The sequence below is a fragment of the Miscanthus floridulus genome, chromosome 1, assembly GCF_019320115.1.
Source record: "Miscanthus floridulus cultivar M001 chromosome 1, ASM1932011v1, whole genome shotgun sequence".
In the NCBI taxonomy this organism is placed as follows: domain Eukaryota; kingdom Viridiplantae; phylum Streptophyta; class Magnoliopsida; order Poales; family Poaceae; genus Miscanthus; species Miscanthus floridulus.
In genome coordinates, this window is record NC_089580.1 from 141,627,492 (window position 1) to 141,699,580 (window position 72,089).

The following is a 72,089-nucleotide window of genomic DNA, read 5'->3' on the forward strand; positions in this document are numbered from 1 at the left end:
CCAACATTGCTTCAGTATAATACAGACCTTCCCTGACAACTACACACGCGGATACCAAGGCTTACACAAGTCCATCCGTGCACCTCTTTTCCATGTATCAATTAATCTTAACTTCTTTTGTTTGTCCTCTTTTTCTTGGGAATTGATATTCTTTGATCTTGGAATATTTGCCTAGCTTGTATATTGGCGTGACACGTAAAGCTAGGAATTAAATTAGATCAGAATATTGTGGTCTACGGCGGGCTCAATTTTCATCTTGACAACACGCATCTTGTGTGTCCAACTCACATTATTCCTATAATTTTCCTATATATATATATATATATATATATATATATATATATATATATATATATATATATATATATATAACTACTGTCTTGTAGCTGACTATAAAATAACTTATTATGTAGCCACTTTGAGTTACGATAATTACTATGTTAATTTACGAGATTATAGTAACTTCTTACTAAATGGTTTACTATAACGTTTTGGTAAATATCCCATGTGTTATAGTAATCCAACTATCGTAAATATATATAGGGTAATGCTATTCTGCAGCTGGCCATAGAATAATTTATTCTATAGCCACCTTGATTTACGATAATCGACCTGTTCGCTGGTTGGTTTGTGGGCTGGTTTGGGCTGGCTGGTGCTGGTTTGTTGTGAGAGAAAAACACTGTTGGCTGGCTGGTTTGGGCTGGCTGGAACCAACAAACGAACATGGTGAATGTTTGTACCAATTTACGATAACATGAATATGCATTTACGATATCGTGTTACTACAACTCATGGTGATATTTACCATAATGTTATAGTAAATCACTTAGTAAGGAGTTACTGTAGTCTCATAAATTAGCATAGTAACTATCGTAACTCAAAGTGGCTACAGAATAAGTTATTCTATGGCCAGCTGCAGAACAGTAGTTCTCTCTATACAGGGACGAAGCTAGGAAAAAATTTAGAAGGGGCTAAACAATGGCAATTAGCAAGAAAAGAGGTTCAACAAATCTCAGCCCCACCTACCTGTACATCTACAGCTGAAATTTCAGACGGCGACTATACGGGGCTTCGCTTGCTCGCGAGCGGTAGGGGGGGCTGGAGCCCCCCTAGTCCCACCGCTGGCTCCGTGCCTCTCTCTCTCTCTATGCGAAATTTCAAGAATTGGTTTGGCTGGCTCATGTTCATCAGGATGGAGATCGTAGACGTCAAGACCCTGCGAGGGCTCGCGAAGATCGCAGGGACCATGGTGTCGTTGGCCGGGGCGACCACCATGAGCCTTTACAGAGGAGCGGCGGTGAAGAGGCTGTGGAGGGCGCCCATTCACATACATGGCACCGGCGGCGGCGTTGATCATGCATGTGGTGGCACATGAGAGCTGGGTGAAAGGATTGCTCCTCGCGCTGGCAAGCTGCATCTGCTGGTCAATCTGGATCATCTTGCAGGTGCCTAGCTTAGCCTGCCTCTTCCAGTCCAGCTACTCTGGTAATCTGGTAGAGCCATAAGCAACAAGTAATAATGCATGGTTGGTCCACACATGGTGGCACGCAGGCGTCGTCTATAAAGAGGTTCCCAGCCAAGCTGTCGCTGACGGCATGGATGTCCATGGTTGGAGGCCTGCAGACTGCAGTCGGCGGTTTTCGCGGCGTTCGTGCAGCGCAACGTGGAAGATTGGCTCGTTGGCTTCGGCCTCAACTTCTGGTGCATCGTGTACACGGTAGGTATATAGTCCTTCACAAAAGTTATATATTCTTGGGTGCTAGCTGAATGAACTGCAGACTGATATGCAGACTTCACTACCGGAGACTGTGTAGTTACCGAGTGCCCAGAAAATTACCGAGTGTCAAAAGTCGGGACACTCGGAAAACATTTATTACCGAGTGCCAACACTCGGAAAACATAAACATCCGGTAGTAGACCTCTTTACCGAGTCCGAACACTCGGTAACCTTAAACACTCGGTAGAACTACAATTTTACCAAAGGGGCGCACTCGGTAAAAAGAGACACTCGGTATTGAGCTGCCACGTCTCCTAGTATACCAACCGTGCGCCAAACGGCGTCACGGCATGACATGTTTGCCGAGTGTAGAAGTATTTGCACTCGATAATAATAAAGTTTTACCGAGTGTAAGTTCACAACACTCGGTAAACACTATCTTTTACCGAGTGTACTGGCGCAACACTCGGTAAAATTCAACCAAATTTCTTGTTTTTCCCTTCATTCTTTTTCCTCTATCCACATATGATATTTAGTACTCCATTCCAAAATATGGTGTTTATTTCGATTTATTTACTATATTTCACAAAATTTTCATTCTTTATGATAATTAGATACATATCGTGTAAATTTAATTGTAATAATTAAAATCGAACTCGATAAATCACGAGATTGGAAGAATTAACATTGAAGCATACATCTATATTATAGAAAAATTTTCATAACGTTTTGGAAGTATTTTTACATTCGTCGCTGCCGAACCGGTACATCTCCCAAAGAGACACTAAACATTCACAATGACGAATAGGATTTCTATTAAGAGTGAAATTCAACATTATGATTTGAACTTGGAATTTTTTAGATAGTAAATAGATGACATGAAATAGTTCATGTGAAAGTTTGGTGAATTTTAGGATTAAATTGGCATTTTTTCATTTTTGTTTTGCATGAAATAATGGAGACTTTTACCGAGTGTGACCTCAAACACTCGGTAAAGATTAGCCACGGCCCACCTGTCTCTTTACCGAGTGCCGTAGATCTAGGCACTCGGTAAACATGTACCAGGCCCACATGTTATTGGGCTGCGGTGCTTCTGTTTACCGAGTGCCGTAGATCTGTGCACTCGGTAAACATGTACCAGGCCCACATGTAATTGGGCTGCGGTGCTTGAGTTTACCGAGTGCCGTATATCTAGGCACTCGGTAAACAGAGGCATTCACTTAGTCGTTTCTCCCTCAAATCGTGCAGACGACACACACACCGCACGCCCGCGCATCCCCGCCGCACCGCCGCCGTCCCCCGCGCCGGCGCCTCCCCGCCGTCCCCCGCACTTGCGCCCGCGCCTCCCCGCGCCCGCGCGCTCCACGCCGACGCCGGCGCCTCCCCGCCGTCGCCGGCGCCTCCCCACCGCCGCGGCCGCCTCCTCCCCTCCACGCCGTCGCAGAACCGGCGCGCGCGGTGGAAGACGAAGCAGCTGGAGAAGGGGAAAGGAAGGGCTGAAGCTCCAGCTCGACGCTGGCCGTCCTAGACGCGAGCGCGCTGGACACCTGGGCGATCCACGGCGTCGTCTGACTCCGACGAGCTCCCGGCCTCCCGCTCGACACCGAGCACGCGGACGCGCAGCCCCCGGCTCCAACTCCATCCAATCGTCCACCCTTTTCTGAGGTATTCTGAGGCTCTTCATCTTCATCATCCTCGCTAGAACACTAGAACAGAGGCGCGGCAGACACGTGTGTTGTGCTTTGTGGTTTACTTGGGTAGTAGATGCAAAGTATCAATGTAAGAAAATAGTAATCTGAGATTTGTAGCTTTCGTAAGAGAAGTTTCTGTAGATTCTATCCAAAAAAAAATGCTACTGCATAGTTGTCTAAGATTGAATTTGAACAGGCTTTCTGAGAAGTATTTATTTTGCTGGTGCTCCAAATTAGAGAGAGAGATCATGCATAGTTGCCGCGGATCATGCATGTTTGCAAGAGGAGAGAGAAAGCAGCAAATTAGAGAGAGAGAGAGAGAGAGAGAGATGAAGTTAATAAGGAAATAAACAAAGTGAGTTCTGAGATTGAACTGGCCCTTGCAATAGTTTGAATCATTCGCTAAAAGTCTAAAAGACCAAATCAAACAATGAAACACAAAACAACTGAATAAAACATTGAAAGACGCAAAAAACTTCAGGGAAAATAATGACAAATTGCAACAACTGGAAAACTGAAGAAACATTGACAATGATGGTGTCACCTTTGCCTCATGTCCTTATCAGTTCATGGTGCCCTCTATCATCGATGATTGGCAGCGTGGCACGACGTTGATCGCGTGCAAACTGGTATCACTGGAAGACTGTAGAAACCATTTGAAGCATATATCTCAACTTGTAACCTTGGTGGCCTAGGTTTGACCTGTAATTAACAGAGGAGACAATTAACACATAAGAATAGACTAATAGTTGATCTACAAATTACATACATCATAGAGGTACCTCTAGTTATTTCTCATGGTATATAATAAATTGATTTCACATCAAACAACCTGCATGCCACATTGATCAAGCAACCTACGCTTCACTGTTTTAAGCTCTGACTACACGAAAACAAAGTTCAGTATTTATGATATGCAACCCCAATATGAAGGTTAAGGAAACAAATAAAGCCACCTGTCTAAATCTGAGAAGTATCCTATGAACAAAAATACAAGCCACCTGTTCTTATTTTCTCTTCGATCAGCGTTGCCCGTTGCCCCATTGCAGGGTGCAGCAGCCATGGGTGGGGCCCCTAAAGCAGTCCTCTCTCTCTCTCTACCACTTTAGCATATCCTGCATTATTCATCTCTCTCTGCAGTGCCTGGGCTAGCCGGCCGCTGCCATCTTTTATCAGAGTGGGGAGAGTGGAGAATGTGGAGGCATGCATGGCACAGGACCGGCCTGCTGCAGCTGGTTAGTAGTAGTATGTTTGTGTGTGTCGATGATCCCCGGCCGGGCACGGCCAGCTTTGTCGGTGCACCACTCATGAAATTCAGCTGATCTGACAGACCATGACCTCCTTGCCTTTTGTTTAGGTTCCTATTCTCGTTGAGGACCTGTTAGTTACAACCAGGAAGTTCAACAGGAACAAAAGATTCCAGAGGAATGTGGTGGACTGGTGGTTATCGGCCCATGATGAATCAACCTCAACTATGAGATAATGACAGTGTGATTCTGAACTTGGAATATATGCTATGACCGAACTTTGACCTAGCATTTTTCTCTGGAGCCTCTCACTGCTGGATTCCCCATTGGGATATGCTAGAGAGATGCTGGCTTGCTTGCATTCGGGGTTGAAAATTCTGGTATGGTACCATTGTTGTGTAGTTGGGGTTTGGCAGGTTTGATCTAGGGGCAGCGTAAGTGCATAGAGTGTGAAATGATGTGGTCAATTCTGAAATAACTGCATGAAGTGGGGGAGTCTGTTGAGAGGACTTTTGAGGCGTTGAGCTTTAGGAAAGGGAGGAGACCACAAAACTAGTTTTATAAACCAGAAAAACAACTGAAATATGGTTTGGTTCACATGATCACTTCCTTCTTGCCAAATGCACATTGTTCAGCGTAGGGTATAATCATATATTAAAATCAATAAAAAATAACTCACAGAAACTTCCATGAATTGCACAATAGGAGATATACTCTTATTTTTTCTTTCAGAAATATGTAAATTCTGTTTGAGCTTCAGATCATAAATGTTGTATTAATGAATTAGCTACAATCTAAAAATAGATTAGATGTACCCCACAAAACTAGTATTGAATTGTTGGGCTCCTCAAGAACAACCCAACTTTGCATTGAATTGTTGGGCTCCTCCTCACAGAGAGGAAGAACCCTCCAAAAATAGGCGTATGCTGCTTGGTGCAGCGGGCACACGCTATTCTTTAGTAAAAGGCGAAAGAATAGTTCGCTCTGTGCCCACTGGGCACGGCCAGCTTTGCTGATCTGAATTTCATGAGTGAAGGCAAGGAGGGCACGGCCAGCTTGTCATCGGTGATTTGTTTGTGGTAGTGTCATGCCATGTGACCTATAGTGCTGCGATAGAACCTAGCGCCCCTTTGTGTGCTAGCCACATGGTTGTGCTGCTAGGCGCGCGCTGGTGCTCGGGTATATGGTTGAGACACGCTACAAAACCTGCTGATGCTCTACCTCAATCTTCGATAAATCTTGCTAGTGATGGTTGTGGCTACAAAAAAATTGGTTCCATGTATTCCTCCATCTACAAGTGACATAGCGGCCTTTCAACCTTAGGTAAAATCTCATCATCCAATCTAGCAAACATCTTCTATGTGAATCGATCAAGAACATGAATGTCTCTTTATCATCTCATATGGTTTTTCTCTAGCACTACTACTCTATTGCTCTACAACCCGGAGGACCCGCCCGAGGCATACAGTAACCTGAGCGTGCACAGTCGCCTCAGCGAGTACACGGCGATGGCGAGAGAGATCCATGGGCCAGAATTTGATCCGAGCACCGCTGACCTCGAGGGTGACATCGTCATGAGGTTGGGACCAGGTAAGCCACACGGGAGGTACTATATGGGCAACAGCACCATAGACACGGCCAACACTCAGACACTCGCCCAGATTAGAGCCCGGAGCACGAGTTCGAGCCCGGCCATACGCCCACGCTCACAGCCCCAGGTGGTAGCACTCCAGGTTAGTTCTGTTGCATTCGTTGTCCATTCATTTTCTACCCGTTCTTTATTTGCATTCTAACTATGTGATAAATAATTGTAGGCCCAGATTGAAGCCCTGCAGGAGTCACAGCAGGCCTCACAGAGCCAGTTTCAGGCCCTCCAGCTATCGCACCAGGCCGAGTTGGCACAGGAGAGGGCGCGAGTGCAGGCCCAGCTTGAGGCCTTCCAGCAGTCGCAGAAGGCCTGGTACGAGTACATGGCCAGCTTTTCTCAGAGCATGGGCCAGCCTCCACCGCCTCCGCCGCCGCCGATGATACCGTTGGTGCCTCCACCTCCGCGCGACGGCACTCCTGTGAGTCACTCTTCATCTTGAAAGGCTTTTTCAGTTCAGATTGTGCTACAGTCAACACTATCATGTTAGAACCTAGAAGAGAGTAGGATACATACATGTATAAGTTAGATTATTAGTAATATTGTTCAGACCTTGAAAGGCATCATGTTAGGTTCTACATGAGTACATAGGTGTTTGTCCAATTCATGTTCAGTCTACTCGACCATGTGTGACGATATCTTGCACATAGAGGAGACCTAAACAGCAACTAACTTGATATGTGTTATCTATTATATGCCTATATATTGATGTCACTGTTAACTGGTCTTTCGAAGGAATATTTGAATTTGGCATACTACCTTATGATTAATTGACAAATATGTTTATTTTCTTTTGCTCCCTCATTCCAGGGACCTTCTACAGCTGGATCGAACAACGATCAAGACTTGGACTTGTCTCCGTTTCTCGGTAGGGCTCCGACCATGTGACAGGACCATGTTTTACTTGTTTGTATGTTGAACTTAGAAGTGGGTTGAACTTTGTGGACTTTGGACATGTTGATGGTGTTTGTGGACTTTGCATTGTGCTTGTGACATTTGTTGTAGCTATATGTTGGTTATAATGAGTGGATGTGACATTTGTGGACATATATGTGATATATATTGTCTATCTGTTGGTAACTGTGATATTCTGTTATAATTGTTGTTAATTGTGGCTGGATATGCACTGAAACAAACAAAAAAAAATACTGTGGACAAGTTTTACCGAGTGTTACACTCGGTAATGGTCATGTTTACCGAGTGTTACACTCGGTAAAACAGAGAACAGAACCAAATTGGTTCTGATTCTGTTAATTTTGCCGAGTGGTGCCATTTTTTACCGAGTGCCACGACCCCACTCGGATATATGTGCCATTTTTTACCGACACTCGGTTAACGAGTTACATGTTTACCGAGTGTTACTGGTACACTCGGTAAACTATATTAGGGAAAAATATTTGCGGAATTGTTTTAATCATGAAAATGGTTATCTGTTTACCGAGTGCTATGTCTAACACTCGGTAAACGACGCCGTTAACGGCGAGCTTGGGGACTGACGACCGTCACGTCGTAGTTGTTTACCGAGTGCCGGCGTAGCACTCGGTAAGATTTATTCTCCGAGTGCCCCGTTAGTTGACACTCGGTAAACTAACTTTACCGAGTCGTTGTTTACCGAGTCATGTTTACCGAGTGTGGCACTCGGTAAACAATTTACCGAGTGTTTCTCCATATTTGCCGAGTGTTTATCACACTCGGTAATTAATCAGTATCCCGTAGTGCTTGTTTTTATTTAGGCAATCGCCTGCAATGGCTTGACTGTGATCATTCAGCTGTGGTGCAACAAGAAGAAAGGCCCCGTGTTTGTGACCATGTTCAACCCCCTCCTCACTGTCATGGTGGCCATCCTCGCCTATGTCGTCTTCGGTGAAAATCTATACGCTGGAAGCGTGATTGGAGGCGTGCTTGTGATTCTGGGGCTTTACTTGTTGCGGTGGGGCAAGGACAAAGACCAAGAACAACAACACATATCGGAGGGCAAAGACCAGCACGGGACTACTGCGAGAAGCAGTCGACAGCAGTAAGCGACCCTTTTGCAGCACGGGACGACAACAAGGCACCAGAAACGGCAACCATAAAACCGAATTAACATATACGTGTGACCAATTAATCCACATAACTTGGTATTATTATTTTATATAAACATATATAAGCAGGATCCCGGCCCAATCTTGATTGGCGAGTGTCTGAAGTGCGTTGTCCACTTTGCTTGTTTTATTCTATTCTTTCTTTTTCTTTTTCTTGTTTCTTTTTTCTTTGCACGTAAAAAGTTATGCACATAAGTTACGACTTAACCTTGTATTTTTAAAAAAATAAAAGTTGTGAAAATAATTTTTTTTTCAGAAAAAGGAAAGCCAAAAGGTTATGATGATAAGTTGTTCCGTGAAAAAGTTATGCATAAAAGTTATGAATATAACTTTATAACTATCCAAAATTAGAAAGTTAGGGAAGCTTGAACTCTATTTGTGATCCTTTAGAGATCCATCTCACAAGGATCCGGTACGTCGCACCTTCCGGTATGTGGTCTTGGCTTACTAGAATCAATGCACCATAGGATGTAATAATTCTTTTTCTTTTTCTTAATGAAACAGTACGTGATCAAGCATGTACGCGAAAAAAAGAAATATCTCAACTATATTAGTGCAACAACTGTGCATAAGAACAAGTGCTCCATTCTTTTCTATTTCGTCATTGGTAGGATGCAACCTAGCAATATGGAAATACCGTCGCATCCAGCACATCAGTAATCTATAGATGGTGTTCCATTGTTCGAGGAAACACACACAAAAAAAAGAGAAGAGGCCTCTAAACCAAGAGGGCCCTCCTATTGGCAAAAGCCCTATACCCGTCTAGGTTCGATGGATCCTCCTCCGTATGAGAGACTCACAACCATAAATGAGACCCACAACCATAAACCTTATCTTTAGACACACTTTTCTATTTCAAAATCCAAGAATTTAAAACTCATATATGGGACTGTCGAATCAAAAATTTGTCAACTACAAAGTTGTTGATTGTATTGAGACTTAACTTTGTTAGAGACCATGTCAACTACTGAGGTTGTTTAAAGTTCAAATTTTTATATATCAAAATTAGAGACAAACAAAATTTCGAATATGTAGATAAGATTGAGGAAAAAGGCTCTTGTACCTCAGTTGAACTCGTATCTAGGGGTGATGAAGAAGAAAGAAGAACTCGTATCCAGGGGTGATGAAGAAGAAATAATATAAGAAGTATCCTGCATAGCCTCAATTTTATATGGAGCGCATAAGCATAATCTAACTCTCCGAAGACCCTCAATTTTATTCAAGCATGGTAGCTATTTTTAGGTACTACGTCCGATCAACATTACTCATTTCTAGAGCGGGAACAAGAATTATGGAGGCAAATAAACAACCCACCTGCTCTCAATTAATATTTTCTAAAGTGTCCATGTGTATGGAAAGATTTTTTTTAATGATAAGATTGAATAGTAATATTGGAAGTGATAGTTTAAAGCTCCCTAGAAATTGTTGTAGAACGAACTAGAGATATTTTGAAGCAAGATTAATTTTGTATCGATGGGACTAACTTCCAATTCTAGCAAGCCAAACAAATGAGAAGAGGAAATGGAGTATAAACCTACTGTCGTGCTATCACTACCGGAAAGCTGAAATTCCCTGACGCGATTACCGTCAGGAAAATTCAAAAAACCGTTAGGCAAATGTAAATCTAATTTCCCTGACGGTACACCGTTAGGGAACAACCGTCAGGGCTAGCTCGATAGGGAAATTGGAAAATGTCTGACGGTGAACCATCGGGGAAATTAATTTTAAATTGCCTGACGGTGACCAACCGACAAAATAAGAAGAAAACCGTCAGGGAAAATTCATTTTCTCTGTCAGTTAAAACCGCCAAAAAAACGTTGACTACCAACAGTAAGGACAATTACCCTGTTGGTCATGAAACCATAAAAAATTAGATTTTCCAACGTCGGTGTTTGATTTTCCCTGTCGATTTGTAGCTATCAGAAAAATGCATTATTCTGTCGGTGTTAAATTCCATGACGACTGTGAACCATCAGAATTTTCCCCCTGTCGGTGTTAAACCGCCAGAAAAATTATCACCCACAAAAATATGATATTATATCCTTTTCTGTATAATTAAAAACAAATATATATAATATAATATACACAGAATCATGGAGATATACCAACATAAATACAATACTCGTGGATATATAGACAGATAGATTAGTCACATAAATCCAATGCATACAAAGATGTCTTGTTATCATCAACATAAATACATAAGGTGTCCAAATATTTCCCTGACGGTTATTTAATTTCCCAGTGTGTTTTCTAGAAACCATCAAGGTAATGTCAATTTTCCTACGTGCTTTCAAAAACCGTCAAGATAATACTATTTATCCTGACGATTTATGCAATAACCGTAAAAAAATTTGAAACCGCCAGAGAATTTCTAGTTTCCAGTGGTGTATGCTACTTGTCGCACACATAGGATGTCATCACTGAGTACGCACAGTCCAAAATATGCAGCATGCCACATGTATGTCCAATGCAATGCATGATGAGGAATACAAGAAACCAAGTTGACAATGTAAGTTAAGTTCACTTTGAATACCCCGAAACATACTTGGTGAAGTGTGAGGTTCATTAAATTAATTATTTCCAAAAAAGATTAATCAATTCACCAATGATTTTACCTAGAACTAACATAAACTACATAAAATAAGTTGAGTTATGATTAAGTGATTAAGTATGACACCATACTATTTTAGAGACCTTAAAACACTGTTAGAATGGTAACTAATTATTATGTAATTATCTTACTAATTAAACATAAAATTATTATGAGGCAAAAACTAATGTAGCTAGTTTACTTCAAACTAACTTTTTTTTTAAAAAAATCAACAAGGTATTATTTTTGCCAAACATCATGTTAGTCAATGATTTTGGGAAGAGTGCATTTTACATTTTTAGAATAAAGAAAGTATTTTTAAAGTATTAAACGAGCAAGAATAGTAATAAAACCATTATAAACTTATACTATATGTTGGAATTTTCACAACATAGTATCCAAGCTTCTCACATTCTGTGCAAGTTTCATGAGTTTTGGATGAGTTATACTGCCTGTATATATAAATAAAACAACATAAACACAAGTCTAAAAAGTTTACTTTAGTGTTTTTGGGCTTTTATTTTCATTCTATATATATTGAATAATTAGCCCAATTTACATTATTTTCAAAAAAGAGAAAATGATAAAGCTCAACTAATTTTCAAATAGGCCCCTGAAGCCTTTGGAAATCTCCACTCGTTTCTCTTGTTTCCATTTTCTCATTCTAACTCCTCCCCTTTCAACTAATCGTAGTCTGCCATTGTTGCTGTTTCTACCACCGACAAGTAAAATTTTGTGTCACATATGGGATCTCAATGGGCTAGCATACGAGACAAAAGAGAATTATACTAGTTCGGGGTATGGAGCCTATGTTTAGTGAGCAGCTGCTAGAGTTTGTTGTGTGACCTGAGTGTCCAACTTTGGGTAGGGGTGTGTTATAAGAGGGTATGTTTGTGTTGCTTGCTTATGTGAATTGAGACTATTATGTGTTGTCGTGCCACTGTTGGGTCTCCCAATACCCCTTATATAGCCTAAGGGGTGGAGTTTACAAGTGCATAGATTGGAAGGGGAAGGAAGAGATTTTTGTAACACCCTCGGTGTTACGCCCTAAACCAACTACTAAATCATGTCACGAGCATCATGTTTGTATAATAATGCATGTGATAGAAGGTGTTTATAAATTTCTTGTAGCCTAAAATAATTAATAAAAATATTAAATCAATGTTGATGCAATAGCTCATGTACATCAAGTAGGGTTTAAAACCAATTTTTATTAAGCAAAAATACTATAGAACATGTGTGTGATACTTAAATAAAGTTAGAACTGCAAACTTTGTAGATGACAATGAAATACTTGCTGTTGAAAAATAATATTGCTTAGTAATATTTTCAATAGCTTAGAAATGCAAATTGAAATAGAGTTCAACTCAAAAAACTTAAAAAAAATTCAAGCTTGTGTACAGCTGGACATTGCTAAGTTTAGCAATTTATTTAGAGAGATTGGGTTAGAGGGTGATGCGGTGTTTTAGCTCGGCTGAGCAGCCTCATGTATCAGTTTGATCGTGGTGATGTCGGTTTTGGTTTAGAGACAATGGTTTAGTGGTAGTCGCTGCTTTAAAATCCATGCACAACACGTTCTCGGGCTAGCCCTCTGGGCTGGGCACGGTCAGCAGGCCGTGGGGGCGCGCTGTCGCGGTGTTGGCGCGCTCTCCATGCGCACACACGTGGCCACGCATGGCCGGCTTGGCTGCCCTAACCCAACCACGAGGAACCACCGTTGCTGTGGCTTACCCGGCTGAGCGGTGCTGCCCCTACCCCACGCGTGGCAGCGCTGCCAGCCCACCTCGCGCCGCAACACAGCCGCTGCCGTAGCTATCGCATCACGTCGCACTCACGCCTATCGCTGCACCATGCTACATCGCTGGCCCACTTTGATTCCACATGCACGAGGCCGTGTCGCCGCTGCCTTGCCATTTATGGCACTATGGCGCGCGGGCCACGTCGGCAGCGAGCGTGTGGCCGTCGGCTAGCGCTTGGCCATGGGCCGCCCTAGTCATGCCAATCATGTCCCGCCAAGCATGCACATACCGAGCCTCTGACTGAGTCCCCACCACCTCCTGTCCGCTCGCTTCTCTCCTATCCACCTCTCTACTACCGCCGCCGCTGTGCCGCGCTAGAGCACCAAGACATGGGAGGACGCCTTCCATTAATTTGCTATGTCCACTGCTCCACCCTCATGTCCCCTCTCTAGTCGTCCCCACCCCGCTTTGATTGTGGCTCAGTCAAGCCTCAATTTTGGAGCTTTGCCCCGCCACTGCGTCGTTAAGACCCGTCACCGCCCGCGCCATGGCCAATCCTCCCCACTTAGTCTTGTGTCGAATTGGCTACACCAATAGCTCTGCCTTGAGCCCCTCTATGCCATGCGCATGCTAGTCGTAGCTCTAGTGCCACCTCCTCGCCGTTGACGTGGCCGTGCCTTTGTGGTTCGTCGTTCACCTCGCAGCGCGCACATGACCAGCCTCGCTCGGGTCTGCTCCGACCGAGGCGGCACCTCGGTTAGGTCACTGGTGAGTTGTTGTTCCTCACCCACTACCCTTACTGCCTTGTAGCTGCTATGACTCACCAGAACACCATCGCCATTGCCATAGGGTGACCGCTGTCGTTGAGAGGTCCTACGGCGTCTCGGCTCATGCAACCGCCGCCCATCGCCTTGCGTCCACCCCTTACTGAGATTCGACCTCTTAGTTTGGTTAGCATGGGTCCCGAGTGGCCGGCGATGTCGTCAGTGCCACTGCTCACCGCGCTAGAGCACGCGGGGGAGGCCAGGGACCATGCCGTTATAAATAAAAGAGAATGCAAGGGTCTTTTTGCATAGGTGCTATCTCTAGGAATAGTAACGTGGACTGCGGGTTGTTTTGTTAAGAGTCTAGGGGCGCTTTTGCTAATATGTTAGTGCGCATGCGGGCTCCTCGCCATGGGCCACATCCGTGCGCGGGCCGCGCCTCATGTGGGCTGCATTGGGCCGGATTTGGTTATCTTTTTCGTGAAAAATAGAAATAGCTTTTCATTTTTATTTCTAAGCTAAACTTTGATAATTAATATAAAATGATATAGATATCTAAAAATTGTGAAACTAATTTTGTTAGGTTTCTAAAATTGTGATCCATCTGCTAGTATATTTTGTTATATAGTTTTGTAATATTTTCAGGAGTTATCTAATTAATTTAAGATGCTTAATATTGTAAGATATAAACTTGTAAGATTTTTTTGTGATGAATTGGTGATAGTGTTGTCTCTAAAACTTTTATAGTAAATCCCTAACATTATTAGGTGCTCACTATAATTTTTTATAGCTCCATAATAATTAGTTTGCTAAGGTAGCTAAATAAGCCCTAGTTCGAAAATATATATCAGAGCACCTTGGGATTTTAAAACTAGAATATTTTTCTAGAGACAAAGTCTTACTTGTCGACGTGGATATGTAGACCAATACATTACTCATTAAATCTAGCTCGTTAGCTTACGGAGCGTAATCGTATATTTAAGAGTTGCGGCCACCGTTGATTTATTACGTCTCTGCGTTGTATCCACGTATATCATAATAGGAACAACGATGGATCATGGAGTCGACTGAAGTAGCAGAAAAGATGATGCCTTGATGATCGTGTCACTATGATGGAATGCAAACTTTTAGTTATATCTTACACAGGCAAGCCCCGGTGCATAACCCCTATTATTCTGCACTTTAGCTTATGCTTGTACATTAAGTTTTAAGGAGTTCAATAAAAACCACTTGCATATATATATATATATCCTTATCCTATGAGTCCTACTAGTATGTCAGGATTGTATAGATTGCTATGCTATAGGATCCGGTGGAAGTCGAGTGATTACCTATGAAAGGTCCTAATAGCTAGAGAGGGGGTGAATAGCCTATTAAAAAATTCTACAACAACACTTAGCAAACCGGTTAGATAAATATGAGGCAAAGCGAGTGTTGCGCTAGCCTACTAAAAATGCAAGACACATACCATAATTCTAGTTTCTATAGTCTCTATCCATACAATGGCTATGTCACTACACTAAGTTAGTGTGCTCTCAAAGGCTAAATAAAGAGCCATACTAATCTAACTAACAAGCTCTCACGACTAGCTACACTAAAGAGCTTGACAACTAGTTTGCGGTAATGTAAAGAGAGAGAGCAAGATGGTTATACCGCTAAGTTGAGGAATGAACCAATCAATCACAAGAATGAATACCAATGAAGACCAATCACCTCAGAATCAAATGATGACATAATGATTTTTTATCGAGGTTCACTTGCTTACCGGCAAGCTAGTCCTTGTTGTGGCGATTCACTCACTTGGAGGTTCACGTGCTAATTGGCATCACATGCCAAACCCTTAATAGGGTGCCGCACAACCAACACAAGATGAGGATCACACAAGCCATGAGCAATTTACTAGAGTACCTTTTAGCTCTCCACAGGGGAAAGGTCAAGAACCCATCATAATCACCACGATCGGAGCCAAAGACAATCACCAACCTCCACTCGACGATCCTAGCTACTCTAAGCTATCAAGGTGGTAGCAACCACCAAGAGCAACAAGCATATCCTGTAGCAAAATACGAATACTAAGTGTCTCTAGATGCAATCACTCAAGCAATACACGTGGATTCTCTCCCAATCTTACAAAAATGAAGAATCATTGATGGAGATGAGTGGGAGGGCTTTGGCTAAGCTCACAAGGTTGCTATGTCAATGCAAATGGCCAAGAGGGTAAGCTAGAGCTAGCCACACACCTTTAAATAGAGCCCCCAATGAAATAGAGTCGTTGGCTCTCTGTTCTCTAATAAGTCAGGGCGACCGGACGCACCGATCAGATTGACCGAACGCAAGACCCCAACGTACGGTCCTCTGATGATCACCACATGTCATCAGCTTCAAATGCTAAGCACCTGATCTTAACGGCTAGTCTGCTTCACGCCACATGTTTAGTTGTGACCGGACGCGCTGCTCAAAGTGACCGAACGCTCCATCACTGGAGTCCGATTGTTTCCAATAAGGTTCCAAAGGTGGAAATTCATGACCGGACGCGTCTAGAGGCTCATGACCGAACCTAGGCCTATGTCCGATCAACTCAGCCTCTCTGTGTTGCTTGCATCAACGTACATCACTAGGTGACCGGACACACCCCCTGCGTGTCCGGTCCCTCTTTCTCTTCAGCGTCCGGTCAAGGGACCGAGGGTGGCCTTCGCTGCGCGCCACTAACCAGACACGGGGTCAGAGTCTGGTCACTACCGAAGACAGAGTTTGATCAATACAAAACTTCTCCTTTTGACCCCAAACTACACCACCCTTGATCAAATATGCCAACCACCAAGTGTATCACCTTGTGCACATGTGTTAACATATTTTCACAAGCATTTTCAAGGGTGTTAGCATTCCACTAGACCTAAATGAACATGTAATGAGTTAGAGCATCTAGTGATATTTTGATAACCGCATTTCGATACGAGTTTCACCCCTCTTAGTAGTACGACTATCGATCCTAAATGTGATCATACTCACTAAGTGTCTTGATCGCTAAACCAAAAAGCTTCTATCAATTTCACCTTTGCCTTAAGCTTTTTATTTTCTCTTTCTTCTTTTCCAAGCCCAATCACTTGATCATCACCATGGCATCATCATCATCATGATCTTCATTTGCTTCACCATTTGGAATGTGCCACCTATCTCATAATCATTTTGATAAACTAGGTTGGCACATAGGGTTTCATCAATTCATTAAAACCAAACTAGAGCTTTCAACCTGTCACTCGCGAGAGATAGAAAAGATATTATTGTTGTTATTATATTACCGTCACATGGAATATATATGAATGAGAATTAGAGACCGGGTGGAATGGTACTTTGGATCTGGACTTGGTTAGGCATTCGAGCGAGGCTCGGATTGCACTTGTTCTGCCTGTGTCGATTGAGGACCGTCCATTGCTGTGGATGGTAGTCAGGTCACAGACTTATTATCCTAAGCACATTTTTGCTTATGGGAGTGGGAAGGCTCGTTACACTCTTGTCATAGGTTCTGGCTCTTTCTAGACCGACTAATCGGAGGTGGGGAAAGGTGGAGGTCTAAGCACCATACTGAGACCAGGTGTCAAGTGTGGGGGCTTGGAGTCTAAGTTTGGACAGAGACCTAGACCTCGTGATAGGAGTAGAATGGGTTGGTCTTGTTTATGCCTGGGGTATAAATGGGGTGTGTGTTTTGGGGTACCCAGCTAGGATACATTAGTTTATGAATCGCCGTTTCTGTGAGATAGTATGACTTGGATATGGTCTAGCACCGTAGTAAGAACTGAAATATGAAAGATGGTAAAATGGTTCTGATTGCTTACCACCTGCTTGAAAGTAGCATAGGTGCTTACATAGAATGGTTAGTTAATGAACTAATAATGACTGCTAATGAAATTGAATATAAGGACACATGTTTAGTAATGCTTCCGCAGATGTAATAACCCACAAGTCAGATAGCCATGTATATCATTAGAGTCTTTTATTTTCCTCCTGTCGGAAAAGTCTTGCTGAGTATAATTGAGTACTCAGGGTTCTATTCCCCTATTACAGGTGATCGGAGGATGCGTAGAGCTAACTCTTATGCTTGGAAACCTCCTAGTGGGCTCAGAGCAGATTTCTTTCACGCTACGACTATAGTGTTTATTTATAACCCTCATGAAAGATTTTTTATAAGAAAAGATATAAAATCTGCTAGCATCTCTTATATAAAATGTACATTATATCAATGCTCCACTATGTCATTAAAGTAATCATGCTTCCTTTGTAACTCTAATAACACTATTATATTCTGTTGTTATAATAAATTGAGATAATATTCTGGTACTGTAATAAAGTGATGTAATAAATGACTTAAGAATATTGTAAGCTTTACTCTCTCATTTATGATCTTGATTGAAAAATGTGGATTTTCGAATTCTCCCTTGGGGTGTGCTCAACGGAACTACGTAGTTTAGTGTCCTCTCTTAGGTACTTAGTGTCTATTGGAAGACAAGTACTCCTGGGAGGCATTAGATTAGGCGGTTCTACCACATTTTTCTTGCTTCAATCTTAGTAGAGATGTTGTCATATGCCAAGTGTGTGGTCTTGGTAGATTGGTTACTCGCACATCATTCCATCCAATGTGACTGGCATCCTAAAACCAAACACTAACATCTCCCGCCTGATCAACATAAGTGTTGCAAAGTAATCGTCACCGCTAAAAGGTCCTTCTTTGGTTTTGATAATTAAGTGATAACCCAGGTGGACTAATATGTGTTTATATTGAGATACACATGCGATTAGTCCAAAGTACACTAGTGGTGAAGTGGCTAGGATTTGTTGCAAAGCTCAACTAGTTATGATGAAGGAGCTCATTGCGTATGAGACATGGCATGGTGTCATGTGACTAGGTGCAGAAGATCAAGAGACATGACTTGGCTGCAACCGACAAGAGTAGGATGAGAGGATAGCATCATTTATCAACAAAGAGTAATTGTTGTATCAATTTGCACGCATCATCACTTGTTTTGATGAGCATATCCTTCCTTCCTTCCCTTAGTACCGGATATCCTTTCTTTCCTAGCTTGAGCACTACCGGAAACAGTGGCTTTGCCATGTGCCACAAGCACTCGGCAAAGCCTAAAAAACACTCAGCAAAGAATTTGCCGAGTGTAACACTCGGCAAACAGCACACGGTATCTACAGTGCCGACAAACATCGCTTTGCCGAGTATTTTTTGTTGGACACTCGGCAAATACTATGCTGAGAGCTGAAACCGATGCTCGGCCAAAAAAAGTAACATGACGGCGCAGAGATGGTCACGGCATATTTGTTGAGTGACCAGGACCTGACACTCGGCAAACCTACCATATTTGCCGAGTGTCAACTCCGGGACACTCGGCAAAATTGGCTGGTTGTCAAGTGTTAAATACCGAGCACTCGGCAAACCTGCCATCTTTGTTGAGTGTCAAAAACCAGACACTAGGCAAAGACTGGCCCAGAACATACAAATGTTGTCTTCTTTGCCGAGTGTCACAACGTAAACACTCGGCAAAGAAGCCATTTTAGTCATAGAATACACAGATTTTTGCCACGTGTTCGCATTGCCGAGTGTATTTTTTATGGCACTCGGCAAATAGCCCTTTTATCGAGTGTAACACTCGACAAACCTGCCACATATAATCAGTTTATTTGGTTCGGTCACAACCATATAGCATATTCAAATAAACATCACATCCATCATAGATAGTTCACAATAGGCATCACATGCAGTTCATATAGATATATCGACAACACATAAATGCAAATAAACTTCAGAATCACTAGTAGGTTCATTCACAACCATAAATAGTCATAAGTAGTCACAGGTAATCCATAAATACAAATGCAAATAAAATCATAAGTAGTCACTTAGGCCACGGGTTCCACTACGACCACGCTAGGTCATGAGGCTCATTCGACGCCGCCAAGATTGAGAGGGATAATGAACATGGGTCAGAAGAGAAAAAAATTATTATTTCATGCAGTTATAGCTCAAATTCAATCTATATCAATTAAAATCCTATAATTGCACTTAATAAATTAAAATTATCAAACGGATCCAAAAAAATTCCAAAATTTCACATGAAACAATCTTTGTTCTCTATTGCCAATACAAAAAAGTTTTGAAGTCAAACCCTAATTCAACCGTGACTTTGACTCCAAATTCTACCGAATCCTTCTCAACGCTACGATTCTTCTTCTTAAATACTTCGGTTTGTAAACATCGTATATGACAGATTATGCAAAACCATCTCAATTTTTTACCACGGACTCCATGTATCATATCATGAGATCTTGACAAATCTCATGATTTTCAGACTTCGTTTGCTTTTTTTAGAATTTAAAAACCATTCGGCCATACATTCGTGGTCGTGTTTCCTAAACAAGATCTTCAAAATTTCTTTTTATTTCCTGGGTAAGGCTTCACACCGGACTCAATAACATGAATATCATTTTTCTACTCATTTTATTCTATTCTTTGAATCACTTGCAGTTCAAATTTGACTTATACCAAAAATTTTCTTGAAATTAAATAAATTAATTAAATATAGCAAATAGATCTAGAAATATATCAAATCTTAACATGGAGTGCAACATGTTGTATGTGGAGAGTGGAAAAAAGTTTCAAGGTCAGAAGAGAAAAAAACTTATTATTTCATGCAGTTATAGCTCAAATTCAATCTATATCAATTAAAATCATATAATTGCACTTAATAATTAAAATTATCAAACGGATCCAAAAAGTTACCAAAATTTCACATGAAACAATCTTTGTTCTCTATTGCCTATTTAAAAAAAATTTGAAGTCAAACCCTAATTCGACCGTCACTTTGACTCCAAATCCTACCGAATTCTTCTCAACGCTACGATTCTTCTTCTGAGATACTTCGGTTTGTAAACATCGTATGTGACAGATTATGTGAAATCTTCTTAATTTTTTACCATGGACTCCACATATGATATCATGAGATCTTGACAAATCTCATGATTTTCAGAATTCGTTTGCTTTTTTTAGAATTTAAAAACCATTCGGCAACACGTTCGTGGTCGTCTTTCTTGAACAAAGATCTTTGAAATTTCTTTTCATTTCTCGGGTAAGGCCTCACACTAGACTCAATAACATGAATATTATTTTTCTCTTCATTTTATTCTATTATTTGAATCACTTGCAGTTCAAATTTGACTTATACAAAAAAATTCTTTGAAATTCAATAAATTAATTAAATATAGCAAACAGATCTAGAAATATACAAAATCTTAGAATGGAGTACCACATGTTATATGTGGAGAGTATGAAAAGTTTCAAGGTCAGAAAAAGAAAAAACTTAATATTTCATGCAGTTATGGCTCAAATTCAATCTATATCAATTAAAATCATATAATTGCACTTAATAAATTAAAATTATCAAACAGATCCTAAAAATTACCAAAATTTCACATGAAACAATCTTTGTTCTATATTGCATATACAAAAAAGTTTTAAAGTCAAACCCCAATTCGATCGTCACTTTGACTCCAAATCCTATCGAATCATTCTCAACGCTACGATTCTTCTTCTAAAATACTTCGATTTGTAAACATCGTACGTGATAGATTATGCAAAACCTTCTCGATTTTTTACCACGGCCTCTACTTATGATATCATGAGATCTTGACAAATCTCATGATTTTTAGACTTCATTTAATTTTTTAGAATTTAAAAACTATTCGGCCACACGTTCATGGTCGTGTTTCCTAAACAAGATCTTTGAATTTTTTTTGTTTCCTAGGTAAGGCCTCACACCAGACTCAATAACATGAATATCATTTTTCTACTCATTTTATTCTATTATTTTAATCACTTGCATTATTTTAATCACTTGCAATTCAAATTTGATTTGTACCAAAAAATTCCTTGAAATTCAATAAATTAATTAAATTTAGAAAATAGATCCAAAAATATACCAAATCTTAACATGAAGTACCACATGTTGTATGTGGAGAGTAGAAAAAGTTTCAAGGTCAGAAGGGAAAAAACTTATTATTTCATGCAGTTATAGCTCAAATTCAATTTGTATCAATTAAAATCCTATAATTGCACTTAATAAATTAAAATTATCAAACAGATCTAAAAATATTACCAAAATTTCACATAAAACAATCTTTGTTTTCTATTGCTAATACAAAAAAGTTTTGAAGTCAAACCCTAATTCGGCCGTCACTTTGACTCTAAATCCCACTTAGTCTTTCTCAATGCTATGATTCTTCTTCTGAGATACTTCGGTTTGTAAACATCGTATGTGACAGATTGTGCGAAACCTTCTTGATTTTTTACCATGGCCTCCATGTATGATATCATGAGATCTTGATAAATCTCATGATTTTCAGAATTCGTATGCTTTTTTAGAATTTAAAAATCATTCAGCCACACGTTCGTGGTCGTGTTTCCTGAATAAGATCTTCGAAATTTCTTTTCATTTCCCAAGTAAGGCCTCACACTGGACTCAATAACATGAATATCATTTTTCTACTCATTTTATTTTATTATTTGAATCACTTGTAGTTCAAATTTGACTTATACCAAAAAGTTCCTTGAAATTTAAAAAATTAATTAAATATAGCAAATAGATCTAGAAATATACCAAACCTTAACATAGAGTACCACATGTTGTATGTGGAGAGTGAAAAAAGTTTCAAGGTTAGAAGGGAAAAACTTATTATTTCATGCAGTTATAGCTCAAATTTAATCTATATCAATTAAAATCCTATAATTACACTTAATAAATTAAAATTATCAAATGGATCCAAAAAATTACCAAAATTTCACATTAAACAATCTTTGTTCTCTATTGCCTATACAAAAAAGTTTCAAAGTCAAACCTCAATTCGATCGTCACTTTGACTCTAAATCCTACTGAATCCTTCTCAATGCTATGATTCTTCTTCTGAGATACTTCAGTTTGTATACATCGTACATGACAGATTGTGCAAAACCATCTTAATTTTTTACCATGGACTCCACGTATGATATCATGAGTTTTTGATAAATCTCATGATTTTCAGACTTCGTTTGCTTTTTTTAGAATTTAAAAACCATTCGGCCACACGTTTGTGGTCATGTTTCCTGAACAAGATCTTCAAAATTTCTTTTTATTTCCTAGGTAAGGCCTCACACCGAACTCAATAACATGAATGTCATTTTTCTACTCATTTTATTCTATTATTTGAATCACTTGCAGTTCAAATTTGACTTATACCAAAAAATAACTTAAAATTAAATAAATTAATTAAATATAGCAAACAGATCTAAAAATATACCAAATCTTAACATGGAGTACCACATGTTGTATGTGGAGAGTGAAAAAAGTTTCAAGGTCAGAAAAGAAAAAAAACTTATTATTTCATGTAGTTATAACTCAAATTCAATCTATATCAATTAAAATCCTATAATTGCACTTAATAAATTAAAATTATCAAACGGATCGAAAAAATTACCAAAATTTCACATGAAACAATCTTTGTTCTCTATTGCCTATACAAAAAAGTTTTGAAGTCAAACCCTAATTCGACCGTCACATTGACTCTAAATCCTGCCGAATCCTTCTCCACGCTACGATTCTTCTTCTAAGATACTTTGGATTGTAAACATCGTACGTGATAGATTATGAGAAACCTTCATGATTTTTTACCATGGACTCCACGTATGATATCATGGGATCTTAACAAATCTAATGATTTTCAGACTTTGTTTCTTTTTTTTAGAATTTTAAAAAAAAAATCGGCAGCACGTTCGTGGTCATGTTTCCTGAACAAGATCTTTGAAATTTCTTTTCATTTCCTGGGTAAGGCCTCACACCAGACTCAATAACATGAATATCATTTTTCTACTCATTTTATTCTATTATTTGAATCACTTGCAGTTCAAATTTGACTTATACAAAAAAATCCTTGAAATTCAATAAATTAATTAAATATAGCAAACAGATCCAGAAATATACCAAATCTTAGAATGGAGTACCACATGTTATATGTGGAGAGTAGAAAAAGTTTCAAGGTCAGAAGAGAAAAAACTTATTATTTCATGCAGTTATAGCTCAAATTCAATCTATATCAATTAAAATCTTATAATTGCACTTAATAAATTAAAATTATCAATCGGATCCAAAAATTTTCCAAAATTTCACATGAAACAATCTTTGTTCTCTATTGCCTATACAAAAAAGTTTTGATGTCAAACCCTAATTCGACCATCACTTTGACTCCAAATCCTACCGAATCCTTCTCAACCCTATAATTCTTCTTTTGAGATATTTTGGATTGTAAACATCGTATGTGATAGATTGTGCAAAACCTTCTCAATTTTTTACCATGGACTCCACATATGATATCATGGGATCTTAACAAATCTCATGATTTTCAGACTTCGCTTGCTTTTTTTAGAATTTTAAAAAAATCAGCAACATGTTCGTGGTCGTGTTTCCTCAACAAGATCTATGAAATTTCTTTTCATTTTCTGGGTAAGGCCTCACACAGGACTCAATAATATGAATATCATTTTTCTACTCATTTTATTCTATTATTTGAATCACTTGGAGTTCAAATTTGACTTATACCAAAAAAATCATTGAAATTCAATAAATTAATTAAATATAGCAAACTGATCTAGAAATATACCAAATCTTAGAATGGAGTACCACATGTTATATGTGGAGAGTAGAAAAAATTTCAAGGTCAAAAGAGAAAAAAACTTATTATTTCATGCAGCTATAGCTTAAATTCAATCTATATCAATTAAAATCCTATAATTGCACTTAATAAATTAAAATTATCAAACGAATCTAAAAAATTACCAAAATTTCACATGAAACAATCTTTGTTCTCTATTGCCTATACAAAAAAGTTTTGAAGTCCAACCCTAATTCGACCATCGCTTTGACTCCAAATCCTACTGAATCCTTCTCAACGCTATGATTCTTCTTCTGAGATACTTCGGTTTGTAAACATCGTACATGACAAATTATGCAAAACCTTCTCAAATTTTTACCACAGTCTCCACGTATGATATCATGAGATCTTGACAAATCTCATGATTTTTAGACTTCGTTTGCTTTTTTTAGAATTTAAAAACAATTCGGTCGCACATTCGTGGCCTCACAATGGACTCTAACATGAATATTATTTTTCTATACATTTTATTCTATTATTTGAATCACTTGCAGTTCAAATTTGACTTATACCAAAAAAATTCTTAAGATTCAATAAATTAATTAAATATAGCAAACAGATCTAGAAATATACCAAATCTTAGAATGGAGTACCACATGTATGTGGAGAGTAGAAAAAGTTTCAAGGTCAAAAGTGGAAAAAAACGTATTTATTTGTTGAGTGCCAAAAAAACACTCGATAAAATTATTTCTTTGCCGAGTGCTAAAGGAAAACACTCGGCAAACTTACCTCTTTGTCGAGTGCCACTAACGGACACTCGGCAAACTCCTAACGACAGGTACACTAACTGACGAATGTCCACGTGGTGGTTTTTTGCCGAGTGTCTCTGTTTTGCCGATTATTTTTGCTAGTTTTCTGAGTGGTCTTTTTTCAGCACTCGACAAAGAGTTTGATATGTCGAGTGCCATTATTTTACCGAGTGTGGTTTATGCAGCACTCGGCAAACAACTTTTTTGCCAAGTGCTCGATGCAATGCACTCAGTAAATATTTTGGCACTCGACAAATCACCTATTTCTGGTAGTGGAGGACCTGATCCTAATCCTACGGGCTACATATTATATACAGGAAGTGATAAACACAAACACATAACAGTTCCTTATACTCCTTCAGTGACATTATTTCTTTTCTTATACTCCTTTGGTTCTAAATTATAAATCTTTCTAGTTTTCTGAGGCACATAATTTTTTTGCTACACACCTATATATACATTACATCGTGATACATATAGTACAAACTATATATTTAAAAATAAAATAAAAATCAAGCTTAGCAAACCAGTATATATTTATATATTCATCACTATGAACTGATCGTTACAGAGACACAGGCACACGTACACACTAACACACAGAGATGAGAGATGTATGCATGCATGGTTTTGTAACGATGCTATACGATCCAATACACCAACACAAGCACAAGAGCTGGCAAGATGGACACATAGTAGAGGGGCACACGCATGCACGATGGAGAGCTAGACTAGACCAGATGATGGCTCATCCTTTATTGTACTAGCCATTGCTGCCCGCGCTTCACTGCGGGTGATGTGCTTGGTATAGGAAAAATCTTGGAAAATATGGCTCATATATCTAATATGTTTTCTCATCGCATTGCTACGAAAGGTTGGTCTATTTGGTACACTAAATGGGAAAATATGGGAAGAAAATATAACATGGTTTTTTTCATTACAATGTTGTAAACCAACATAGAGGTTGGTTGTCATTACATGATGCTTATTTTAGGCCAGCAAATCAATGACATGTTAGTGGAAAGAAGTATTTGATGAAGTTGAGCTCAAGCAACTAACACACTTAGATTCAAAGCATAACATTGGCTAGGATTACATTATAGGTGGAAAGAGCAAAAACTACAACACAAGTACGTCTCCTAACGCGAGGGTTTACAAAAGAGTGAATTAGAATCCACTCCCCTTAGGTGAAACTACAACACATTTCATAAATCTAGAATTACACGAAAGATTAGACGGCGTCGAACACTAAATTACAGCGGGATTTAAAGTTGCATGGTTAAGAGCAACCTATTACAACCAAAGCTTACTCTAGAAGTCGGGATAGACGAGGGTAATAGAGAAACAACAATATAATAATTATCCAAAACATGGCGTATGACCAACAGATCCAGAAACTAGACTGAGAAGTCAAACATCGTGAACCCTAAGATCAAACTAACCAACAGTAGACTTGAACTTCTTCGAAAATCAGATCCCTTCTTCTCAGATTACAAGCACATCACCTGCACCCGAAATGTGGTTAGGACTTGTTTCTGATAATAGGCTGCATTTATTGTCATCGCCAATTTGTTCTTATGAACCTGTTACGGTCCAAATATTTGCACATAAGGCTAACAGAAGCAAATTTATAAGACTGGCAAGTGAAAATAGCAAAGAACATTCCGTTGTCATCACCAATTGGTTCTTATAAATAGTATGAAATGTATCCTATCATATGACTTCTGTTTGTTGGGTTGATCTGCAATTTTTCTGGTAGTACCTAGTTCCAAATAGTACGAAAATGTTCTAAAACACGCATCTAATGTTTATAAAAGAAAATCTAGAAATATGACACGTACACAAGAATGAAAGGGCATAGTGACATAAGTATGACGACAAATTCAAAAGGATATCTACTTTCCTCCAACCCTTTTTGGAGCAACATACATCTGCTAAGGGTATTAGACCAAAAAATATAGGTGCCATATAGTAAGTCAAAGGTTTCTTCACTGGCTATTTTTTCCTGCTTAGTGAAAATCTAATGTTTAAGTACTTTATAGACTATCGAGGTGTATAAGAGAGCACACTCAAACTTTTAAGCTGCCATATGGGGTATGTGTGGTTTCCTGAGTTAAAAAGCTATGAAGAGGACTGAGTAAGGATATGGCAGTGGTCTACCTTTTCGGTGTCTTGAAATAGCTTTCCGTAGGCAGATTATGTAGCTGCTGCTCACGTGTTTGTACTGAGATGTGAAAACAACAAAAGGTGAAAAAGGAACTAACGCTGAGCATGAATGTAGATTTCGTACAGCGGTGGTGCAGGGGAGTGCGACTCAGTCAATCAAAAGATGTGTTAATAGTGTCTGGTCAAGGCTAGTTACAGGTGGAGGTGTCTACAAATGGAAGCCTGCTCACTTAAGCTTTTCCTACAGCTGCTGCAGATGTGGCTGCATGAAGTCTTCTATAAGTGAATAGCAGCGGCTGAGATAGCTTGCTGCAGCAAGTTGAACTGAGCAGGCTTAATAGTTCATGTTTTAGCTTGCATAAATTAATATGAGACATTGTAGGTTCAAGAAACCAAACAACTACTATATTTGGAACTTTCAGAACAAATAAAACACTCTTAAAAATGTTATTGTTCACATGATCCTAGAAATTTTTCAAATGTCCACGGTAAGAGAAATAATCAATATATTGCATGTGGGTGTGCTGAAAAGATAAAAGAGCAACTGGATCTGCAATAGCAAACCATAACTTGTCTATGTAGAAACCATTGTCTATGTAGGAACCACAACAAAAACCACAAATGACCAAGCAAGGGTTAATATCACCACGAATTTTAGCAGGTACTGAACCTTTAAGTAAAATACAGGTTAGAAGGGAAAAAATAAGGTTCAGAGCAGATACGTAAAAAAGCTCCAAAGCTTAGAGGCACTTATCTGAATATTTTACATGCTCCGACTGCTTTTGAATAAAATCGGGAAGCCACCTTCATATAGTATATATAATCATCCAAAACAGACATCACGATGCAAATGGGCATGCAGTATGCAATAAAACTGATACAAGAATAGTTGTGCGTAAGCCACAATTGCCATGGGACAAAACAACAGAGGGGGTCTTATCTGTTTGTCTTGGTCAAATGGACAGGTAGAGCAGGTTGCCGATAACAACAGAGCAGATTTTAATGGACACATTTAAGGCTGAACATAGACACGAACAGTGTGAACTGAATCATAGATCAAACCTCGTGAAAAGGTTTGAATTATAATGAACCATATGAAGCAAGCATTTAAAGGTGATCTGATCGCTACTTTCCAATAGAAACATTGTTCTATATCTGGACATCACAAAAATGATAATAATATTATTAGTTGCAAAGTTCTTTTGCCATACAATGAGCATACATAATGGTACCTGTTGATTACTCTTATTGCCCAAGAATGACGCCCAACACTATGTTGTCTCTTCCTTTTCGGCTTTGAGCCAGATACCAACCCCACATTAGTATCTGCAATTTGATGAGGCTCAATTAATAGGATGAATGTTCAAGATCTTTGACCTTACATTTTTGTTTCAATATTTTTTTGGCAAGCATATTGATTTATTGAAAGAAAAGCCTATGTTACTACCTTAATTTGATGAGGCTCTTTTTGAAAAAAAAAGTCTAAGATGACAGGCAAATATTTTCATCCACATAAAGATGGCAGACATATTACTTTTGTATGGCCAAGGCCTACATCTGCTTGTGTAGCCTCCACACCCAGGGAAAATAGACTCATTCTCTTAGTAACGAAAGTAATAAGTGGACTAAAACACAAGCAGTATATAGCATCCCAGTAACTGAACCTAGGACCATTGTAAGCTCGTAGTACAGCTGAAATTTAGAAGACTATTACTTAGGACGTCAGAATGTATACAGAGTTAGATGGATGTGGCAAGGAAAAAATCACAAAATAAAACATGTCTCCACGAACAGTTACATTGGTACCGTGTTAACCTGCAGCCGAGGCCAACAAGGTCAGTAGGTGAATGAAGGAGACTAAATTAGATGCAAGATAAACACAGGAAGAAAGCAATTAAAATCAATGTAAAAAAAAGTCTAAGATGACAGGCAAATATTTTCATCCACATAAAGATGGCAGACATATTACTTTTGTATGGCCAAGGCCTACATCTGCTTGTGTAGCCTCCACACCCAGGGAAAATAGACTCATTCTCTTAGTAACAAAAGTAATAAGTGGACTAAAACACAAGCAGTATATAGCATCCCAGTAACTGAACCTGGGACCATTGTAAGCTCGTAGTACAGCTGAAATTTAGAAGACTATTACTTAGGACGTCAGAATGTATACAGAGTTAGATGGATGTGGCAAGGAAAAAATCACAAAATAAAACATGTCTCCATGAACAGTTACATTGGTACCGTGTTAACCTACAGCCGAGGCAAACAAGGTCAGTGAGTCCGGTGGATAGGGTTGGAAACATAGCTCTCCTAGAGCAGAGTATTCAGACAGCGGGCGCAACCCATGTCTGGTTTTAGAAGACCACTTTGACCAAAAACAAATGAAACACATAAAGGGTTGGATAAAAGAACCAAAAGTAGTGTATCAAAACCAATGTAAAATCCACCTGAGTTCACATAACGACAGCACACATAATTTAATTGTACCGAAAACTCAAAGGAGTAGGGAAAACAGAAGCCTGACAATGTAATCATTGGGAATAGGGCATGTGCTCAGAACCAACAGTATATAATTTGACGTGAGGAAGCAACGGTCACAAACAATGATCACAAGGCTAGAAAGAACAAGAATATAACTATCAGTTCACAAGCAGTAAACACAATCTCAGATTACACAAATCGTGTGTATTAACATCACAGACAATGATCATAAGCAAGTATGAGCAGAATATGATAGGCAATCATCAGAGTATACAAAGGAGGAAATCATCACAGGCAGCGTCATCAGAAACCCAGATTTCATAACAAAGAGATAATTGTAGCCGCATAGTCCGTGACTGAATAGGCAATAAAAATTACCCCTCATTGGTGTCTCCAAACCACACAAATTAGAATAGGTAGGAAGAGATGTATTAAAAATTAGGAACAACCAATTGACCATCGCCTCAATTACCACAGAACAGGTACAAAGAGATGGCAAAAATATAACAGCCTATGATCATTGCCTCAGTTATGGACACAGCAAAGAGATGCAAAACGAAGGAAGAATCATCATAGCTCATGAGCATTGCCTCATTAGTCATGAGAAAGAAGGAAGAGATGTAGACCATGGAAAGATCGCTCATGATCATTGCATCAAATACTACAATAATCATCACAGCAGTAGCCCATTCCCTCAAAGTAAAATGTAACGGCAAGAGAAAAGTGTATTCATCATTGCAGGTGACCAAAATGCAGACACCGAACCAGAATCCATCCGAACTGCAGTGTTGAAGGTCACATGCTCAGATCCATGGCACAATAATTGCGTGCTCTCAAGATCCAACCGAACTGAGCAGGCCACAACCTACAAAACGCAAAACAATACTTAGTAGCATGCAAACTGGTAAGACAAGGGGACAAAAATAGATCTAGGCTGAAACTGAACTTCCCTTGTTCATTTGCCTCCTTTGACCAAGATTCCTCCTCCAAATCTCACATGTAGTGAAAAATTATGCAAGGGAAGGAGGGTAGAATAAAGGTAAAGCGAGGGAGGGGCCGGGATGCAACATGCGAGCAAACAACGCAAGCAAACAGTGGAACCACATAGACCAACTGCACCAGCCGCCCCCGCGGGGGAGCCGGCGCCACCGGCGGTGCCCGCTTCGCCGCTGCCACCATGTCGGAGGCACGGACCCCGAGTGCTCTCATGCTGGTGCGCTGCGCACACGCAGCGGGGATCCGTCGGAGCTTGCGGCCTAGCGGCGCGCCGCCACCCCAAAAGAGAAGGCGAGAGAGAGAGAGATGCGCGCAGCGGGGGAGGGGAGGCGGCTGCGCCCACCACCGAGGCCTGGCCACGTCGGTGCGTCAGAGGCTGACCGATGCGGTCGCAGATCTGGAGAGAGGGAGAGGGAGAGGGAGAGGCGCCGCCGGGCCACCCGCGCCATTGGCTGGCCTGGCCGATCGGTGCGCTGCCGCCTCATCCTATCCGCCTGGATGTGCCGCCGCGTGGAGAGAGAGACAAAGAGAGAGGAGGTCGAGAGCAGAGAGAGAGGGAGGAATGAGGCGGAGGGGAAAAACTCACCCGCGGCTCACAGATGCACGCACGTATTAGCAGCAAACATATAAGCAAGCGTCAGCAGTGCACCCGCACACACAAACAGATAGCTTATGCATGCATGCAAAGCAAGCAAGGCCCCAACAGCATGCACGCGTACTCGCATGCGTGCCGACCACCATGCTAATTAGGCACCAGCCATGCACGCCGAGAATCCATTGTCCCCTGCTACGCGCCACCGTCTATTTGCGTGCCGCGTACAATCACCAGGGAAGCCCTACTTCATTGAATACATCCACTTGCATGATTTATCCACTGCCAAATGCATGGAGAAAGGCTGATTGTGACGCGCTTCATCTGAGTCGTGGAATTTCTATCTAACGCACCAACTAAATAGAACATATGTGAACACCTTGAAAGCCCGCCTATTCGGCGTGTCTTCTAATCTCTAATATATAGGCATGCATGCCGCGCACCCCCAGCCCTATGGAAATAAGGTGGTCCTCAGCGGTTGCAGTGGTTGCACTTGCAGCTGTTGCCACAGCTGCAGCCGTGGGCGGCCTCGCCGGACTCGGTCGCCGCCTCAAACTGCGCCGCCTTCTTCTCAGGGGCAACGCCGAGGATGATGACGCTGGCCTGAGCGCCGCCGCCGCTCTTCTCCTCCAGGTCAGGGTACATCTCGCTGCAAAAGCCAACGCCATATATATAATTCATTAATTAATAGTCTCTTCTCTTGTTATTATATTAATCATCACGTACGTACAATTAATTCACAGAGAGGACGCACAAGTCGCGACAGGATCAAAGTTACTTGTACTAGCTACTAGTTAGGAGTAATTATATATTTGCAAGAGAGAAATTAAGAAAATAACAGCCGTACCTGCACTTGCAGCTCGAGCCGCAGTTGCAGCTTGATCCGCAGCTGCAAGACATCCTCGATCAAGTCCTTGTTTGGAACAGACAGCTAGCTCAAGAATCTCAAAGCAGGAAGCAGAAGAAGAGCTTTGAATTGGTTGATGAGCACACTGGACCCCAACACTGGTTTTTACTATAGCACTCCATCGATACACGTATACGTGGATGCAGCCAAAACAGGCACGCATTGAAGTTACCGTAATAATCTATTGCAAAAAAATTCGTGCAGCGGTTGTCTAGTACCGCCTCAATTTTAAATTATAAGATGTTTTGGTTTTTCTAAATACATTGCTTTTAGTATGTATCTAGATATAATGTATATATATATGTGCATAGCAAAAAAAATCAAAACGTCTTATAATTTAAAACGGATTGAGTACTATTACAACTTCCGTCCCAAAAATTCTAAACATGAATCTAGACAAATGTTCGTCTATATTCACATCTAAAATTCCATTTAAAAAAAACGGATATAGTGCAAACTAATAATGCCAGTAATAAATCACAACAATAAGCAAACTAATAAGGCGTTGTGTTCCCTTTGGCTCTTCTCTGACGGACATTTGACACACCATAATTTTATTTTATTTTTAGGATCGATGCAAGACCTAATAATTAAGAGGCCACTATTCTGCACCGACTTCTAGCCGGCAAGGAACGTGCCTTCTTTGATCGGTTCCTTCTCAAAATTTCTTCTGCCCCCATATTAAAGCAAGAGCTCTTTTACGATGGTTCAGGCACTTTTGATTTTTTTTTATTTACTTGTTATTTAAATGTGGAAGATCATTTAAAATTTTAATTTTTATTCTTTAGGGTATAGTGGTAATTGGTTGTCATTCGTCACCGCACGGCAGCATGCGCTCCACCTGTCCTTGCAGAAGTTCCACCTCGCGCTGCAGCTCTATGTACTTTGCGTTGTTTATGCGCTACACCTCAAGCCTCAGCACGTTAACGTCGTCCTCCTTGCCCACCTTGCCGAGCTCGCCAGGCGCCGGCCATCTTTGCCTGCTCCGACAGCCGCACCTGCGCACCTCGACGTGGAGCGGAAGCCACTCGTTGTGCCGCGAGCGTGCGCACCTCCCGCGACACTGCGACAGTTTCCCTCGCATCCCCGCAGTCCACCGCTCGGCATAGCCGCTTCCGCTCGTGCTCCGTCACCCCCGGATGCGCTTTCAGGTACGACGGCGCGGTACAGCCCATCATCGTGGCACATGCGTGCCGACTCCGGCAGCAACTCGGCCAGGACCTGGAACTTTCCCAGGGCAAGGTTCCCGTACCGGGACACCTTGGAAAAGGTAGCTGTCGACTAGGCATGCACGCCACACTCTCAACGCTTTGGAGTTGTGCTGCTGTTCCCTCATGATTTGGAGCTGACGACGGCCAGGGTGCCAGGCGGAGCTGCCGGAGGAGGAAGCTGACCATCGGCTACTCACTTGCCGTTTCCGTCTGCGTGTTATCGCCCTCGCGACGGGCGTCGGCGGCGGGCTGGCAACTCTTTGCCGGTTGCCATGGGAGAAGGACAAGGTGACCCACGGCCACGGGTGGATGGGACATCCTAATTTCACCCCCACCATGAACCTATTGAATTACAGTTCCGCCCTTAATAAAATAAATAAATAAATAATAAAAATCTACATTTGGTCCACCTATTTTGGTACTAGACCCACCTAATTTTGGTACTATCTCCACCTTTTTGGTACTTCTTAGTACTTTCGCATTGATACCTCTTATTTTTGCACCGTTGGATTCCTCTTGATGGATGATCCTTATTTTTTCCAACCATTATAAAATTTCTCTTAAAGCAAACTATTTTTTTAGAATTAAAGCAAACTATTTTGTTCAAGGATATACTTGTTACAATTATTATTCCTTGATACGCTTGCTACATAAAAAAACACTTACAATAGCAAATACTCCATCTGTCGCAAAATTATAAGTCGTTCCAGTTCTCTTGGAGAGTCCAAGCATCCCAAATGTGACAAAAAATATTAGAGAAGTACAAAAACTTATGACATCAAATAGGTATATATACTACGAAAATATAATTAATGAAGAATCTAATGATACTTATTTGGTATCATAAATGTTATTATTTTATTATATAAATTTTATCAAACTTGAGATACTTTGACTCTTCACGAAAATTGAAATGACTTATAATTTAGGACGAAAGGAAGTATATATATACTAGCTACCGGCTAGAAATATCTATACTTTATTAATGCAACAACTATGCATGCGAACAAGTACTTCAATTCTTTTCTATTTCCTCCATCAATCATCGATAGAATGCAACCTAGCAATAAGGAAATGCCATCACATCCTGCACATTAGTAATCTAGACGGCGATTTCTGTTTTGATGAGGGGCACACAAAAACTATCCTTGTTACTTTATTGTTCGAAGGAACAAAAACAAATTGAGAGGCCTCTAGACCGCGAGAGTGCTAGCCGATTAGCAAAAACATCGTACCAGTCTTAGGTTCAATGGATCCTCCTCCTTACATGGGACCTAAAACGATAAACCTTGTCCCTCTTGTTGTCATTTGCTACACCTTCTTCGTCCACTCTGGCCAAGCGACGCCATGACATGGCATCTCGGTCGTCGTGGTGTCTCTGATGCTGGTGGACGAAGAAGGTGTCGTGAATGACAATGAGAGGGTGAGGCGCTTGGCCATATGCGTACGACCTGACAATACGGTTTGTTATGGTGGGTCCTACGTACACGGAGGAGGATCCATCGCACCTGGACGGGTCTTGTGTTTCGAACACCTTGTCTCTCTTGTTGTCATTCGCTACACCATCTTCATCCACTCTAGCCAAGCGACGCCATGACACGGCATCTCGATCGTCGTGGTGTCTCTGATGCTGGTGGACAAAGAAGGTGTCGTGAATGACAATGCGTGAATGACAATGAGAGAATGACAATGAGAGGGCGAGGCGCTCGGCCATACGCGTGCGACCTGACAATATGGTTTGTTGTGGTGGGTCCTATGTACGCGGAGGAGGATCCATCGCATCTGGACGGATCTTGCGTTTTTGCTAAACAGAAGGCTCTCTCGGTCTAGGTGCCTCCTTTGGTTAATACTGTGGAATTATTGACCTTGTCATTTGACAATGATGTTGATGTTGGTTCTTTACATGCCTTCCAGGGGGCAGGAGCGTAGCTTCCCATGCTAACGCCTGAATTTGAAACAGCAATATACTGTTGTCAGTTTAAAGTGTTGTCTGCTCCATGTCCGGCACTGGTGTGGTCTCATATGTATCTTCGTAAACTTCGCAACAATTGTGCAAATGCTCCACGCTTCAAAGACTGGTTTCATCACAGCCTCAACCTATAGTGCTTTTCTCAGAAATCTTGCAGAAGGAAAAGAGCAAATGGCAGATCCAAATCAGCAACTACTACCAGGAGGGGGGAGGGGGGTGCAAATGCTCCACGCTTCAAAGATTGGTTTCATCACAGCCTCAGCCTATAGTGCTTTTCTCAGAAATCTTGCAGAAGGAAAAGAGCAAATGGCAGATCCAAATCAGCAACTACTACCCGGGGGGGGGGGGGGGGGGGGGATGTCTGATTGTTGCAACCAAGCAAAAACGTTCATCTAGACTATAGTTTCCCAGCCTAAAAGTTTTAACAGTTGCTGATATGATATGTGGGCCCATTTGGTAGGGATCCAGATTCTCCCAGAAACGTTTCTCTGTTGAAATAGGAATCACTTGGTAAGAATCGGTGAAACGTTTGGCTATTGATCCAGATTCTCCTTGAAATGAACCAGAATCACCGCGAAACACCTATTTTGGTGATTCTCATTCCTATTACAAAAAAGAGAAACGTTTCTCTGAGAATCCGAAACGTTTATGTCACCTATTTAGGTGTTTGGCAGCGATTCTGGTGATTCTACTGAGAATCCGAAACGTTTCTGTCATCCAAATGGGGCCCTAATAATCTGCAAGTCTGCATGCATGCAGTCCTGCATCAGAGGGACTGAATTTCAACAGTTGGTTAATTTGGCTGCCTCATGTCATGTTCATCGATCAGGATGGAGATCGTAGACATCAAGACCCTGCAAGGGCTGGCGAGTGGCGAAGATCGCAGGGACCATGGTGTCGTTTGCCGGGGTGACCACCATCAGCCTGTACAGAGGAGCGGCCGTGAAGAGGCTTTGGAGGGCTCCCGTTCACATACACGCCACGGCACCGGTGGCGGCGTTGCGGTGGCACATGAGAGCCGGGTGAAAAGATCACTCCTTGCGTTGGCATTTGGCAAGCTGCATATGCTGGTCAATCCGCTGCATCTTGCAGGTCCCTGGCCTGCCTCTTCATTCGAGTCCAGCTACTGGTACAACAATAAGCAACAAGTAATACAACAGTAACCACCCTCTGCCCCCAAATTATAGTTGTCGTCTATAAAGAGGTACCCAGCCAAGCAAGCTATCGCTGACGGCATGGATGTCGATGGTTGGAAAAGGTCCAGGTGAGGGAGAACTTGAATTTGTAACCAAGCCCAGCAAGCTGAAGCAAAAGGGCAATGAAAGAGGAGGTGCGCCAAGGATTCTTCCAAAAGGCTGTCACAGAGGACAAAATTAGTCTTGCAGTTCCATGTTTTTCCTCTTGAGCAACTCTCTTGTGCTTAATCTATCTTTCAGGATGAGCCAGCAGAAGATTTTATGCTTGTTTTGACAGGAACCTATTCCAAATCCATTTGAACCCTGGATGAACTGCTCCTTGAGCACTGAGGTGTTTATATGCCTTTGCTACCGAAAACTTACTTGAACTCTCCAAAAGAATAATTTAACCTTCAATCCTGTTGACACTCCAAAAGAATGTAATAAGGCTTTCAGGGCGATCAATTGTTTACTGCAAGCTTCCATGATAATCAGTGGCTTCACGTTAGTTGTTAAACCTCAGCTCGTTAGTTGTTGCTAGTACCTGCAGTGTAGTTCACTACTACAAAAAGCATTTCTAGCGGCGGCTGGTAACCCTTTGTAGGAACGGTTTGCCCAGCCGCCCCTACACAAGGGTCTCTACAAATCATGCATTTGTAGGGGTGGTTTTCAGACCGCCCCTACAAATCGATTTGTAGGGGCGGCTGGTGATTGAGTCGTCCCTACAAATCGATTTGTAGGGGCGGTTCGTATGACCAGCCGCCCCTACAAATCTATTTGTAAGGGCGGCTTGTATTACCAGCTGCCCCTACAAATAGGTATTTGTAGGGGCGGTTCAATCTAGAACCGCCCCTACAGTACGTTTTTCCGCAAAAAAAAATTTAAATTTACAATTCAAGATCGCGTTGCCGAACGTCCCACGACCAACGTTCCGAACCGCGTTCGCGTTGCCGAACGCCCCGCGACCAACATTCCAAACTGCGTTCGCGTTGCCGAATGCCCCGCGACCAACGTTCCGAACCGCGTTCGCGTTGCCGAACGCCCCGCGACCAGCGTTCGCGTTGCCGAACGCCCCGCGACTACAAGCACAAGAGTATTCTATAAACTACAATTACAAGTCCAATTCACAAGAATATATACAATCCATCATTAAATATATAAATTCCATACATATTGTTATCAACGTCCTAGAGCTAGCCTTTCAGTCTCACGAAGGTGTTGGTACTGAGGATTTGTACCTAACACAGACTCTCGGTCATGGTAGGCGCCTCTGACGTGTACAATCTGGTTCAATATGAAGTTGCAAAGGTCGCCGACGAGCTCTAAGAGTTGGTCATCCTTGTATGGGTCTCTTTTCATTCCTTTCTCTTCTCTCCACTATAAGAGAACAAGTTTCGGTTTAGTATTTCATACCATTTACGAAGTTTTTATACTACGGGTGAAGAGGTTCAAACTTACCCTTAAGGGGTGTCTCCTGTAGCCACCGGTGTTACTCATTATAGAACATATATAGTATCCACAATGTACACTCCTAGGCTTCTGCTTGGGGCACTGTGTGTTTTGGATATGAAAATGTTAAGTAATGCTTTTGACAGCCATGTAACGGAGTACTGAAGAAGTAAGTTACACTTACCGCACATAGTGTTTTTATAGCCAGTTTTTCCTTTCTTGCTGGATCATGCCTTCCATGATGATTAGTGACATAGAACCTAAATGCCCTGTTCAAATTATTTTAGCAAATACAACTTGTTAGTATCCAAAAGTGAACGTTACAAGTATGTATACAAACATATAAGCTAATGAGGATTGTCGATATGTATACGTCTTGAGAATCGATATGAAGTCTTTGTATGTCACCGTGTCCTTATCTAATGAATCAAAGACCCATGCCATGCTCCTCCCGACATCGACGACTATACAAATCCAGTGGTTGCTGCATGGATTTAATCATAGAACTAGATAAGCTCTTTTGCATCGAATAAAATATATCAAACAAAGCTTTAAGTATAGAGTTGAGCTTACTCGAAGTTGTATGGTAGCCATATAGTAGAGTGTTGTTGGAGATTTTTGAAAGCCAGGGCAATGTATGCCGCAACCTTAAGGGACTCTTCCCTTAGTTTTGCCGTATAGATGTGCTCTTTCTTCCGAAGAGTCTTTGCAGTAGCTAGCTCTTTGGCATCCAGTGTCCACCGTTTAGGGTAATTAAAATTTGTTTGGGCTATAGCTTGAGGGTCCACATACCCGGCTTTCACACTTGGCATTTGTTTGACAATGTGCACTTGCATTCTACAAATCACGGTGTGGGTTAGTTACAACAAAATTCAAAGATTACATTCATATCATATCGGGAGGACAAGGACTTACAGGCACCACGTGCGAATTAGATTCATCTCCATTTCTCTTAGGTGAAAGCATGTTTGCATGTCATTGAAGTCAAAGACAATTTTCCTGGCTGGGCTTCCAAATGTGCCGGTGGGGAAGCATGCTTGTATGATATCTATGCTCGTTGGGAGAACACGCAAGTACCAATCATGGAACCTTCTCATTCCAAGTGGTAGGCGCTGGATGTCCTGGTTTGGTTGGAAGGGCTTGCCTCTTTCATATGTTTTCGGGCAATCCTTTAACCATTTGATGGCATCAACATTTGGATACTGCTTTCCAATTTGGTGGAGTTTGCTAGTGATGGCCTCCTCAGAACCCCGTGATGGGACTTTTTTAACTTGGTTCTCAGGCTTGAACTGGTCATGGGAATACCACTTGGACACCGACGAGACATCTTTGATCGGAACATAAACTGGCCTTATGGTGATTGGATGCTTCGTTCGAAGCTCCCATTCAGGCACGTCCTCATCTTCTTGTGCTGCAGCTTCTTCAGGAGGCACTCGTTGTTCATGTATCGGCTGTGCTTGTTGAGAAGACTGTGGTATCTCATGATGCACTTGCTTGGTACGAGCTAGAGAAGGTTGTGGCATCTCATCAGGCACATGCTCGCTAGGAGGCAGGGAAGAATGTGGCATCTTAGGAATGTAGGGGTCACAAGACAGTGAAAATATCTCCCAGACCTCAACAACTCGCTCCAAATTTGGGAGAGGGGCGGCGGCGAAGAAGCAGTCAATATAATGTCCTGTTTGTGCTAGAGGATGAACTGCCCCATAACGTCTTCGAGTAACACCAGCCCCTCGGGAGTTGCGTAGTCTATCCTCCACTGCATGAACTCGGGCTTCACTGTATGCACCTTGACCCTAGTGTAGTCCGGCGGTATCTTATTATTGTGGTGTAAGCCACCGGGAGGATGTGCCACACCCGTTGCCACCTCCATCATAGTGTTCTGCTGGCTGCTGAGAAACACCAAGGTGCAACTAGTTGGTTTCCGTATGCGATCGACTGGGGTTGTGGCTGCAGTGGAACCTTGGCTGCTAGGAACTTTTGGAGGGCTACCAACTAATGCCAGTTCTCCCGGTGGCATCACTAATATCCATGGCTCCATAGACAGTCCTTGCTCCTCCAGAGCCTTCGCAACTAGAGCCTTCACTTGGAGCTCAAGACTAGTCTCTCGGTCTCGGCCATGTTTCTTGTACATGTGCCTGTCCTCTTCAAATCCTTGCTTCCATGTCGTCCTTTTCCCTAGCCCCTGGTGCGGCATGTGTGCTCATTGTTTCCCAAGCCAAGGCTAAGCTCATCCCTCTCTCTGGAATGATTGAATGAGCCCTTCTCCTTATCTTCAGTATATTTTAGTATCCTTGATACCGCCTCTTGGGTCTCTGGCTTATCAAACTTAAGATTATTGCCGAATGATTCTGTACTCCTCGCATATATCCAGTTCCTTGAGCGTACCTTCAAATTCGTCACATCGATATTCCCAGCAGCTGCGACCTCTTCGTCCATCTTCCTAAACTGCTCTTCCTTGGCATAGTAGCCACCGAGGCCTAGATGATGGTGGTTTTGTTCCTCTTCGCCAGCTCGGTGTTACGAGCACTGAGCTCCAATGCCTCCGGTGAAGTCTTCTGAGCCACGACCTCCTCCTATTAACTAGGAGTTATTTTACCGAACTCGTTGAAGGGAGTTAACCCCTTTTGGATATACTTTGTGTTGAGCTCTGACCTCCAACGTTGGAATGACTCTCCCATCATCCTGATAGCATTTTTTTTACCAATTCGTGCTTACCCTCTAGAAATCTAAAATTGACCTTTAGCTGCCTATCTCATAGTGCATTCTTTGTGTTCTCTAGTACCTCTTTCCAGTTAGGAATTGCTGGGTTCAATTTATCTCTTACTAGGGCCCCGATCGCATTATGGAATTTTCCTCTTAATTCCTTCGGCTCAAGGATCTCCCCTGCTAGCCCGACCTCCGTTATCACATAGCATGCCTTATCTGGATATAGATTTCCTTTTCTATCCCCTCGTTTCCTCTTAGGCTTGGTAGTCGAGGTTGTGTCTTGAGTTTGTGGAGCAGAGGCATCATGATCTATCTCTGTGGTTGTTGCCTCTGCTCTCCTTTCCTCTACTCTGTCTTGTCCAGCGAGATGTCGCGGACGTCGACGTCGTCTTTTTTGAGTTTCAGGAGGGATCTATATATACGACAGGTCAAAGTGTTAGCAGAGGTAACACAGCTAAAGCTTTAGCAAAATTTACAAGCTAAGGCTTTTTTCCTACCTCCTCGTTCGGGTCAAAATCCTTGTCCAAATCTTCCTCCGTTGGCCTCCTTCTAGCTTCACGTGGGAAAGTAAGCTTCACGTGGGAAAGTATCATTGGGACTTTCATATCCCTCTTCTGAGTCATCATCATCATCATCATCCTCTTCTTCTTTGCCTTCAGCGGCCTCTCCTTTAGGGCCTTCCTCCTCGTCACATTGCTCCTGAGTAAGCATCACTTCTAGATCCTTTTCTACCTCGTTATCGAACTGTTCCTGAGTAAGCTGGTCCTCTAGTGCTTGCTCCTCAAGGGTTGGCTGCTCATCAGGCTCAGGGCATCGGGATGCACTGTCTGGTGTCCGCGACATTATTTCGCGCTTTGTTCTAATAGATGTAAGAAAGTGTGCTTTAGATACGCGAGAATGTATAAGAAATAAAAAGGTCTATAAACCAAAGTAGTCCTATAAAACAATAATATATCAAAAAAACGAGTAGTAGCAGTAGTAGAGGCCTCAGAAACATGTCAATCATCATTTGATCATGAACTTGGAGCATCAAGGCATCATAACAGAGAAGAGAGGAGAAGGTAATGTAGGGGCGGCTGCTAATGATGCCAAGTTCCTCACAAGTTCTTGATCATCAGCTCATATTCCATATAATGTATGGACTTGGACAATTTCATCATCGGCAAAACAAAGGAGAGGGGAGGAGAGGGGAGATTTGGCAAAAAAAAAGCAGGTGCTGCTTCCAAAACATAGAGGATAGGAAAGGTGGCAACAAATAGAGGAGAGGGGAGATTTGGCAAAAAAAAGCAGGTGCTGCTTCCCAGAAAAAGCAACATGACAATGTAAGAACATCATATGCTCAATATCTTCCGAACTTGATAAGCAGATCGGACAATCAGAAGTAGTAGATAGTAGTAGTAGGGAAGTAGTAGAAGTAGCAAAAAAAGCAACAACTACTTAGGAGAGGAGAGTAGAGTGGAGTAGAGGAGAGTAGTAGTAGAAGAGGAGTACAGAGAAGACAGCAAGTACAGAGAAGATTAGTAGCCACCGGCCACAATAGTGTATTTTTAATTTTTACTAAAACTTGAGGAAAGGTGGCCAAGAAAAGCATATAAAGCCATAGAAGCATTTGCTCAGTGAGTAGAATAGATAGAAGAGCAGCCAGTAGGAGCCATAGAAGAGAGAAGAGAGTAGATAGTAGAGCACCAGCAACATTAGGCAAAATTCAGTTAAGACTAGTATCTAATATCCAATGATAGAGCAACAAATAGAGTAGTAGTAGTAGAATTCAGTTTGGAGTAGTAGTAGAAATCAAAAACTCAGTTAGAATTCTTTGACGTCGCATATCAGAACACTAAATCAAGTGTAAGCCGAGAAAATAGTAGTAGTATGAAAAGGAAACTGACAGTAACTTCACAAAAGCATATCTAGAGTTCTATTCCTCCAACAAACATGATCCTTAACATTCTAGAAAGATTATTAAGTTATCTAAAACTTCCTTATTATCATCTCAAGAGGATACAATAGATAACAAGACCAAACATCATGTACCAGCAAATCTATTCAGACTTGGACAGATCTTGACATTAACTTTAAACACTCGTATCTAGAGTTCTAGACCATGAAAAGGTGTGTTCTTTAACATTTTAAAAAGCTTAAGAAAAGTACTACAACTCTTTTATTTTCATCAAGAGGTGATTCATAGGTTATCTGCTAAACTAAAAGTTAACTGGAACTGAGCATTTGGACAACAGCAATTCAGTCAAAATAAATTATAGCCAGAGTTGTAGACCATGGTAAATTATGTACTTAACCATTTTGGAAAGCTTAGGAAAAGCACTAGAACTACATAGTGTGCAACAAGAGCTAGTTTTGATGTTAACATGGTAGAAATATAAAAAATTACAGAACTATATAGCACACGGTGAAAACCTGACAGTGACATCAAAAAAATCATATCTCCCAAAAATGGACAGCTCTATATGTATCTGGGACCAGAACAGCGAGGATTAATGAGCTAATGAGCTGTTCCAAATGATAGGAAATGAGTACAAGCACTTAAGACAGAGAAAAGCAGCAAGACAAGCACTCAAGTAGGACAGCTAAAATAAATCAAATGCAGTTCTTAATAAACAAGTTTGTTCTTTAGCTTCATCCATGTGCCACATCTTCTACAAATGGGAAATAATACTATTAAGAATGTATAGAAACATCATTGCAAAGTGTCTTAGGTCTCAATTAATAACCTAGGTTCTCATCAAAGCTACTAATCAGTCCACAGATACCAACAGGAAATAGTGCTAATTAGACAGGGAGGATGCACTGAGGGGGTGTACTGATTATTAGCTAGCAAAAATTGCAGACAACAATCGTAAGTAAGGTGCGGCTGCCGCACCTAAGGGTGTTCCTCCTGCACCTAAAAATCTAACATCATTGACCTAAGGCACTTTGCTCAGTGTGAATCAAAATGGGCATGAACATCATGTATAGTTCCCATTACTCTAGGCACTTTGCTCAGCGTGTAAAAATCGAAATAGCCATCATCATGTCCAAGATAAGCATTAACAGCTTCTACAATTGGAAGCATGTTTCAATTTTGAGCAGCAAGCAGCAAGCAGCAAGCAGAGCGGAGCAGTGGTGGATCCAAATTGGGGCATCCAATTGTACAAGCATGCCCAGTTGTACAAGCAAACCAATTTGCAGTATTGCATATATGTCGACAATGCACATATAACTGAGCACTGGTGGATCGGAGTGTTGGAGCAATGAGCAGCATTCAACGAGCAAAGCAGTGGTGGATCTAAACCTGTCGTTTGTAGGGGGAGCTATGGAGGAGCACGGACGCCGGTGGACGAGCGCCGATGCCGGTGGAGGACCACGGATGCCGGGCAGCACTGGCAGCTTGCCCGCCCACCGGTGGAGGTGCGCACATGCCAATCCCTAACGTGGACAGCGAAGAGCTCGGGGGAGGGAGCGAGGACGCCAGGGGGAGGAGCACGGACAGCGAAGAACCCAGGCACCGGGGCGCTCGCCTGGGGAGGGAGCATAGGGGGCGGATCGAGATGGGGCGGCGGTGGCGTGTCGGCTGGCCCGGGAAGGGAGCAAGGACGGAAGGGGAGGAGCACGTGGACGGCGGAGAGCTCAGGCACTGGGGCGCTCGTAGGGTGAGGGAGCACCGCGGTCGCTCGCCGGGGGAGGGAGCACCAGGGGCAGATCGAGATGGGGCGGCGACGCGTGTCGACCGGCCGGGGCTCTAACCCTAGCCATTGTGGCAGCTCGGGGATGTCGCGCTGCGGCCCAGGGGTGCAGAGAGGGGTCGCCGATGTTGGGAGAGGTCCGGGAGGGTGCAGCGGCGACGTGGGGGCAGGGGGCCGGGTGTGGGCGGGCACGGGCGCGGGGCAGCCTGACGGCGTTGGAGGATGAAGACAGTGCCCAGAAAGTCTGACTCCCGTGCGCCCTCTTATTTACACTTGGGACTATTTGTAGGGGCGGTTTCTGATCCAGCCGCCCCTACAAATGAATTTGTAGGGGCGGTTCCTGATCCAGCCGCCCCTACAAATAGTTTTTATTTTTTAAATTATAAATTCTATATTTTTATCATAAAAACACAAAGTAATATAAAAAATTGTGTCTATGCACAAATATAATATTTTGTATTATTCTATATATGAATAAATATATATATAAACAATTGTAGTCAAAACAATATAAAAAACCAAAAAACAAAAATTAAAAATTTGAATTTTAAAACTTCGACTACAATTTTATGACATTAAATAAAATAAAATGAAAATGTTGTAAACATAAAAGTTGTATAACTCATCGACATGCACAACTTTTATTTTGGTCATGTTGCATGTGACTTTGTTTGAACGATTCAAATTTTGAAATTCAAACAATTTCAACTTGAAACAATATTTTGAAAGAGTAAATGATTTCAGATGAAAAACTAATGAATACCAAGGTTGTAGAACTCATCAACATGTACAACTTTTATTTTGATCATATTTTCATTTGACCAAATTTGAACAGTTGACATTTTGAATTTTAATAATTGACAACTTCAAACAAGATTTGCAACTTCAAATAGAGTCATTTGGATGTTGCAAAGGGTAGTCTCACACACATACAAAAATATGTAGTCTTACACACACACATAAATATATAGTCTCACACACATCCATAAATGAAGTCTTACAAACACACATTTACATAAATAGTCCACGTTAAATAACTAGCTAGCCCGCTGTAACGACTTTCCCCTTGACACCTTTTCGTTCTCATGGCAATATGTCTTTGGGGAGGTTCTTTTCCACAACACTGATCTTCTTAGAAAAGTCTGTGAATAGCGGCATCTCATCGTAGTTATTGTAAGCTTCAACATCGTCCATGCCATCAACTCCAATAATGTCCTGTTTCCCGGAGGCAACCACGTGCTTTGTCTTCTTCGGGGGGAGGTTACTTTGTGGGTCAGACATATAGAAAACTTGTGTGACACGTGAAGCGAGCATCCAAGGGTCATCTTGGTAGCCTAGATTCTCGAGGTCCATGACTCTTAATCCGATCTCGTTCAGTTGGTGTTGTTTGATCCAGCGGCATCGAAACAGGGCCACCGTTATATCCCTTCTATAGTCAAGTTTCCATATCTCTTCAATGATGCCAAAGTATTGGATCTTTCGCCCTAATCCATCGAGAGCCTCTATTTGAACATCGCTATTTTGGTTCACATATTTACTATCCTTTGCGTGGGTATAGTACGTATACCCATTGATGTCATAAGCATTCCAATATGTCACTTGTCTCGATGGCCCCTCCGCCAACCTACTGATGGTAATAGAGTCTATAGTTTCTTCAGGCGGTATGTTTTGGTCCTTCAACCATGTAGTTAGTCGTTGCTTGTGTTGTTTCATGACCCAATCATCCGAACGGCCATTTCTCTCCGCAATAATGATAGCCAAGTGTTCATTAATATACGGTTGCATCAGTTGTCTACTCTGCAAGACACTATAATGCGCCCGACTCACCTCTTTGTAATCATGGTCGATGAACACTTTTCTACCACTGGTGCCCTTCCCAGCCAGCCTACCCTTGTGACGAGAATCGGGTTTACCAATCCCTTTCTGTACTTTTAGGTACTCTTGATAGCACTCGACGACTTCTTCAGTACTGTAACCCTCTGTCATGGAGCCCTCTGAGTATGCTCGATTATGCACGTATCGACTTAGAACCAACATGAACCGCTCGTAGGACCACATTTCATGCAAGTAGCAAGGGCTAAGCTCCTATATTTGATGAACCATGTGAATCATGAGATGTGGCATTATATCAAAAAAAGCAAGAGGTAAACACATCTCCAGTTGGTTTTGTGTCTCCACCACAAATTCATGTAGGTCACTTAGCTCTTCCTTGCCAATCGTCTTCTGTGAGATCTTCAAAAAGAAGTAGCACATACGGGTGATGGCTATTTTCAAGAACTCTGGCTTTATAGCCCTGATTGCAATAGGTAGAAACACTGTCAGCATCACATGGCAATCGTGAGCCTTGCAGTGTGTTATTGACAAGTCCTTCATCGACACTAGCTTCTTCATATTTGCTGAAAACTCAGTTGGGACTTTGATGCCCCTCAGGAAAGTGCATATAGCTCTCTTCTCGTCTGGTGTTAGGTTGAAGCACGCCGCGGGCAGAGTGTATTTTTCATTAGCCTCAGGTATCGGGTGAAGCTGTGGCATCATGTTTAGCTGCACCATGTCTTTCCGTGCTTTCAGACCATCCTTTGACTTGCCTGTGTCCATCAAGGTAGCAATGAGACTCTCAAAGACATTCTTCTGCACGTGCATAGCATCAATGGCATGGGGGGCCTCCAAGTCTGGCCAATAAGGCAGATATTGAAAGAAGATCGATTGTTTCTTGAAAGGTACACATTCGACAGGAGGTGTGCTTCTATCTCTGTTCGTCCCATCCAGATTCTTCTTTCCATAGACGACGCGTATGTTTTTCACCATTCTGTACACGTGTTCTCCGTTATGACGTCTCTCCGGAGGGGGTTCAATCTCCGAGGCGTTGTCATAAAATCTAAAGAACAATTTGCTGCGGTATTTGTGACTTGTCTTTAAGAAACATCGGTTCCTTAGGGAAACAATCTTCTTGGATGCATCCAGGTACACCCATGTAGTACCATCTAAGCAAACCAAGCATCACGTCTTCCCTTTGATCTGTCCAGACAAAGCAAACAGTGCGGGGTAATCATTGGTAGTAACAAATATTATTGCTCTATATATGAAGTCCTCCTTTCGGAACGCATCGTACATCTGCTCCCCATGCCTCCATAGCCTCTCCATTTCTTGCATCAAAGGCTCGAGGAACACGTCTATATCAATGCCTGGTTGTTTAGGGCCAGAAATAAGAATAGTGAGGAGAAGGTACTTTCTCTTCTGACACAACCATATTTGGATGTTGTACATGGTCAAGATCACTGGCCATGTGCTGTGGTCGCTCATCCTCTCATTGAAGGGATTCATTCCATCGGTGCTCAAGCCAAACCGTACATTCCTTGGGTCATCGCTGAATTCTTTGTGCTTCTCATCAAACCTTTGCCACTGACTACAATCAGCCGGGTGTGCAATCTTATCATCATCCACCTTGCGCTCATCATCCCACCATATCATGAGTGCGGCTTCTTTAGGGTTTAGGAAGATACGTCTCAAGCGGTCGGTCACTGGCAGGTACCACGTTATCAAGGCAGGAATTCTTCTCTGCTTTGCATCGTTGCCTAATGGAGTGTCCTCTGGGGGGCTGAGATTCTTGTACCACCTTTTTTGTACCCTTCTTATTCCTCTTTTTTCCCGTGGAGGCTTCATCCCCACCGTAAAAGGTCATTGTTCTTGTACCGGCTGGCCCCACACCGGGGATATTTATCTAGTGACTTGAACGTTTCGCCATAAAAAAGTATACAGTGGTTGGGGCATGCATGGATTTTTTCAACCCCCATTATCAATGGACTTATGACCTTCTTCGCTTGGTATGTGTTGGTGGGAACTGAGTTTGGTTATGGCAGCACCCATGACAGGAGATGCAATAGATCATTGAAACTACAGTCTGACCAGCCATACTTAGCCTTCAGGATGAGCAGCTCAAGCACAAAACGTAGCAATGTCCAACGTGTCGGATAACCCTTTTCAACACCATACACAGTCTCCTTCGATGCTTTTGTCATCCTTTCCAAATTTTCTAGACCTTTCAGGCTATTTAGTAAAATCTCTGGTCCAAGGGCTCGAATCATGTCCTCCAAATCATCTTCATCCCCAACACGTGCTCCACCATCATTATTGGCACCACCTTCGTCGTTACCATCCCAACCACCAGCATCACCACCTTGTTCATTGCCGAACTCGAAATACATTCGTGCATCAAGCTCTGCTGAATATTGGGACAGGGATTCTATGGTTTCGTCGTCGTATTCCTCCTCATCCTCGTCGTTAACAATAACCGTTTCACCATGATGAATCCACACTGTGTAGTCCTCAACAAATCCTCGCATAATCAAATGTGATCTGATGATAGTCACATCTGTCCATACCATACGGTTCTTGCAATCTTTACATGGGCAAATAATTGTATCCTTATTCTCTTTCAATGTCGTTGCATGCTTCTTTACGGCTTCAATAAATTTATCAACCTCTTCACGGAAACATGTCTTGAACCTTAACGAACCATACATCCAAGAATTCTTGTACTCCATCTTTTACAATAACAACAAAACAAACAATAAAGGACTACTTATTCAGATATATATAAAAATGAAACAAATTAATAATTATTTGAGAATAATTGTATATAATTCAGATATATATGAATATAAATCTAATATAATTATATGAAGCATACAAACACACCATGGTAGAGAAAAATTAATTAATGGCCCATTTACCCATAAATAATTAAAATACATATTTATTGATTACAATAAATAATTTCAAAGACAACAATTAGCAACAATTATACTTTACCCAATATCTTTCATACAAACCCTAGTCCAATTTCATCAAACATAAATTTACAAAAATAAAATTAATAAAAAAACCAAACCCTAGATCTAGATCCACATGCACATGAAACATCCATAAAACTAACTAATTGTTCACTAAAATCAAGAAACATGGACCAAATAAGGGTGTGATCTTGTCCCCCTCCCTAATTTACCCTAGTACATTTAAAACTTAGGTCTAATTTGCTTCATAAATAGCTCAAGCACCATAGAAGAGAGAGAAAAACAAAACTCTAATTACTCACTAACCAACTATTAAAACTTCAAAAAAAGTATGGAATAGCATTTTCTTACCTTCTACAACCTCTCCACCAAAGGATTTGAGACCAAAACCTCCCCCCTTAGTAGAGCAATTTTTAGGAGGTGCCCAAGGCCTCCCCACCTTTCTTTCACGAGTTGGAATGAGTGACCCGATGAGGAAGAAGATGTTGCATCTGTTTTATAAGGGGGGCATTTGTAGGGGCGGCTGGTGATTGAGCCGCCCCTACAAATCGGAGCTATAAATACGGGGTTCAATCACCAGCCGTCCCTACAAATACCATTTCCAGGGGCGGCTGGTGATTGAGCCGCCCCTACAAATCAGACCCTATTTGTAGGGGCGGCTCGTAACACCAGCCGCCCCCTGCTGTTCCATTTGTAGGGGTGGCTGGTGTCTGGGCATCCGAGCACGTCACTGTAGGGGCGACTCCATCACCAGCCGCCCCTATAAAAAAATCGAACCATTGCTAAAAAATCATTTTTTTTATGCAGTGGTTGGAGGGGTGCTTGTGATTCCGGGGCTTCACGTGTTGCTTTGGGGCAAGGACGACAAAGACCAAGAACAACGCATAGCCGATGGCAAAGAGCACGAGTCTGATGAGCTGGACTGCAAGAAGCGGGCGGCCGTAATATAAGCGACCATTTTGCAGCACGGAACGACAAGGCACCAGAAACGGCAACGATAAAATCGAATAAAGAACAATATCTGCTTGTTGTATCAAGTCCAGACTTCAAGCACTCAAGACGTGAATAAAGAAAAGTGTGACATTCTTGTTTGGCAGCCATCTAACTAAAATCAAACTGTTAATTTGCCCCTAGAGATTCATAGGCAATTTTACCATCCAAACTGTTTGGTGCAGATTTTCAGGAACTTGTCTACGTCTTGGTAAAAGAAAGGGACTTACTAGTGTCCGGACTTCCGGAGCACATGAGTGCGTTCGGACACCCTACGCATGTTGTTGTCCTAGCCCGCCCGCTCACACCTGCCGCTGCATCGTATCGCTGCTGCACAGGCACGTCCATCCCCCATCTACCTCACCCCGCTCCTGTCCACTTCGCCCCCCCCCCTCCTGCACGCGCACGCTGGCTGTGCCTGCCACTCCTTCCCCCTGACCCCCTCCTCTCTCCGCGCGGGCAGGAACCTGGAGCCTAGATGAGTATGAGCACGCCCCGTCCGCAGAACCCTAGGCATGCCGTGCGCCCCATCTGCTAGCCCCCGGCTCGCCATGCCCCTTCCCCCAGCGTCCGGGCAGTGCCCACATGACTTTGAACATACCTCTGAAACATAAAACACTTACAACATGAAACACTTGAATGTAACATAAGTCTGAAGCAGGTGAAACATTTAGAACATACACTTGCAACATATGTGTGACACATATGCAACATCCAGATAAAATACTTGCAACATGAAAATACTTACTACAACATAAGAATGAAACAACTAAAATATTTAGAACATACTCTTGCAACATATGTGTCAAACGTATGCAACATCCAGACCAAAATGCTTGCAACATATGTCTGAAACAGATAAAACACTTTGAACAAACGCTTGCAACATGCCTATGAAACACTTGCAGCATATGCAACATCCCGATCTACTTTTGCAACATCTATATGAAACACTCGCAAAATTACCCTGAAACATCTGAAACACTTGAAACATACGTTTACAACATGCGCTTTCAACACATCTCCTTGCTGCCTGGGAATGGATTCTCGTCGGCACATAGAGTTCACAGGTGCAGAGCTCACCGGTGGCGCAGAGCTCGCTCCTCCGGTGGAGAAGGCCACAGTAGGTCCCATGAAAGAAGGCTGCGGCGGGTCCGTGCACTAGAGAAGCCCGTGACGAGCGAGTGGCGGGTTGGAGAGGGAGGAAGACGGTTTGCCGTGCTCCAGCACAGAGGAGATGTCGACCAGAGGCGCTATGGAGGGAGGCGTGGTAGAGAGGGAAGCGCCGTCACCGAGGTGGCGCTGCGGTGAGGTGAGTTTTTCCTTCTTTTTAGAAAACGGTTGGATGAGCACATAAGATGCGGTTGTTGGGCTGTGTCGTGGCCCACCATCGACACCGTCTAGGCAGATGGACACCCTACACCAGCATTGGGCGTACCTAGTGCAGAGAGCTCCCGCTCTGTGCGGGGTCTGGGGAAGGGTGTTAGTGGCAAGCCTTACCCTTGCCTGTGCAATGTGAGGAGACCACGACTCGAACCCGGGACCTTCCGGTCACAGGCGGTAAGACTCTACCAGCATTGCCGTAAAAGAAATGATTGGTCCATAGCAAACTAGGGCAGAGAATCCATATGCAATAAGATTGTCAAATACCCAAATTCTTCTTCAGATTGCAGCTTACCAAAAAAATCTTGATAGCATAAAGTCCATTCTCAAACAAGCGATTCCAAAGGCCTATGTTTTTTGGATTCAAAATTTTGAATTAAATAGGAGAATATGAATGGTAAAAGGTAGAGTCCAAGTTTAGCATCAACATTAAATAAATCGAATGATTTAAGAAAAATAGCTATAATCGGCACTACCCTGGCTACATTTTTTTTTCTAAAACGAGGAATTTAGAAACTAGAATGAAGTATTCACTGAAGACCAACTGAATTATTTGCAACAGAATGTTTAGAAAGTATACTTTGTGTCGAAGGTTGAACCATATGAACTAGTAATACTGATCAATACCACATGTTCCTTCACACTTGGCCAACCATACTTTGCTTCTTGTGCCAAAGGACAACATCTTTGTAGGGCAAATCTCCTCCAAATATATCTAGAGCACTCCCAACAGTTACATCTACTCGACTTTTGCCTGCTTTCTTTATCCTCTCTAGGTCATCCATTGTTGACACCCCCCCAGCATAAGTTACTGGGATCTACAAAGTCAAAGAAACAACTGTGAGCTTAGAAACAGGAACAAAAACACAAACATAAAGATATCTACACAGAAATATATTAAATTCCATTTGTTGATAATCTTCACGAGTTATTGCACAGAAATAAGCATGGAAAGATGGCTAATCAACTAGTCTTTGATTTGACTTGACCGAGACCTGTAGAAAGACTAAAGAGAATTTTAAATTATGACCACAGTCAAGTTAGTTTATTGCTTTTGAAATAATAATCACCATCACAAAATATTTGCTATAAAAAAGAATACAGAGGTATTCTTTGCTTCCTATTTTGTTATAGTTTGCTGACAGCATAGCATATAAGTTGTAAAATTAGTGAAGACTACAGTATACAGTAAACAGGAAAAAAAATATAAAACTAATGAAAGGAAGATCCAGAAAAGAAAACTGGAAGTCCAAATTTGAAGTTTGTACGCACTGGTGAATGATGCCCCAATAGTTCCACAAGCTCCTCATCAATCCCTAACCTGTAATTCACATCCTAGCTTAAAATAGAATCAGGGTAACTGGACAATAGCAAATTTCACACTGCAAGAGCAGGATTACCAACAAGATTTCAGAAGATAAGAAATCAAGTTTCGTTGAGTTAGTACTTAACATGGATGAATATGGAAATTAATTAGATAATACAAAGTGATAATCAATCCAAACAGAGAATTAGATCAAACTCCACATTAAACTCTAAACAAAGAGCTAGGTTTTAGATCCCCTTGTACTATTACAATTATTAATGCCTTTTATTTTATTTATACTTCCGTCTGTTGGTAGTTTACGTACCCAACTTGTTTGGGATAAAAAGCTTTTTTTGTTATTGTTGATACTCACAGAAAAGAGAGCATATGTAGTATGATTTTTATTTGGGAGCAGCAGATTAATTTCAATGGTAGGACAAAATATATATCTATATAAAAAAGCTCAAAAAAGAAACAATTTCAGAACTTCAAATCGGTATTATAAAAGTTGGTCCATCATATATATGTCAGAATAATAGGATATGACAACTTGCAAAGCAATTTTGTCCCATATGGTCATGTCAATGTTGCAATATGAATTTCTATCAATAAAAGAAAGACTTGATAACAAGGAATATAGTTGCACCTTTTGCCCTCCACATCAACACCATGAACCAAAAACTCATCTGCAAAGGCAGCGAGATATTCTAATGTCGGTTTATCCACAAACACATCACTGAACTTTTGCCACCTGTCAGTTACAATGGTATATCTGCCATCCTAACCAGGAGCAATATGGTTAGAAGATGATCAAAGATAGGAAGAGTAGAAAATAAGATGAAAAAAGTGTCTGTAAAAGGAATATGCTTGCTTTCTTTCTCTGATTACGTAAAGAATATGCAATGAAGAGTAGCATTTGTGACCAAAAAAGAGTGCACACATAAGAATGCATCTACCACAGTTCAAATAAAAATAGTTGAAATGATTACTTCACTCAAGCTATTTCATTGCATTTCCCATATATTATTAGCATATTCAGTGAATCACAACCCCACACTGTTCACTTGTTTTCACAGATGCAAAAGAACCACAACATGAATCTAGCATCACAAAATGAAAATTAACATAATTGCCCTATGTACTTGGTACCTTTTTTCGACAGCTAAGGTCCAGCACAAGCCTCTGTTTCCCAACCAGCTCGACAAGTTTTCTCAGCCTTTCAATGTTCATCTTGCCATCACTAAACACATACTACATATAAAAGACTTGAATACATGAGTTACAGATACTCAAATAATATACAAGGCAACTTGCAGTAAAAGCATGTTTGTGGAAAGAATAATATCCAACAATGATAACTATCAAACAAAGCAACAGTGCAATAAGGGGAAAAAAGCTTTCACCTCAACATTAGAACAAGCTAGCTTAGGACTGTCATCGAAGATTGCTTCAAACAAAGCAACAAGTGCAATAAGGGGAAAAAAACTTTCACCTCCACATTAGAACAAGCTAGCTTAGGACTGTCATCGAAGGTTTCTTAAGCAGAAGATACAGGTGTTATTAGCAGAGAATCATCAATACTAGCAGTTGAAAAGTGATAAAATCATCTACTTGCGCCAAAGTTCTAAGTGGCATCCAGAGATGAGACGAGACTTACAGTGAGGATGGGCAACTAAGGGTATTGACCAAGCCATGGTAAGAATATTGACAAGCCCAATGTGGAATAGGGGCTGTCCAAGAATGGTGATAAAGTATTCCTCAACGGCAGCAATGCAACTACAAACTTGCATGTCCATCGAGATGAAATCGAGGCAGCCAAGATGCAAATCACATTGGCATGAAGGAATAAACAAAATGGGGTGGTAGAAACTTGGACAAGAGAGTAATAAGGAAGATGTGATGCATCAATGACTGGAGATAGGATTTCTATAAACCTTGTTCTGACAAGAGATGCAGGCTTTTGAGGAAACAGTGGTATCTTTAGACCAACGAAAGCAAATAGAAATACAAATATAATGGAGATAGGCCCAAATTATATCTTCATACAGAAGTACAGACTAGCCAAAAACATTTACACAATATGTCACATGATGAAGGGGAAAAAAAGAATAGCAAAGTTTACACAGATTTAGAGCATGGGCACGTACAGAGGTCACTATCACACGACTGGCCCCTTCATTAAGGTAAGACATTGCATTCTCCAAATTTATTCCACCTCCAACTTGCAAGCCACCTAGTATGATAGCCCATGTTCATTGCAGTTTGTCATTGATGGCATCTCATGGCTTACAGCAGAAACAAACCATACTAACAGAAGAATCACTAGAAGATGTAAAAAGTCTCCATCACAAGAAGGCTGTTGGCTGTGACCATAGAGAACTAAAAGAGCACAGGACTGAGCTAATACTTTACCCTGTAATCTCACAGAAATTAGGGTTTCAACGAAGATAAGTGTAACTGAAGTACATTGAGTATCACCTAATACTAGTAGACAAAAGCCGTCTACAGGGTGGGAGGCTAATATGTTGATGTGTTAATCATCACCAGCCTAGCTTTATATCTACTTTTTGTAGTGGAGGCCTATCAGAAAGGAAATTAACACAATGAACTTAATTGTTGTACAACAAATGCCACCTTTCTGTTCAGTAAATTTCATGATCCCGTACAAAGGTCGTATATTTGACAAAATAAGCTCAACTGGTACATAATACAGTTTCTTGGATACCATAAACCGGTATGCATATGCAGAATCATCTTGTATCTAACTCTAACAAAACAAAAACCAGAGTCACCATAATTATTTACGATATACATGTGCTCCACAATTGAAAGACTATATACTTAAATTATTGCGTTGAATACAGATGATGAAAATGAAATAAATAATAATTTTTATCTATCAGCAGCAGCATTTGATCATGTATGACCATGGCTACAAGAAATTATGATTAAAAGGGACAAGTAATGCAGCTTCTGGTGCTTTGTTAAGAGCAAATTTACTTCCAAGTTTGAACAGGAATACAGGATAATAAATCATTTCTATAGGTCCCAAAATTCTACCTGATATTTCAATCTGCTAGTTTTTAAAATAAATACTTTGATTTTTATGCATTTTAGCATATGCAACATCCAGAGCACCCAATAAGAGACAAGGGGCAAACAATAAGTGTTACTACAAATAAGACTAATAAGAGCAAACAGCCAAACGCAAGAGGTAACCCAATGTTATGGGGCAAAGGCGGCGTGGAGGGAGACTAGAGTATTTGGAGGAATTGAATTGTTTGTTCTTTCTTCATTGCTTTCTCCTTGGGTACATAACCTCCCTTTATATAGAGAGGACTCCTGGCCACCTAAGGAAGGCCCAATCAAATCATATCCAATCCTATCTCTAATTGACCCAAATCTAATCCTATCTCTAACTGATCAAATCCCTCTAATTGATCCTGTGGCCCTTGGGACCCTAATTGATGCCCCATAACACCCAATGAGCAATCACAGTTCTTGCAACAACTTGATAACAAATTCTCACCAGGATATGCATGTAGTGCCTCCAGTGCAGCAGCCTGGCTTGCAGGATCTGCGCCAAGCATTATAACATGTCCTCCAAGAAGTTCATCTTCTTTATATATGTACTAATTATCGGGGAATTAAGTTGATGAGCCACACTATGAAGTTATGGGAGAGAGTCATCGAGCAGCGCCTGCGAGGAACGACGCAGATATCAACAAACCAATTTGGTTTCATACCCGGAAGGTCAACCACAGAAGCAATCTTCTTAATAAGACAGGTTATGGAGCGGTTTAGAGAGCAGAACAAGGACCTCCACTTGGTTTTCATTGACTTGGAGAAGGCTTATGACAAGATACCAAGAAATGTTATGTGGTGGTCTTTGGACAAACATAAAGTTCCATCAAAGTATGTGACCCTCATCAAGGACATGTACAACAATGTTGTGACTAGTGTTCAAACAAACAATGGTAACACAGATTACTTCCCGATTAAAATTGGACTTCATCAAGGGTCAGCCTTAAGCCCGTATCTCTTTGACTTGGTAATGGATGAGATTACCAGGAACATAAAAGGGGATATCCCTTGGTGTATGTTGTTCGTTGATGATGTAGTGTTAGTGGACGAAAGTCAGGCGGGAATAAATAGAAAACTAGAGTTATGGCGGCAGACCCTTGAGTCTAAAGGTTTTAGATTGAGCAGAACTAAAACCGAACACATGAGATGCGACTTTGGCGGAGTTATACAGGAGGAGGGAGATGTGAGTTTGGAAGGTCAAGTAGTGCCTAAGAAGGATACCTTTCGGTATCTGGGATCGATGCTACAGAGGGATGGAGATATTGATGCGGACGTTAGCCATAGAATCAAAGCAGGGTGGATCAAGTGGCGACAAGCTTCTGGCATTCTCTGTGACAAGAGGGTACCACAAAAGCTAAAAGGCAAGTTCTATAGAACGGCGATTAGACCGGCTACGTTGTATGGAGCAGAATGTTGGCCTATAAAGATTCGACATGTTCAACAACTGAGTGTTGCAGAAATGCGTATGTCGCGATGGATTTACGGTCACACAAGAATGGACCGAGTTCGGAACGATGATATACGTGATCGTCTAGAGGTAGCACCAATTGAAGAAAAGCTTGTCTAACATCGGTTGAGGTGGTTTGACCATGTCCAAAGGAGACCTCCATAGACACCAGTGCATTGTAGAGTCCTAAGCCAAGCTAATAATATGAGGAGAGGTGGAGGAAGAGCGAAATTGACATGGGGGAGGCAATAAAAAGTGATTTGAAAGCTTGGGATATACATAGAGATCTATGTTTGAATAGGAGTACTTGAAAAACAGCTATTGAAATGTCTGAACCGTGACTTGAGGCTCTTGGTGGGCTTAACTCTAGCCTACCCAACTTGCTTGGGACTGAAAGGCCATGTTGTTGTTGTTGTTGCAGGAGATTTGTCTGATTCAAAGTTTATCACAAGTTCCATGCCATCATTGGATGAATCCCGAAGAGTAGAACCAACAATCTGTTTAACTTTCCCCTGAAAATTTAAAAACATATCCCATAAGATAAACGGTACTGTTAGAGCCACAGGTGTGAGGTGTCTGGCCTCTGATCTTAGATGACTACTGATTGCCACAATTCGGTAATTTTAGCACCATTAGCCCACAGCCTAACCACACCACAGGAAAGAAAATAATATACTTAAAAATTGGTCATACCATGACACAACCGGGGCACCAATTTACAATCATGTAGAAGTATAGAGCTGACCACAGAATTTTTTTTTTTCACACACACATAAGTATAATATCAGAACAAAGCAAAGGAACCATTTCTATGCACCTTGTGAATGTCGATGCATGGTCTGAAGCTAACAGCGGCGCACACAACAGCCCGTCCTCCTGCCGGAATGCACGGCCAATTTATCTCAAAGCACAGACGATGGCAAAACGAAAAAGAATACATATACATAGTTACCTACCCGATGCGCCGCATTTCATCGGGCGGACCGAAAGCCACGAACCCACCAAGCCACGCCGCGGCGCCCACCGCGGAGACGGTACCCACGCCGCGCATTTCGACGCCATCCTCCGGCACTGTGGTAAGAAGCGAATGAGAGCAAAAGCAGATTAGGAGCGCGCGCAAGCATGAGCCTCGAAGCCACCGATATGCAGACGGGAGGATATAGGGATGAGACTATGAGAGACGACGCTTACCACCACCGGTGCCGCGGCCGGCCAGCGGGATAGGAAGAGAATGGAGGGGAACAAGTTGCTCAGTGCTCTCACCAGCTGTGCTCGGCACTTCGGCAGGGAGGGAGAGGGACTCGCGGGCACGGGTCCCTAAGCCGACGGCGCCGCGGCGAACTGCGGCCGCAGAGGCCCCGTCGCACAGGCACAGCCGCACGGTCCGCGGGTGCCAGGCGGATCTCTTGTCATTGCTTTGCCTATTTGCTGTAGTGAGCTTGGCTTCCTTTTCTGACCAGTTGGTTTGATGGTAACAAAAAGGTATTCATGGATATCCACCTGTTTGACTTTTGTTTTGGTGGTAACAAGAATGTTGCGGAAATGAGCTAGAGTTCAAAGTGCATATGTCATATGATCCTCCATTGAAAACTGGTGCAAAGGATCACATTAACATGGCGTTCCAATCAGGTGAGTTTAGTTAATGTGCTTTTATCTAAAGATGAGATGTCCATGTCTATTGTTTATGAACGAGTTTTTTTTTCCATCATTTGTAGGTACAGCATGACTTGGATTCTTTGCGAGGCATGGGAAAGCTAAGTGCACACGTGGAACTGTTGGATGATGTATGTTGAGTTGACCCTAGTTAGGAAAAATGTGAGCAAATATTGTTGCAAGGAAATTGCCTCGGCAATGTGTCCCCAAGTTCTGTTGTACCGTATCCGTTACAATTACCCATTCCAAATTATAAGTTGTATTAGGTTTATCATAAGGCAAACTTCTTTAGCTTTAAGCAAATTAATAGGAAATTGTACAAACACCTACAACATCAAATAAGATTCATTGTATGCACCATGAAATATATTTTAATAGTATATATATTTAATATTTTTTATGTTAATATTTTTTCTATAAACTTGATGAAAGCTAAAAAAAGTTTGAGTTAGGATATCTACAACTTACAATTTGGAACAAAAAGAGTCATTAGGAATGTGCGGAAAAGTAGAAATAAAATCCACAGTAAATTTTACTCCAATTCCGAGTGCATGAGTTATTCTATCAATTATTTGCATTTGATCAATGCTACAACAAAATTTCCAGAGGTACAAATGGCTCGGAAAAGTGGTGTTCATGGTAACTGTGAATTCAAATCATTAAAACAATCATAAACGTTTCAATAGTGAGAGCAGCTTAGGGCAACTTTAGCAGGTCCATCCTACGTTTGTGGTTGAGGCTTGAGAGCAGGCAGTGACAAGTGAGGACAGTACATTGCGGCTGAGGGAGCGTGGTGGGGGACGAGAGCAGGGAAATGGGAAATAGGATATGTGAGAAAAATAGAAAAAGACAAGTTAGGCCCTAGTCTAGAAAACTAAGCAACCAAAAGCAGAAGTAAAAAGTCCCAAATAAAAAATATGAGCCCGGATTTAGGGCTATTGCTGGAGTTGCTTACTATAGTTCTAAACAAGGTTCTCTGCACATCATCCTAACAGGTTCTGCAGTCCGTACGAGCTATTCGGCTGATGGTTTCTGCAGCTGATAAGCCGGCCGAAGCTGATTTGTTGTGAGAGAAAAACACTGTTCCATGGCTGCTGCCAGTCTACGATAGTACTCAGAAGTCAGAACATTGGAGTACAATCTCGTTTCTTAGACCATTTACACTGCTGCGCCAGGATCACTGATATCACCCAGAAAGTCATCCTTTATAGTGCCAACGCAAAACTGCAACAGCAGGGCTTGGACCGTTAGAACATTGCACAAGTATAACATTGAACTGATAACAAGGCACTAAGTAATTCAAATGCACAATGATGTTTGGTAATGAAAATATCCCTTCAGCTATATGCTTTTAGCGAGGGGTAAACAATAAATTTCTTGGCACGAGAAGATGTAGTGCATACAAAAATCTTCTAGGCTAGTGCTAAACAAGAGTATCAGACTAGAATATCTAAGGCCTAGTCAGTTCCAAACTAAGATACAGGGCAGGAACATCACGTTTTTATGTGTGACAAAAGAACAGCACAATAAGCATGCCTACATTCATGGCTGATTAAACTGGCATTAATCAAGGTTATTATTTACAAGACATAAGTTCTTTGTTGTTCACACAATCTTTTTTTTATTTCTTGTTCATACAATCTTAGAAAAGAATATTAGAAAAGCAACTGCAAAATGTTCTGTGTGTTCACACGATGTTGTCGGAAAAAAATGCAATCATTCAGTGGCACCGCAAAACTTGTGATGTGGTTGCCATCTGCAGGTCTATACTCAAAAGATTGCAAAAAGAGCATGCCTTTTTTGGCACACCTGGATCCAACAATGATCTAAATGTGTTGAACCAATCGCCATTGTTCACACAAGTGCTACAAGGAAGAGCCCCAGAAGTTAAATTTACAATAAATGGTTCAGAGTACAATATGGGTTACTACTTGGCTGATGGAATTTATCCTGACTGGGCAACATTTGTAAAAACAATTACTTTACCTCTTACTGACAAGGACAGACTCTTTGCTCAGCATCAAGAGGCCGCAAGAAAAGATGTCGAGTGTGCTTTTGGGATTCTACAGAAAAGATGGGCCATTATACGTCATCCAGCACGTCTATGGGATAGGCGGGAGCTAGAAGATATTATGATGGCTTGTATTATTCTGCATAATATGATAGTTGAGGATGAGAGGGACTCGTATCAGTTGCATCTAGACACTACATATGAAGAAGGTCGAGCTACGAGACCAATTGAAGGACTTGACCACGGACCAATTCATGGATTTACCAGAATGCTGGAGATCAATGATATGATTCATGACAGAGAGACTCATAAACGTCTACGGGAAGATCTAGTGGAACATATATGGCAAAAATTTGGTGGTCAGCAAACTCAGGATCTGTAATCTGTAGATGTGCTTTGCAAGTATCTTGCTATTTTAGTTTTTTTATTATTGTTGCTGTAAGCCTAAATGAATGGAAAGTTCTTTTTTTCTGAATCAATGAATGGAAAATTCTACTACCGCACAACACCAAATCTATTATTAGACTAAATCAAAAAAATTCTATTATTAGACGGGGAGGGACAAACCATGCAGCAGATCCCGTAGGCGACAAAGGATGCGCCTCCATGCACGACACCATGGACGCTCATGCTGCCGCGTCCTCCTTGTTGTACGCCAACATCGCATGGGCAGAGAGGGCTCCCGCGATGAGCGAACCTGGAGTAGATCGGGCGGCGACGACGAGCGGAAGGCGGGCGCTGCTGAAGAGAGGAAATCATCGTCGTCGCTATTGTCGTCCACCGATGTCGGCGCCGCCGTCCTGGAAGCCGGCCCCGTCCTTGGCCAGAACCCCTCTCTTTGCCCCTGTCGCTGTGGCCCCCCATGGCCCCATCGTTGCGCCTCCCGGCCCTTAGATCTGGGCGTAGGCCCATGGCCGGCGCCAGAGTTGAAGGACCTCGAGGCGGTGGCGGGCTCCGAGATGCGGACAACGGGGCGACAGCGGCAGCTCTGGGACACATCCATGAAGCTCCGTTAGATCTGGTGAGGAAGAAGCTAGAGGAGGGAGGATGAGGTTCCAGGGAGGAGGAAACGGAGGAGGGAGGTGGAGGCGCAGCCGTGCTAGGAGGGAGGAGCGCCATAGCCTGCTACACAAGGAGAAGAGGACGAGACGCCATAGCTAGCAGGTGGAGGGGGCGACGTTGCCTAGCATCGGGCGTGGCCAGCAATGCGGGAGGAAAGGGTGGGGATCGGTTGATTTTTTCTGTTAACGTGGGGCCCATGTATGGAGTCATCCCCGGTTCCATACATTGTGCTAGTATTAACAGATGACGTCTAATCACCTGTGGGGCCCAGCTAAGACCCAGGGCCGGTTCAACACACTGTGGACGCTCTAATAAGCTTACAATTTCTGTAGCGTCGACACGAGTACCAATAATCTTCAGCCGCACCTCGCTCTCTTTTTGAATTTTCACCTGAGTAAACAAACAAGCAACTACCGATGAGGACACCAAAATGACTACATCAAGGAGCTTTGAACGGAACAGTTGTGACCATGATACCCAATACCCACACCTACTCTATTTTTGTTTCAAAATATCTCCATAATAATTATTAATGCAACCACACACTGATGTAACATGCAGATTTAGCAAATGGATAAGTATATATATATATGATAAAGCAATAATCCAAAGATCCTCAAGAGTAAACAATTCGCAAAGCATACGATGAAGCAATAACCAATGAATATCCATCAGAAATATAGTCTATGCTTACTGCAAACTTGATGAGCTTAAAAGTTATACTGCCTCCATTTTTAAAGATATGATGTTTTTAGTTCATTTTTTTAACTAATTAACTTGCCCTAAATGTCATATTGTATTTTAAAAAGGAAGAAGCTTCTGCAGTAGTTACACATGATGAGAAGACTCATACCTACTACTTATATATACAAAAGAGGCATACTGATCCATCAGAACTTGTGTAGCTTGGCACATCTCCCGACTGGAACTTCATATCGTCTAGAATCAACTGCATTGCGATTGAATAGCACAGAGGGGAAAAAAAACATTACTCAACAAAACAGTATTGACTGACATTAATAATTGAAGTTTAAACAAGATGTCTATGCTAGTATCCCGTGACAAAAAACAGCCACGTATATTTATCAAAGTGATGAAGGACTAAAGGAGTAAGTAGAGCATAATTCCTAGAATGGTCAGAAAGAATCCTGAAACTTCTTTAAGCATTTGACACTGACTATGAAGCAACTCCGAGCAAGGCAAAATCACTCACATGGTTGGACACAAAGATCTGCACCAGTCCAGCCTCCGCAAAGAAGCCCATCTGCAGAGTGAATTACACACAAAGTTTAAACACCAAACCAATCCTCACAATCACATCCTCCAACACCAAGATCATCACCACCTAACTAACCAGCACACCAATTCACATCCAATTCGAACAAAGCAAGCACAGCCCGAGCAGGGAGGCAAGTAGGGACCCACCTTGTTCACCATGGTGACGACAGCCTCGAGGATTTCGCCCTTGAAGGGTCTGAAGACAACGCACTGGTACTTGACGGGGAAGGTGACGTATCCCGTGCCTTCTCTGATAAGCCCCTTGCCGATGTCCTCCACACCCATGATCGCCACCACGAACCCGTGCCGCCCGCTGCAAGACAAGAGCGAGAGAAACCCGCATGCCATCTCAGCGCCGCCCAAGCCCTTCTCCTCGTAGCCCTAGCCAGGTTTAGGAGGGGGGATGGGAAACCCTACCTGCAGGTGCCCTCGACGTCCTTGATGAGCTTGGATACAAGCTTGTCACGGAGGTGTGGCCCGAAGTGCCGCGGGTGCAGCTGCATGTTCCGCTCCAGCACGATGTGGAAGAACATCTTGCTCCGCTCCAGTGGTGGACCTGGATAGATTTTTTTTATAGGGTATGTACGACCAAAATTTTCACATGTCATATGAAATAATCCATTTAGCAATTCAGTAAGAACCATCTATTAATTCCATTTAGCAATTCAGTAAGAGCATCTCCAAGAGCCTTTCTAAATCTCACTCTCTAAATCATCATTTGGAGAGTTATTTGCATAAAAGTCGCTTTCTATATCTTTTCATTCTCCAACAGTTCTTCTATATCTCATACGTACTCTAGAGAGTCATTCTTGTCTTCTATTTTTTGCTAGCGAAAAATCAGGAATAGAAGATGGTTATATTTGGATAACCATTTAGAGGGAAGCTGTTGGAGGATAATTTTTCACCAAAATCTCTATTCCTAGCATTTATGAAGGATATGGAGAGTCTCTTGGAGATGCTACAAGAACCATCTATTAATTCGGTAAAGTACCATAAAAATGGTCGCCAATTCAGCATACAAATACAAATTTCTACTGCAGACAGCTATAAAGTCACATCAATTGAACTAATTTGAGGGAAAATTGAACAACAACCAGCTAACTAAATTAGGTCGAAGGAAACAGGAAAGTTAGGGCTAAAGATTTGGAGAACTTGCAAGGAGGAAGAGAATGGAGGGGAACAAGTTGCTCAGTGCTCTCACCAGCTATGCTCGACACTTCGGCAGAGAGGGTCTCGCGGGCACGGCCCCCTAAGCCGACGGCGCCGGGGCGGACTGCGGCCTCTGAGGCCCCGTCGCACGGGCACGGCCGCAGGGGCCGCGGTTGCCGGGCGGCCGAAGCAGCCGCGCAGTGAGCAGGGGCCGACTGGGCGGCCGGTGGTGGTGGAGGACGGGGACGCCGGTCGCCGCCGCCAACGCCAGGAAAGGAGTCGCCGAGTCGGGCGACGCAGAATTCCGTGGGGGCGTCCGAATTTTTTACTTTTTGGCCCTTTTTTCGAAAGTTTCTCTCAAATAGACCCCTGGCGAAAAGAATTCCAGAAATGGACCCTTGGCTCGGCGCCAGAGTGAGTGGCGCCGAGCTCGGCGCCACGGTGACTGGCGGCGAGCTCCTGGCCACGGGCAAACGGCCTGCAAGGGGCTCGGCGCCAGAGCGGATGGCGCCGAGCTCGGCGCCGTAGATCTTGGCGTCGAGCTCGGCGCCACTCACTCTGGCGCCGAGCTACCTGCATTTAACCCCCGCCCAGCCTTCTTCCCTGAGCGTTCTTCCTCTTCTTTCTCCTCGGGTTTTTTTCTCGCAACTTCATCCTACCTCACGAATCGACATATTGGACCTTGAAAACCTTGATTTGATCCGTAGATCTTCGAGAGCAAGGTATACTCGCTCACCTCCTTGTTTTTCTTGTATAGATTCGGTACATATTAGTCGGATTTTTGAACCTAAGAATCGTCATCACTTAGGGTTTCATTGTATCCCTCAATATATGTATTATACAACCGTAGGTTCATTTCAAGGCGTGAAAAATGCTAGCAAACCAAGCCGCATGTAGTTATGTTATGGGTTTATTGTTGTGGATGAAATGAGAAACCCTAGGTTTAGGGTATAATGTTAACTGCTTTTGGTTCTTATAACGAAATTGATTGTATTGTAGTTATGGTTCTCATTGATATTTTGTTGTGATGTTTTTATTTATGTTTGCTAAATTACATCCTATTTGTTAGATGCAAGAAATGTTTCGGGAGGAGTTTTGGCGAAAACGGGGTCGTCCTCGCGAATTATACCCCGACGCGTCTAGCAAAGATGCCCCTGTTCCCCCTGACCTTCCTGTCCCTAACTGTGATTGTGGTTCTGACCTACTCCAACTTTTCCCTAAAGTACTTGTCCTCAAGCTGTCGAGCAGCCTCCTGCAACAGATCAAAGTTTTTCTTGACACTGTCCTTCCGTAGGAGATTCTCGGCAAGGTGTCGAGTACACCAACGATGGTGCAAAGGTGCATACCCCTCTAACTGCTCTCACACGGCATTAAGTATGCCCTGATGCCTATCAGATATGACGCCAACCTCCCTGCCAGGGCCAACCACATGTATCCGGACTAGCCTCAAGAACCATCCCCAACTGTCATTGTTCTCCTTCTCAACCAAAGCAAATGCTAAAGGAACCAACTTGTTGTTCGCGTCACAGGATATGGCTATAAGAAGTGTGCCCTGGTATTTGCCAATCAAGAATGTACCATCAATGGAGAAGACGGGACGACAATGCCTAAAGGCCTCGACACACTGAGGAAAGCACCAGAAGGCACGGAAAAATATCTGCCTCCCATCCTTCCATGCATTAGGTTTTGGGATGTACTCATAATGCATGCCTGGATTCACCACTTTGATTGCATTGAAAAGAACTGGCAGCTGCTCATACCCATCCTCCCAGTCCCTATATATCATGTTCCACGCTCGCTGCTTAGCCCTCCATGCTTTACCATAAGTTATTACATATCCTCCATACAACACCTCAACGGTCCTGATAATTGTTCTCACCTTCATGTTGGGTTCTCCCTGCAAAATTCCCATCAACCGCTTGGCAATTAGGGTAGATGTCAACTGCCGATGCCTCAGTGTCAGCTCATGGTCAGCACAATTATATGGCCCAACTACTTTTGTGATCTTCCATTTTCCGGTCACCTGTTGCTTCCTTGCACAAACCCTCCATGGGCAGCGTTCCTTGTCACACACAACTGTGTAACGGCGCTCCACATATGAATGCAATACCCTGTAAGGCCTCTTTCGTATCACTGCAAAAGCCTGCAACCACCTCTTCAAAGCAGGGAGGTCATTGAACACCCTCCCCTCCTCAATTACCATGTTAGGACCGGCCTCAGGAGCTTCTAGGAGCTCATCATCACGTCCTTCTGCAAACGCCAGATCAGAATGAGCAAGATCACTAAACTCACGAACTCTAGGATCACGGCGGTCGGGAAAGATACGTCTCATCATCTCAACATCACTCTCCGTCAGCTCTCCAACAGGACGATCATCATCAGAATCAAGAGCCCTAGCCATCTCATATGGCTCCGAATCATTCATAATTTCAACATTATTGGAGCCACGAAATCCATCTGAAAAGTGCACTTGCGCAGCAACATGGGGCACATCGATATTCTCAGGAATGTCTCCTACAACGTCATTACAGAAATGAGGAAAGAATGAAAAAAATACCATGATTCTGATGAGCTCCCAAAAACCATGCGGTTAAGACACTTACTCGGATGATTCTGTGTCAAAGGGATCTCATAAGGAGGATCTGCCACAAAAACATGAGTATGACAACCATCTCCAAATAACGCATTAGGGGCAGATTGAGCATCAGGAACCGTAGGCGCAATCTGCACATGCAGGTAAGGTTCCGGAACGGGAGGGTCGATGTGTGCCGGATGATCCATTGCTGGGGTAAACCCATGAGGGATTGGATCAACTAACACCCGACGAACAACCACGTCCAAACATTGCAGCTGGCTCTTCATAGCCGATCTCACATAATTGTCCCACTGATCCGCATAACCAATTGAGATCATTCGCCTGAAGATGTTTGGAGGACAACCTAGGTGCAGTACACCATCAACTGCAATGTCATCATCTCCAAAGCAATGCAGCTCCTCCCGAGCCCTTGCAACCATATCACTAAATGAAGGCCTACCATTGAATAGCACAGGCACGCTTTGCATGTCAAGAAACTCAACATATCCATAACGATCGCTTTCAACCGTGCCTCCATGATATATGGTCACTAGGTTGTCCATCTATTTAAAAAACGTAACGAAACACATGTCCTTCAGTCCAAATTATACGATAGATAGTACCTAACAAGTACTTTCTAACTACAAACTAAGTAATCATGATAATAACTACGTATATATTTATAGTGTACTCACTAAATAGCAAGATCATATGTAGGTAACTACAAATATAACTACATATCTAAGTAGCTATCTAACTATATCTATTTATCAATGTATCTATGTTTCTATCTATCTACATATATATATAACCATATCACTAACAAAGTCATCACAATATAACTAGTCAATAACATACACCAACTAAATAAGTACATTGCATATTCATATTTTATACCTTTCCGGGTCGACGGACGATGGGCGTAGGCCAAGGCGAATATCCGGGACTGCGGTGGCGCGGCCAACGACAGAGGTGGCGCGCGGCGGTCGTGGGGTGGCCGGCGCTCCACGCTGCGAGACCGGCTCGACAGCCGCGGGAGGCGGGGCGAGGCGAGGACAGCGGTGGACGTCGGCAAGGCGGGGCGAGGCCGAGGCCGGCGGTGGAGACAAAGGCTACGACGACGGTGGAGGGCGTGGCGCTGCGCTGCAGCACCAACGCAAACAGCGCGATGGGCACGGCGGCGCGGTGCGTGCTCCTTGCGAGGGAGCTGATGCACGGCGCGGGCTCGTGCCGCCGGAGCAAGCGGCTCGGACGGCCTTGCGCGTGCGGGCTCGGCGCAGGCGGCGCGGGCGGGCGCGGGCGCGGCGCTGGCAGGCGCGCGCACGGGCGCGGCGGCGCTCGCGCGGCGGCGTGCGGGCGGGCGGGGGCCGCGGCGTTGCGCGCGCATGTGCGGGGCGCGGGCTGACGTCGGTCGTCTGGCGGCGTGCGTGGGCGCGGCGGCGGCGGGCGGGGGCTGGCTAGGGGCAACTAGAATGAGGAGATGAAGGGCCGGATCCGGGGTAGTGGTAGATATTTAGGCCGAGCTCGGTGCCAGAGTGAGTGGCGCCGAGCTCGGCGCCATCCGCTCTGGCGCCGAGCCCCTTGCTGGCCCGTTTGCCCGTGGCCAGGAGCTCGGCGCCAGTCACCGTGGCGGCGAGCTCGGCGCCACTCACTCTGGCGCCGAGTGAATGGTCCATTTCTGGAATTCTTTCCGCCAGGGGTCTATTTGAGAGAAACTTTCGAAAAAAGGGCCAAAAAGTAAAAAATTCGGTGGGGGCGTCGAGTGGAAGGAGGGAAGCGTCGTCCTATTTCTTTTCATTTAGTATTCGGAGTGGTTTTTTTTTATTTAACTTTTTACCATTATAACGGAATGGTTACTACATATTTACCATTGAGAGAGAGCATTTGAGACATTCGTGTCATTTTCGCTGACGTGACACGTCAACTCGACCTGACAGCATAGACCGGACAAGAAAAATAACATTTTTGCCCTCATCTATTTCTTCTATCTCTGTTCCTTCCTCGCTCGAGCTCTGGCCATGGCCGACGATGGAGTCCATGGCGGCGGCTGACAGGACATAGGGGAAGTTGGGGGCGAGGCAGCCGAGGCCACGGCCTGCAGGTCCATGGCCGCGCCCGACGCCGGCGACGAACATGGCGGCACCTAGAGCACGCGCAGGAGCTCGAGGCCGATGTGGTGCCCACCGGGGACGAGGTCGACGAGCTCGAGGCGAGGCCTCTCGCCTCCTCCGCGGCGGCCTGGTTGCCCCACAGGCTCCTGAGGATGGTCTGGGAGGAGGAGTTCCCGACGGCGGCCTCGAACTGGTCCGTTGTGGCGATGACAACATTGGAGGCGAGCGCGGGGGACCTCCCTCGTGGACCATGCGGCGTGCACAGCCGTTGGGGCACGCAAAAAGCTCCCTAGCGGTGGCATCGAAGTCAGGTGCGGAGGCCGCGAGGAATGCCGCGACGGCGATGTGGGCGGCGGCGATGGGGGAGGCGGCGGCGGAGGGGAGGCGGGGAGCAAGACTAGGAGGTGGATGATTTTAAGAGAGGATGCGGAGACCGGATCGGCAGCGAGCTGGCAGAGGAGGACTGCGCGGCGGAGGCGCGGGGTCAGGTTGGAGGGAGAGGGGAGCGCGGCGAGGAGCGCTTCGGCGGCTGCGGCGGGGACGGAGGGGTCGCCCAGGACGTGGTCCAGGATGAGGGTCGCCTTCGTCGTCGGCCATGGCCAGAGCTCGAGCGAGGAAAGGATAGAGATAGAAGAAATAGATGAGGGGCAAAAATGTTATTTCCCGTGGCCGGTCTTGCTGTCAGGTCGAGTTGGCATGCCACATCAGCGAAAATGGCAAGAATGTATCAAATGCTCTCTCTCGATGGTAAATATGTAGGAGCAATTTTAAGAATGCTATCTAGAGATGTGACATCCGTTATAATGGTAACAAGTTAAATATCCCTCTTTTTTTTCATGTGGCTATACGATGCAAGGCTGAAGCTTAATGCATCATCGCTGGCAGCTAAACTTGCTGCTGCAATGAATGTCCAAAGACCTGTCTTTATTAAGTACTAGCAAAATTGATCGTGGGTTGCAACGAGAGCTGTATAAAAATTATTATAGTATTTATCGTCCCAAACTAAAAAAAATTAACATCAGAAAATGTATCATCAAAATATAATACAAAACATCAAATTATTATGTCCTGTGCTACAGAAAAAATAAACTCATTTTTTTCGCTAGCCATCCTTATCCACTGGTTTGTCTCACTTAATAACTCATCGTCCTATCTATTGTGTTCTACTCTTTGCCGGCAGATGTTCCGCTCTCTTGGTGTCTTTCAACCCCCGTTTGATACAACTCCGCATCACTGGTAGAGCAGCTTTTTATCCACCTTATACTAAAGGCACGGCTCCACCGGCGGCCAAAGCCCAAAAGCAAATCGCATGGCCACCTCCACCGCTCTGCGCGCCCACGCACGTGCAAGCCTCATTCGCGGCGTCGTTGTTCCGAGCTTTGACCTCAGCTCCTCCTACACCTCCTGTCGGCATCTCCTACCTCGCCCTGGACCACGCCGTGTCTCCCCGCCCCACGCCGCCGTCGCTCGGCCACGTTTTTGCGCCGCCGGCTCCCTGCTCCAAGCCACCATCGATTGGCTTTAGCTTCTCCCCGCGCGGCACTGCCGTCCTCGGTCGCGCCGATTTGCCTCTAGGGCAAATCGGATCTTGGCGCGTGGTGGACTTACGCATGCGAGAGGGCGAGAGGGAGCTGCGACGCGCGAAGAAGGAAGATGTGATTCTCTCCGTGACAGCAGCCATGGCAAAGGATGTTGCTGCTTTCTGGGTACTATTCTTCCTCACAGTTTGATTCTGGCCATCACCATTGCACATTTGAAATTTGTGGGACTCGTAAAAAACGGAAGCAGGAGCGACGGGTGTCGGATTTAGCATGTATTTTAAGGTTCGCAATATTAGGGTTTATTTAGGGATCCTTTATTTAGACCTAGGGCGCGTTATGGCTTCTGTTAAAACAGCTTCAGCCGTGGCTTCTTCTATGAAACAACTTTTAATCTTTTCTATGAATCAACTTCTTTTTAGCTCCAACTTGTTTGGTAAAAAAACAGCTTCTCCAAGTCCTTAAAAAGATTAGAATTTCCATAGTATTCCTCCATTTTTTTGTTTTTCCCTTTTATTTCTTTATTTATTTTCTTCCCTTGTCTCGTTCTCGTCCAGAACGGCACCCGCACGGACCGCTCTTCTCCTCCGGCCCGCAACCAAGCGCCGCCCTCCCCTCCCGACTCGCTGCATCTCAGCGGCGTGGCCGGCCTCCCCGCAACTCCTCCACCGCAGCGCCGCCTTTCTCTTCTTCCGGCCAGCCTCCAACCACCCGCCCCTCCCCTCACGGCGCGCCGCAACCTCCAGAGGGCCGGATGCCAGTCCGACCGTCGCTACTGTCTTCCTCCACGGCCGTGGTGCGCCCGACGTGCTCGCCCCTAACGCGACCCCGATGCGCGCTCTCGTGAACGACCGCATCGCCGAGGTTGTCAACGACCGTCGCTCCTGTGCGCATAGCACCACGCCCGCAGTCTGCATCCTATCCGCCGTGGTGCGCCGCCGCTCGGCCGTCGCCGCATTGGCAGCTTGGGAACGTGCGCGAGGCCTCCACGACCGTCGCGCGCCCAACGTGCTCGCCCCCGACGCAACCCTCCCGATGCAACCGTGAACGACCGCATCGCCGAGGTCGTCAATGCCTATCGGTGCCATCCGCCTCGCTGAATCTTAGCTGATAAATACTGCCTGAATTGTTGGCAGAGAAAAATATTATTTCAATCGAAAAAAAAATCGAATAAATCAGATATAAAGTAAGCTGAACGGGGTCATTGTTTTGATTTTATAAGGAGTTTTTTTTTTTACATGTATGGCTTTGGAAAAAAATGTCTCTTTCTTATATGGTTTTTTTCTTTTTGAACTTACATGTATGACCCTAAAACAAAATTTTGTTTCTTTTATGGCCTTCCGTCAGTTTTGAGTCCTTGACGGTGTTAAGTCAAGAATAAAATAACCATTTTATCCTTGGCAAAAAAAAAAATACA

General features: G+C 42.9%; 1 protein-coding gene, 1 non-coding gene and 3 pseudogenes across 2 annotated transcripts; 1 reads left to right on the forward strand and 4 right to left on the reverse strand.

Annotated features, from left to right (window-relative positions):
• Positions 1-1,192: 1,192 nt before the first annotated feature.
• On the forward strand, positions 1,193-8,386 carry LOC136464406 (auxin-induced protein 5NG4-like; annotated as a pseudogene).
• Positions 5,539-5,658, reverse strand: LOC136512537 (U5 spliceosomal RNA). The gene has a single exon (XR_010773116.1). It is a non-coding gene; the product is annotated as a U5 spliceosomal RNA (small nuclear RNA).
• A 43,692-nt stretch (positions 8,387-52,078) lies between the features above and the next one.
• LOC136464416 (1-(5-phosphoribosyl)-5-[(5-phosphoribosylamino)methylideneamino] imidazole-4-carboxamide isomerase, chloroplastic-like) lies at positions 52,079-58,738 on the reverse strand (annotated as a pseudogene).
• An 811-nt stretch (positions 58,739-59,549) lies between these two features.
• On the reverse strand, positions 59,550-63,839 carry LOC136495835 (DNA-directed RNA polymerase II subunit RPB7-like). The gene is made up of 6 exons (XM_066491652.1): positions 63,717-63,839; positions 63,447-63,612; positions 63,235-63,285; positions 62,905-62,970; positions 62,343-62,411; positions 59,550-60,172 (listed from the first exon to the last, which is right to left on the reverse strand). Exons 1-6 carry the CDS (start codon positions 63,830-63,832, stop codon positions 60,107-60,109), a joined length of 534 nt encoding a protein of 177 aa, XP_066347749.1. The 5' UTR covers positions 63,833-63,839; the 3' UTR covers positions 59,550-60,106.
• Positions 63,840-70,452: 6,613 nt separating this feature from the next.
• LOC136464427 (uncharacterized) overlaps positions 70,453-72,089 on the reverse strand; it is a 27,964-nt pseudogene continuing 26,327 nt past the window's right edge.

Excerpts from the sequence above, each read along its gene's own strand:
- LOC136495835 (XM_066491652.1), bottom strand. The coding sequence starts at position 63,832 with ATGTTCTTCCACATCGTGCTGGAGCGGAACATGCAGCTGCACCCGCGG. Across the intron at positions 63,286-63,446 it reads TCGTCACCATGGTGAACAAG|ATGGGCTTCTTTGCGGAGGC; the intron begins GTGGGTCCCTAC and ends TTCACTCTGCAG. Across the intron at positions 60,173-62,342 it reads GTGTCGACGCTACAGAAATT|TTTTGCGTTGGCACTATAAA; the intron begins GTAAGCTTATTA and ends CTGCTGTTGCAG.